At 39.4% G+C, this 72,089-nt stretch overlaps 1 protein-coding gene across 1 annotated transcript; it reads right to left on the bottom strand.

Moving 5' to 3' along the window:
• Positions 1-28,538: 28,538 nt before the first annotated feature.
• On the bottom strand, positions 28,539-71,962 carry LOC121878794 (phospholipid-transporting ATPase ABCA1-like; the record flags this gene model as incomplete). Its single annotated transcript, XM_042385219.1, is given in 19 exon segments — positions 28,539-32,129; positions 36,826-36,957; positions 37,601-37,703; positions 40,585-40,767; positions 42,929-43,077; positions 43,428-43,676; positions 44,478-44,601; positions 49,291-49,526; positions 50,199-50,300; positions 60,408-60,440; positions 61,695-61,842; positions 62,539-62,651; positions 63,355-63,535; positions 63,999-64,217; positions 69,935-70,047; positions 70,269-70,416; positions 70,667-70,797; positions 71,487-71,626; positions 71,790-71,962. Coding segments are annotated over 19 exon segments (3,070 nt in total), but the record flags the coding sequence as incomplete, so codon positions are not given.
• Positions 71,963-72,089: the final 127 nt, after the last annotated feature.

Raw genomic sequence — 72,089 nt, 5'->3', positions numbered from 1 at the left:
CTCCCTCCACTCTGCCCCTCCACTGCACCACACTACTCTGCCCCCTCCACCACACCACACCACTCTGCCCCCACCCCACTTCCTGGGCCCCCTCCACCACCACTACTCTGCCCCCTCCACTCCTCCTCCACCCCACACTACTCTGCCCCCACCACACCACACCACTACCACCACACTACTCTGCCCCCTCCACTACCACCACACTACTCTGCTCCACTCCACTCACCACACCACTCTGCCCCCTCCACTAACACCACCTACTCTGCCCCCCACCACTACCTTACACCACACCACTACTCCACCCCACACCCACACACACCACCACCACACCACTCTGCCTCTCCACTCTGCCCCCCACCAAACACCACACACTACCACTACCACCACACTACTCTGCCCCTCCACTTACCCCACACTACTCACCCCCTCCACTACTCTGCCCCCTCCACCACCCACACCACTCTGCCCCCTCCACTACCACCACACTGAGCTCTGCCCCCTCCACTACCACACTACTCTGCCCCCCTCCACTACTACTGCCCCCTCCACTACCACCACACTACTCTGCCCCCCACTCCCACACTACTCACACTCACTACTCTGCCCCTCCCTCTTACACTACCACACTACTCTGCCCCCTCCCACTACCACCACACTATTCTGCCCCCTCCACACCACACCACACTACTCTGCCAAACACACGCTCTGCCCCCCATTTCTGCCCCCCTCCACTACAGCCACCACACTGCCCCTCCACTACCACCACACTCTCTGCCCCCCCTCCACTACCACCACATCTGTTTCCTGCCCTCCACTCACACCACCACTTCTGCCCCCTCCACTACCACCACATTCATTCTGCCCTCCACTCACCACCACACTACTTGCCCCCTCCACAACCAAACTACTTCTGCCTCCACTACCAACACACTATTTCCACACTACCACCACACCACCTACTAACCTTTTCATTTACGCTCATTCATTTCAGCTGGACATTCCACACCTTAACTTTTCTATCGTAAAAAAAAAAATAAAATAATAAAAAAATCAATTAATCTGTCTAATAACACGACAAGATGGAGAGTTTCCTTTTAAGTGGTGAACGGTAAAACACTCCAGAGGAAAACGACACTATATAACGACCACTAATATATTAGGTGATATAACCAGAAGCACTTTAGGCGGTGAGGTTTGGTTGGGTTAAGTTAGGTTAAGTTAGGAAGGTTTAGGCTGGCTTAGGAGGTTAGACTGGGTTAGGTTAGATTAAGTTTGGGTTAGGGTAGGTTAAGTTACGTTAGGTTAAGTTAGAAAGGTTTAGGCTGGCTTAGGAGGTTAGACTGGGTTAGGTTAGATTAAGTTTGGGTTAGGGTAGGTTAAGTTACGTTAGGTTAAGTTAGGAAGGTTTAGGCTGGCTTAGGAGGTTAGACTGGGTTAGGTTAGATTAAGTTTGGGTTAGGGTAGGTTAAGTTACGTTAGGTTAAGTTAGAAAGGTTTAGGCTGGCTTAGGAGGTTAGACTGGGTTAGGTTAGATTAAGTTTGGATTGGGTAGGTTAAGTTACGTTAGGTTAAGTTAAGAAAGGTTTAGGCTGGCTTAGGAGGTTAGACTGGGTTAGGGTAGGTTAAGTTACGTTAGAAAGGTTTAAATGACTGGGAGGTTAGACTGGGTTAGGTTAGATTAAGTTTGGGTTAGGGTAGGTTAAGTTACGTTAGGTAAAGTTAGAGGATTTAGGCTGGCTTAGGAGGTTAGACTGGGTTGGGTTAGATTAAGTTTGGGTTAGGGTAGGTTAAGTTACGTTAGAAAGGTTTAGGCTGGCTTAGGAGGTTAGACTGGGTTAGGTTAGATTAAGTTTGGGTTAGGGTAGGTTAAGTTACGTTAGGTTAAGTTAGAAAGGTTTAGGCTGACTTAGGAGGTTAGACTGGGTTAGGTTAGATTAAGTTTGGGTTAAGGTAGGTTAAGTTACGTTGGGTTAAGGTAGGGTAGATTTGGTTAGGTTAGGTTAGGTTGGTTTATGTCGTTTTGGTTAGGTTAAAAAATATTCAAAATTGTTCCAAAATGAAAACCAAACTAAACTATTTATTTCCCCCTACATACTCCTTACGTATACCAATAAAACATCTACAATAATAAATAACAACAAATATATACTTACAACCACTATAATAATAATAATAATAATAATAATAATAACAATAACATTAACAATAATAATAATAACAACAATAATAATAATAATAATAATAATAATAATAATAATAATAATAATAATAATAATAATAATAACCAACTGTACATCTTCCGCTAGCAATAGTTTATGGAAATTCAAAATTGCATTACAATTCATCTCTTTACCACAATGTTAATATACACACACAGACTGTTATTAATATATTTAAAATGACTATTACATCATGGGCAGACAGACAGACAGACAGACAGACAGGGGCGGACGGATGGATGGACGGAAGGACAGACAGACGTACTCATTTAAATACCCCCACCAGCCCACACCTGGTCATCATCAAAAGGGAACAACAATAACATAACTGTGTCCACAAAAAGACATTAAAATTCTACTGGATATTTCATTTTATATTCGTGATTAAAATCCTACCCAGAGACAGTGTTAAGGTAAATCTAGGGCAGGAGGTGAGGGAGGGCGGCCTGCCTGCCCTAGGAATGTGTGAGTGAGTGAGTGAGTGTGTGTGTGAGTGTGTGTGTGTCTGGTAAGGTCATACCTAGTGACCTACCCTTACCTAACTAGCCTCTTGTTATCCTCAACTGTGTTTGCCCTAGATTCTCTTCCTATTGGCTGTTTGGGAGCCAGGGAGTGGAGGTAAGGGAAGGTAAGGGAAGGTGAGGGAGGTGAGGGAGGTAGGGCAGGTGTGGATCAGGTAAGAGAGGCCGCTGCTAAACATGGCGATGCCTCCCCCGCCCAACACACGCACACTAACCTGCATGCTCTGAAGACGCCATGGCCGCCGCCGCCGCCAACAGCGTAATCCACGTGCACTTCATCCTGCCTGTACTCACTCACACACTTAAAAATTTATATATTAGTTCCCTAAAATGGGATTAAAACACACGAACACCACAGGTTTTGGCTAGACTCCGCGCGAACACCTCCTCACTCCTCCAACTCACACTGAGAAATGCTCGCCTCAAGACTGCCCTCGTGACGTCATTAACAATCGACCCGCTGAGTGGTTCAAGCTCGCGCAACGTCATCGATTACAGGTGCTGCGATTGGTCCACCAGACTGTGACGTCACATAATCGACCAATAATTCCCAGACCCGCCAAGTAGGAATCGCCGCCCTGATTGATTTTCTCTCTTAGTGACGTATGTTTGTAATTATGTAATAATCATTGTGGTATAACTGTCCAAAGTCGCTTAGGCTAAATATAAATTATATCAGCCAGACGGAACGAAAGCCTGGCAACTCTGCGCAAGGAAGTAAGGGTAACGAAACGCAGAGATAAAGTTCGCGTTCCATTTTGAAAAAGACTCGACACAGCACATCGTATGACAACACTCCCGGCATAACTTTACTCTTCCTTTTTGTGTGTATTTGGTCAAACCTTCTGCCATATTGTACTACCACCTCCTCCTCCCGCCCCTACACCAGGATTTAATAACCCCCAATGAAATGAAGATTAATCTAGCGTACATAGATGAACTCTTCAACCAATGGATTTTTATGTGAGGTCATTTAACGAATCCACTACCTCACCCCCTCCCTTATCACCCCTTCCCTCCCAGACCCCACACCCCTCACCAGGCCCCCACCCCCTCCCTCTTCACCCCTTCCCTCCCAGACCCCACACCCCTCCCAGGCCCCCTCCACCTCCTCTTGCCTTCCCTCCCACACACCCCCTCACATGACCCCACCCCCCTCCCCCTGAGCAGACATGGCCCAAAGCCTTTTCTCCGTAACTTCTCCCATTCATTTGCTTAGTCAATCACTTAGAGCTTAATTAAAGCCTAGCCAGTCACAGAGTTATCGGAGATTACCCAGAGTTGCCCTAGCTCTAAGATTAGCTAATCAGCATGGATGGTTGAACTTTAATACGATGGCAATAATCGTGTAGACAGACTGCAGAGCTTTTAACTAATCACAATATTGGTAGAGTTTTCCAATCGTTTGTAGGTAGAACTTAGGTAATCACATGGGCAGTAAAGCTCAGATAATCATAAATACAATAAAGCTTAGTCAATCACATAAATAACAGTACCTAACCAATCACTGAGGGGAGAGAGCTTCACCAATCATATTGTAAATTAATTGAACTTAACCAATGACGTGAGTGGCAGAGCTTAGCCAACCACAAAGCTGGCAGGTCTTAACCAATCACAGAAGCTTAACCAATCGCTGAGGTAAAGTGATGTATTAAGTACTTTTTTAAAGAAGTACTGCGTTAAGTGCTATTGTATACCGATGTGTTGTATACTGGTTAAAGTGCTGTGTTAAGTGCTGGTTTAAAGTGAAATATAAAGTGCTGAGTTAAGTGCTGGTTTAAAGTGAAATATAAAGTGCTGAGTTAAGTAATAGCTTAATAAATTGTGCTTAGTGTTATGTAAAGTGCTATTAAAAATGTTGTGTTAAATGTTTTAATGTGCTAGGTTAAGTGCTGTGTTGGGTGCTATCAAAGCGCTGTGTTTAATGTTTTAATTAATGTGCTAGGTTAAGTGCTGTGTTGGGTGCTATCAAAGCGCTGTGTTTAGTGCTAAAGTACTGTGTTGTGTGTGTGAAGTGCTAATTTAAGGTTGTTATGTTAAGTGCTATGTTGAGTACTGGTTAAAATTGTTGTAAAGTGTTGCTAAGTGCAAGGTAAAGTGCTATATTAAGTGTTAGGTAGTGTTAAGTGCTATATTAAGAGCTTTGCTGAGTGCCAAGCTCCTTAATGTTTTGTACTTTATTACAGTGCCACATTAAGTGATATTTTACAGTGCCACATTAAGTGTTATTTTACAGTGCCATATTAAGTGCCATATTAAGTGTTAGGTTACAGTGCCACATTAAGTGCTATATTAAAGTGCCATATTAAGTGTTATATTACAGTGCCGCATAAGTGTTATATTAAAGTGCCATATTAAGCGTTAGGTTATAGTGCCATATTAAGTGCTATATTACAGTGCCATATTAAGTGCTATATTAAATTGCCATATTAAGTATTATATTACAGTGCCGCATTAAATTTTATAGTATTAAAGTGCCATATAGGTGTTAGGTTACAGTGCCATATTGTGTTATTTAGGTTACAGTGCCGCATAAGTGTTATATTAAAAGTGCCATATTAAGCGTTGGTTATGGTGCCATATTAAGTGTTATATTACAGTGCCGCATAAGTGTTATATTAAAGTGCCATATTAAGCGTTAGGTTATAGTGCCATATTAAGTGTTATGTTACAGTGCCATATTAAGTGTTATGTTACAGTGCCATATTGAGTGTTATATTACAGTGCCATATTGAGTGCTATATTACAGTGCCATATTAAGTGTTATGTTACAGTGCCATATTAAGTGTTATATTACAGTGCCGCATTAAGTGTTATATTAAAGTGCCATATTAAGTGTTAGGTTACAGTGCCATATTAAGTGTTAGGTTACAGTGCCATATTAAGTGTTAGGTTACAGTGCCATATTAAGTGTTAGGTTACAGTGCCATATTAAGTGTTAGGTTACAGTGCCATATTAAGTGTTTGGTTACAGTGCCATATTAAGTGTTAGGTTACAGTGCCATATTGTTAGGTAGTAGGTAGTAGGCAGCTATCAAACAGGGAGGTACTACCGCCTGGTAATATATTGGAAGCATAATGTGTTGTCTAATGGTAGATCCTGCTGCCATATGGCATCACGAAAATTGTGACAAGTCCAAGGTTGTTGATCTGACTTTCTGCCTCATTTACACACAATTGCAGGGTCTCAATTGTTTCTCTTACTATTGACAACACAACATACATATATTGTTTCTCACTATTGATCTTTTTTTCTTAATTTTTGTATTTCTTTATGGTTCTTTATTATTATTATTGTTATTGTTGTTGTTATTATTATTATTGTTATTATCATTATTATTATTATTATATTTTATTATTATGACATTATCGCCCCCCAAGCCCCGATGTGGGTCAGTAACCTGTGCCCAGGTGGGCTAATAATCCCAGTAAAAAAAAAGTATTATGTTACAGTATCACAATAAGTGTTATGTTACAGTGCCATATGTTATGTTTTAAATGCAGGAAAGTGGTTTTCTTACCGTAGAACTCGGATACCTTCACACTGGTTACTCACCCAGGAGATTATGGTGTATCACTACGTAGAATTTCACTCTGCTTCCGGCATTCAATGCGTTGTGTACTTGATAAATGATGATTTAATGAATTCCATTAACTTCCAACATCCATCTAAGTTATTGGTTATACTTTGTCATAACCAATCAGTCATTACCCTTGGTAATAATAATAATAGAGGGATCACAGATACGGGCAGATAATTGCACTTACGTTTATTTGGCACAATTCCATACACTGGACTTATAATTTGCATGGATAGGTCAGTCACTCACATTCACGCCACAGTACCGTAAGTTATAAGGGAGAGTTTGTCAACCTGGAGAATTAATCGTTTAGATCTATTAGGCCGGCCTGGAGTGCTCTTGTAGCAACAGGCCCTCACCATTGATCACTTCCTTTACAGGATGTGTTAACTTGTCGCTGGACTTAACAAAAATCTCGGGGATTTGCACACACAGACCCGTAGCACTGGTAGGACTGTATGGCCCCTGTTCTTAAGTCCGCGTAGCAGGAGGTCTTCTCTAACCCAAGGTCTAAAGCCCACTAGCTAAAAATGTTTTTTTTTTGAGGCGTGAAGTGATGAACAGTACACCACTGTCTCACTGGCCTGCCCCCCCCTACATGTCCCAGTCATGGCTGGCCGGGTGCCTTATCTCTACCGTAAACAAACATTTGGGATGGGTTGTGCGGGAGGCCCAACGCAACCCATGACACCATATTAAGTGTTAGGTTACAGTGTTATAGTGTTATGTTACAGTGCCATATTAGAGTGCTATGTTACAGTGCCATATTAAGTGCTATGTTACAGTGCCATACTAAGTGTTATAGTGTTATGTTACAGTGCCATACTAAGTGTTAGGTTACAGTGTTATAGTGTTATGTTACAGTGCCATATTAGAGTGCTATGTGTTACAGTGCCATATTAAGTGCTATGTTACAGTGCCATACTAAGTGTTAGGTTACAGTGTTATAGTGTTATGTTACAGTGCCATACTAAGTGTTAGGTTACAGTGTTATAGTGTTATGTTACAGTGCCATATTAGAGTGCTATGTTACAGTGCCATATTAAGTTCAATATTAGATTGACATACTAAGTGCTATATTATATTTCCACAGTAAGTGCTATATTAGATTGCCATATTAATTGCTATATTAGAGTTCCCTATTGCTATATTACAGTGCTATAGTAAGAGCTGTTACAGTGCCATATTAAGTGTTATGAAAATTATAGCAAGAGCCAATGTTCTGTGCTATATTGAGCGACTATGTTAAGCACAAAGTACCCCACGTACAATACTAGCGTGACTACTGTGTAAAGCCCTGTTTCAAGATGGCGATTAATATACACCAAAACTATACCTTGACTTCAAATCTTTTAAGCATTAATAACATAAAAAAAAAATCTTTAGTACTTTTTAAAATCCTCGATGAAGTTCTTACGACAGATTGAATATTAATGAGACTTAATTAATGAAAAAAATAATAATTCCTCGCTTTCCAAAGTTGGGAGAGAAAGCAACAAGAGAAGAATTTAAAGACAATTGTTGACATACAAAGTTAAGAAGAGATCAAAGGTAAGGCGAAGGGGAATGTAAGCGTGAATGTGATTGGTTAGGGAGTTGATTTACAGTATAAGAGTGAATGTGATTGGTTAGGGAGTTGATTTACAGTATAAGAGTGAATGTGATTGGTTAGGGAGTTGATTTACAGTATAAGAGTGAATGTGATTGGTTAGGGAGTTGATTTACAGTATAAGAGTGAATGTGATTGGTTAGGGAGTTGATTTACAGTATAAGAGTGAATGTGATTGGTTAGGGAGTTGATTTACAGTATAAGAGTGAATGTGATTGGTTAGGGAGTTGATTTACAGTATAAGAGTGAATGTGATTGGTTAGGGAGTTGATTTACAGTATAAGAGTGAATGTGATTGGTTAGGGAGTTGATTTACAGTATAAGAGTGAATGTGATTGGTTTGGGAGTTGATTTACAGTAAAACATGGCATCAAAATTACGCTGAAACTCTACTTGAATTCGATACATTCACATAACACCAATTACGGGACGATATTAACAACTTTAAACACAACAATAAATGGTTCTGAAACTGCACTGAGACTCTATATCATCACCTGGGTTTCATAGTAAACAGTGAAGCTTAGTGGGGAAAAGAAAGAAAAACAAGATGGCGCAAGAATTTCACCGAGACTTAACGATAACTAAAACTTTTCCGGTTTATCTAATTAAGCGGCAAAGAACATCAAGATGGCGTCGGAATTTCAGTAAGACTCTACCATTTAGGGAAAAGAAAATCAAGATGGCGTCGGAAGTGCTCTGAAACTCTACCCATAGGTAAATACGTTCTGGAATGCATCCCTAATTATAAAAAGTATTCAAAATGGCACCAAAATTGCTCTGAGACTCTAGCTTGGCACATCTAAGCAGAGGGAGAGGAGGAGGCGGGAGGAGATGGAGGGCTGGAGGAGAGGAGGGTAGGGGGTAGGAATTAGCCACATAATGGTCTTGGCTGAGAAAGTAAACAAACTTTCATCAAGAATTAAAAGCAAACACCAAATAAACACACTTGTACATGACCCCTTCACAAACTGCAATAACCGGAAGGAGCAAAGAAGACGATGATAATGGCGTAAGTAATGTAGGTGATAATGATGTTGGTAATGAAGAGGAACGCTAAATGGGGAGCCAAGAGAGAGAGAGAAAGAGAGAGAATGACCAAAAAATCGTGTGGGAATTAAGACGGTAAGAGAGCAAATTAGCGAAGTTGGGGCTTAAATGGTGGTGTGGGGTGTTAAAGAAAATGGGTATGTTTATTGTTATTATTGAGGCGTGCTGGTTAGGTTAGGTTAGTGTTTGGGTAGTGTTTGGTTAGGTTAGGTTAGTGTTTGGTTAGGTTAGGTTAGTGTTTGGGTAGTGTTTGGTTAGGTTAGGTTAGTGTTTGGGTAGTGTTTGGAGTGAGTGTTTGGTTAGGTTAGTGTTTGGGTGAGTGTTTGGTTAGGTTAGGTTGAGTGTTTGATTTGGGGGTTAGAGTGAGTGTTTGGTTGGAGTTAGGTTGGGTTAGGTTAGAGTTGGGTTAGTGTTTGGGTAGTGTTTGGTTAGAGTTAGGTTGGTGTTTGGTTAGGTTAGGTTAGGTTGGAGTTAGGTTAGGTTAGTGTTTGGGTAGTGTTTGGTTAGGTTAGATTAGTGTTTGGTTAGGTTAGAGTTGGGATGATTTGGGTTAGTGTTTGGGTAGTGTTTGGTTGGGTTAGTGTTAGGTTAGGTTAGGTTAGGTTAGTGTTTGGGTAGTGTTTGGTTAGGTTAGTGTTTGGGTAGTGTTTGGTTAGGTTAGGTTGGTGTTAGGTTAGGTTAGATTAGTGTTTGGTTAGGTTAGAGTAGTGTTTGGTTAGGTTAAGGTTGGGATTAGGTTAGGTTAGGTTAGTGTTTGGGTAGTGTTTGGTTAGGTTAGTGTTAGGTTAGGTTGGGTTAGGTTAGTAGTGTTAGGTTAGGTTAGATTGGTGTTTGGTTGGGTTAGGTTAGGTTGGGTTAGAGTTGAGTTAGTGTTTGGGTAGTGTTTGGTTAGGTTAGGTTGGTGTTTGGGTAGTGTTTGGTTAGGTTAGTGTTTGGGTAGTGTTTGGTTAGGTTAGGTTAGTGTTTGGGTAGTGTTTGGTTAGGTTAGGTTAGTGTTTGGGTAGTGTTTGGTTAGGTTAGGTTAGTGTTAGGTTAGGTTAGATTAGTGTTTGGTTAGATTAGAGTAGTGTTTGGTTAGGTTAGTGTTTGGTTAAGTTAGGTTGTATTAGGTTAATGTAGTGTTTGGTTAGGTTAGGTTAGTGTTAGGTTAGGTTAGGTTAGATTAGTGTTTGGTTAGGTTAGATTAGTGTTTGGTTAGGTTAGTGTTTGGTTAAGTTAGGTTGTATTAGGTTAATGTAGTGTTTGGTTAGGTTAGGTTGAGGTTAGTATTTGGTTACGTTAGGTTAGGTTAATGTAGTGTTTGGTTAGGTTAGGTTAAGATAAGGTTAAGGTTAGGTTAGGTTATGGTTATGGCAAAGTAAGATCAGATTAAGGCGAGGTTAGTTTAGGGTTAGATTAGATTAAAATTAGTTACGTTAAACCTAGACTAAGATCATGTTAAATTAGTTACGTTAAACCTAGGCTAAGATCATGTTAAATTAGTTAAGTTAAACCTAGGCTAAGATCATGTTAAATTAGTTACGTTAAACCTAGGCTAAGATCATGTTAAATTAGTTAAGTTAAACCTAGACTAAGATCATGTTAAATTAGTTACGTTAAGCCTAGGCTAGATCATGTTAAATTAGTTACGTTAAACCTAGGCTAAGATCATATTAAAATTAGTTAAAGTTAAACCTAGACTAATATCAAAAGGATTTAAAAAAGGAGGCTAGATAGATTCATGGATGATGAAAGTGGTAGTAACTCAACAGGAGCTGCCATGCACAGGCCAGCAAACCCTATTGCAGACTCCTTATTTTCTTATGTTCTGTATGTTAAATTAGTTACGTTAAACCTAGACTAAGATCATGTTAAATTAGTTACATTAAACCTAGACTAAGATCATGTTAAATTAGTTAAGTTAAACCTAGACTAAGATCATGTTAAATTAGTTACATTAAACCTAGACTAAGATCATGTTAAATTAGTTACGTTAAAGCTGGATTAAACTGAGGCTAACTAAAGGCCAAGTTAGGTGGGATAATACAGGAGGTTGGCTGGTCTGGTACAAACACCCAACACGGGAGGCAAATTATATCACTGGAGCAATAAACTACGAGACGCCACAATATTAAGGCACTGTCGACCTGGTGGGGGAAGGGGGGAGGGTTGAATAAACACGAATGGGGGGTCGAATATAAACCGGAATGGACATAAACAGAAGTCGGAACGGATTAAAATAGACAATTCATGTAACGAAATAGTGAGTTAGATTAATAGAAAGTTTTTTTTTTACTTTTTTTTTTACCGAAATGACAGGAAATGGTTTATCAATACACGGGTATGAACGTCTTGATGTTTCTCTGGACCGGACTGAGCGTCTTGATGTTTCTCTGGACTGGAATGAACATCTTGATGTTTCTCTGGACCGGAATGAACGTCTTGATGTTTCTCTGGACCGGAATGAACGTCTTGATGTTTCTCTGGACCGGAATGAACATCTTGATGTTTCTCTGGACCGGAATGAACGTCTTGATGTTTCTCTGGACCGGAATGAACGTCTTGATGCTTCTCTGGACCGGAATGAACGTCTTGATGTTTCTCTGGACCGGAATGAACATCTTGATGTTTCTCTGGACCAGAATGAACGTCTTGATGTTTCTCTGGACCGGAATGAACATCTTGATGTTTCTCTGGACCGGAATGAACGTCTTGGTGTTTCTCTGGACCAGAATGAACGTCTTGATGTTTCTCTGGACTGGGATGAACGGCATGATGTTTCTCTGGACCGGAATGAACATCTTGTTGAATCTCTGGACCGGACTGAACGTCTTGCTGTTTCTCTGGACCGGAATGAACGCATTATTCTCGTCTCTGAGTTGATTTAGACCGACAGAGACCGAAACGAGCCAAAATGAACAACTAAAACACATATTTAGCGAGTTACTGTAATTTTATGACCGAGTTTGGTATTAAATGAGTTGAAATGTTACGATTAAAATACCCAAATGATCATCTTTTGTTGGGGGACCAGAATGGGCGGGAAGAGGCTCATGGACGATTAAAAGGCCAAGCTGAATATACTGTTACTATTCTCGGACCAAAAAGACCCCGAGAGTCAAAATGAAACGAAATTCAACAACGAAATCATCCAAAGAAAATGTTGCAGTAACTTTCAGACCGATAAACATAGTAAAAAAAAAAAAACACACACGGGACAATTTTTTTTATTGTTGCTTTTTTTTTAACGAAATGGACTGAATTAGAGAGTGATAATGCCGCACTGATCACCTTAAATGAACCAGGTTAATGGGAACACTTCATTCTGGTGTTTTAGTCTCTCATTTCAGTAGTTAAATCACCTGTTTCTATCTTGTCCAGTATTTATTCAGCCCGGCCAATACGAGCTGTGAACACGGTGCCAGGTTTACTTTTCAAGGTAAAGTCAAACAGTTTACAAAAAGGCAAATTATAAGGCCAAATTTACATGGTTTTATTCGAGTTCAATCTGTGGACCCTGTCACATGTTGATCTAGGCTAATGTTGACAGACTCTACCGAGGTATAGTGTAAAGTGTTAATGTCATTTCACATGCTAGGGACTGTCAGTACACTGAGAACGTCCAAAAGAAGGGCCACTGGACTGGTGCCCACTACAGCACCTCAGCTACCCCGAGAGATTAGAACACCTGCAGTTGCCTAACCTGGACTATAGGTGGGTAAGGGGCGATTTAAAATAAGTTCATAAGCACCTCAGAGGACATTACTCAAGTGTCCATACCTGGCACTAGAGGATGTCAGCTCCACTAGATGTCACACCCAAAGGTTGAAGACGCCACAAGTTCAAAAAATTGTCTGGCAAACTGTTTTGGAGTGGTAGTTGTGGATTCTTGTAATAATACAGTATACCTGAGAACATTACGAACACACTTGACCAACACCGGACCAGGTAATATACATACACATTCTGGTGCCTGTACAGTACATGCCAACATTGCAAAAGAGACGAATGTAAACAATGAGGGATACGAACATAAAAGATTTAGGTAAGTAAATATTATTTCAACCTAGCCCAAAATTTGTTAGGTTAAACAGGTTTATTATAGTTAAAACAATAAAGGTTTCTAGTTAGTCAAGGTGTCACCATCGGCTCCGAGTTAGTGACTGTTGCCCTTCACTCCTTAACATTTGATGGCCGTCTTGCCTCGGTTGGTATCTCTCCGGGGACTACAACTTTTAATTTTATTCACTCAACATAGTCTTGTCCTCCCCTAGGTCTCATTAACCCCAGTTTTGTTCACCATTATATCTACCATTATCCTCTTATATATATATATATATTTTTTTTAACCAAAGTCTCTCTCTATTGTTATTTTACACATTTACAATATTCCTCTCGTTGTTCGTGCCAATTCTAGTACTTTTTGTTTTACATCTACCATGACAACTTCTCTTCCCCAAAACATACACATTTCCACCTGTTTTAGTTACCTTTTGACAATAATTTAAATTTAGGAGACATTTTAATTAAGAAACATTAAACTTTATTTCTTCGCCTTTTCCACTAATCTGTTGACCAGTTTTTGTAACGGCTCTTTACTATTCACAGCAAGAACAGTATCATCTGCATACTGAGTATCTGATCTTACTTTACCGTTAATTTTTATTCCCTCATCACTGCTAACAACTCTTTCATTAAAAAACCCTGAATGAATATTAATGTAATGGTGACTCTACACAACATTATCGAACTCACTATTTTACTTCCTGTTTATCAGTAAAGATTATGCGGCGTTTTATAATTTCCTTTAATAATTCTTATATTTTTCAGTGCAGACTTCGTTTACAATAGTTTATCATATCAAAGGCTTTTTCAAAACCCCAAAAGAAACCGATATGTAAATTTCTATGAACCTTTGGAGTCATGTCACTTAATATTCTCAAAGGTTCCTCCCAAGTTCCCCTTTCCCTCGCTAGATCTATTTTGATCTGATAACTCAATGTCACTTCTAGTTTCTTTCTATTATAATTATTATTAATATTTCGCCTGTACAAGTATGAGTAACTTTAGTAATTGTCCTCCACTACACTGCACTGCACTACACACTACACTACACTGCACTACACTACACACTACACTGCACTACACTACACTGCACTACACTGCACTAGGCTCCTGGGGTTGGCGTAGTAACATCACAAACATTGATTTTTTCTTGTGGCTGGGAAGGTCTTATTAATAGTAGATATAGTTATAAACCCAAGTCAAACATACTGTACACCATACATTTACAAGAGGATTTTATTTTTTTTTTAAATTGACAATTTACATATATACATAAATAATACATGTTAACCTATTTGTCCTAAATATTAAACTTTGTAAATTCATTGAGAGTAAATAAGTGATTTTTGCCATCGATTTTTGTATTTAAAATATTACCTGAGACGTATAATGATAATAAATTTCTTAATTAAAAATCTAAATTCCTGTTTTTGTGTATCCTGACGGAGTCGTGAATCACCTGTTATGACAAACACGAGACTCCACTCTGGGTCGAAGTTGTCGGTGGGAAGGTATTTACTAGACTCAACTGCCCTACCTAGCGGGTCGATGTAGAGGGGTGTCCAAGGGAGGTGCGGGGGGGTGTCAAGGAGGTGCAGGGAGGTGTGTCAAGGGTGCAGAAATTGTCAAAGTGTCCAAGGGAGGTGCAAATGTTGGGGGGGGATTGAAGGCAAATCACGAGCTTTCTTAAAAGTTGGTCTTGCATACAAAATACGTTCAGTTTATCTCTGGATCGATCCTTCGAAACCAGCAGTTGGCACTAAATCTAATGAGTGAGCACGAGCTTTCTTAAAAGTTGGTCTTGCATACAAAATACGTTCAGTTTATCTCTGGATCGATCCTTCGAAACCAGCAGTTGGCACTAAATCTAATGAGTGAGCAGCTCAGAGAATAACTTGTCCGAACTCCAGCTGACCACACGGAATTCTGAAGACCAGCCTTGAGGTCCGTGACGATTCAAAAATTCCCTTAGAGAGGAGCAGGGAATCCGGGTCATTCGCTCATCTCCCTGACCACAAAATCGGATATCCTGGAGGTGGGGGGGAGGGGGGGGGGGACTTGAGACTGGAGGGAGGAGGAGGTAAGGCGTCAAGCGAAGACCTGAATACCTCGTCCCGTCTAACAACATTAATAAACCGTCGTAACAGAAGTGGCCTTTACTTTGCAGCAGGTTTAGCCATAAGTGCCTCCAGGGGCTACACACTCACTACAGAGAAATGTAATTAATTCTCTAAAGGACTAACCCTAAGTGCTTTCTAGGGTCGTATCCTTTGAAGCAGAAAGCTTTTGATTAAGGCATCACGTTACGAAGGCCTTAACGGCAGGCAGAGTTATGAAAAATACCGCACTTTGTTACTTAAGTAAAAGTATTGTTATTCCAGTGAAAATAAAAGTATCCAAAGTTTAATGTACTCAAGTTGAAGTAAAAAAAAGTATCTCATTCATAATGTACTCACGTATTGAAAGTTAAAAGCAACATTATTAATTGTCCCAAATATTAAAATAAATCCATAATAAATTATAAAACAAATAGTTAACTAAACATAAAAATAAGACACTTTTACACGTTTTTTTTATTTTTTTTTTACGGTGATTAGCCCACCCGGGCACAGGTCACTGACCCACATCGGGGCCTGGGGGGCGAAGATGTAATAATAATAATAATAATAATAATAATAATAATAATTCATAGCAAATAAAAATTTTAATACAAAATACCTAATTTGAAAATAAAATAAAGATAATAATAATAATAATAAAGATAATAATAATAATAATAATAATAATAATAATAATAATAATAATAATGTAATAATAATAATAATAATAATAATAATAATAATAATAATATAATAATAATATTAAAGAACCACAAAAAAATAAAAAATAATAAAATAAGATCAAAAGTGATAAATAATCTACTGTACCATGTATGTTGTGTCCAGTGGTTCCCAAACTTTTTAACATGACGCCCCCCTTTTGCTGAGAGGGAGGAGGATCGGTGGCTGGTAGTGTTGTGAAAGATACAAGTAGTGTGAGTCAGTATGGTATCCATGACATGTACTACAAGACGCATAAGGAGAGAGATGAAATGATAGAAAACGGATAGGGGTGACTGCTATACTTTGGTTTTACATAGCTGTGTGGAAGATTCAAACAGAGAGAGTTACTCCTGAAAGTTTCATTATATTCTTTTGAGCAAAAATATCAAATTTTGGCAGATGGCTTCACGCCTCCCCTGGACCCACCTCACGGGCGCCCCCCCCAGTTTGGGAACCACTGCATTAGACCATACGAGTACATTATGCTTCTAATATCTTCCCAAGCGGTAGTACCTCCCTGTTTGGTAGCTGCCTCCTACCCGTGGAGATTAATCAATAACTGGTTCTCAAAATTATGGCTGACCAATCTGGATCTTTTAGACCTAAATACAAGTCCAGTGTGACTAAACAGACGTTCGCAAGCAGCAGACGCGAAGAACGCTTGTGATTGGTTAGCTTCTAAGTTTGTTCTGTGATTGGATATTTAAAACTATTGTTATGCAGAAGACCCGACGGCCGCACCCTTATCCACTACCTCCTAAGATGTCCCCACACACAACGCTTCCGTGACGCCTGCTGGACCACCACTCCACGACCCCCTGACGGAGACACGATGATCCTCCCCATACTGGCCAGATATTATGTAAATAATATTGATTATGTGTTAAAGGAATATCCTTCCTTCCTTAGGCTTTAGTAAGCCCCTTTATAATATTTATACTGTATATACTTGTCACACTTGCCAGATGCTTCTGGTGTTATTGTACAGGGGTACCTAGTGACAGCACTAGGATCCCGCTTCCTCTATTAAGGAATAAACTATTGAAATTGAACTATTGTTTGGGTCATGTAACGAATAACGATTTTTATTTTTTCCAAATGTATAGAGTAAAGGTTTTAGAATACCATACTTAAGTAAAAGTACTGATTTTTTTTACTACTTTTAAAAAAGTAAATACCCAAAAATGTTACTGAAGTACACCACTCAAGTAAATTTACTTCGTTACTTTACAATTCTGACGGCAGGTGATCAGTTACTGTGTTCAAGAATGGAATTAAAAGAACGAGACTGTGTCTGTATGTCGATAGGTTTGAGAATAATACGAGATCTGTATATGAAACTTAATGCGAGTCATGTTCGGAAAAATAAATATTACCCCTTGAATTAGTTACACGAAGACAGGGCGCTAGGTCCAACGTGTGAAGTACCGTATACCGCATATTATCCTTCAGGCAGAGATTTCAATGCATTTGGTCGTAAGCTTAAGTATATCAATCTTTGCTGAAAAATTAAAGATAACAGAAAGATACTTCTTAACCTAAGTTATACTGAGAATGTTGTACCCAAAGTTTGGACAAGAAGAAGAGTAACTTTGATAATCGTAGCTTTTCCTGGGTTTTAATGATGTTACTCACGAAATTTGCTACTCTTAATGTTAACTCTCAGACTGAATCAAAATGTATCAAAAAATGTAAAAGTCAAATATGTAAAACTGAAGGGAGAGAGAGAGAGAGAGAGAGAGAGAGAGAGAGAGAGTGAACCCCCCCCCCACTGTTGACATGAAAACGGTAGAGTAGGAATTTGTTTCGATTCACTTGAAAATTAGTCCCCCAGCTTATTTCACCAGATAATTAAACTACCTGGTTAATCTTAAGGTGAAATAAGCTGAGGGGCTAACCTTCAGGTGATCCTATGTTTCTCACCAAGGTGGATAAGGTGAGGAAAACAGTCTATGCGGAGCCAAAATGGTACTAGTGTTTATGTGGACGACGAAACAGCTGGTAAACTACTGAGTCAATAAATTCTACTTACCCTATTATACTCTCTGGGGATCGGTGGTAGAAGCGGTACCGTTCTTGCCTCGCAAGCGAGATGTCCCGGGTTCGATTCCCGGGCCGGTGGAAGTTGTTTGGACTTACTTCCTAGCCCCCATTAGTCCCTGTTCACCTAGCAGTAAAGTAGGTACCTGGTGTAAGTCGAAAGTTGCGAATTCGTATTCAGGGTCAAGTTGTTGGAGCTTCCAATAACTTGAGGACATAAACCATTGACTCTTCAGGCTTCTACGCCCTTAACTCATGAGACATAAAGGCAAGCATGAACTAAGCATGCTTCCCTGTTGGGCGCTGTAAACGCTTCTGCGCTTCACCTTACACAATGATGTAGGGTAGTGCCCCCCCCCAAAAAAAAAAATTATCCTCTCACTTCGCTAGATAAATTATATGCTGAGAAAAACATCTATTTCCGCCGTTTTCTTCTCATATCAACGAATTGATAGAAAATGACTTTGACAACAATGTGGCTGATATCTTAGTCAGCTATTTCTCCAAAACTACCTCACCAAACTTAAACACACCATAGTTCGGAACGACACAATTGCGAAATAAAACACTTTAATTGTTTATTATAAGAGTTGTATATACTACTCTGAAGATCAATCACAGTAGTTTATGTCGTAGGTAAATATCAATATTTTCGATATATCAATTTTCACAAAAATAGGCAAGAAAATACGAAGCGATGAGCCAACGTTAATGTGAAGTTTGATAGCGCGCCTTTATTAATCGTCGTTGCATTATGAGACTCATTATTATTAGTGATGGACAGAAAACAATACATTTACTGTGATAAAAGTGGATTTTCAAATGAATACACCCTGTTGCCTCCACCCCAAGTGACCCCTACAAATGTCAATAAACCAACACTGAACTATTATTTTAACAAAGCATCGAACAACTATGCGATGCCAAAAGCAGATAAACTTAAATCACTAACTTCTTTTATTATAATGCGTATTCGTCTGTCCCTGTTAACTCACACAGTAGTGATGGTTTGTTTACACTCGTCAGGGAAGGAGGTGTGTTGGCGCTGACTACAGTATGTAACACGCTCATTGTTTACAAAAAAAAAATAATTCTCCTCCACCTCAAATTAACGAATATCGACAAATATCAGTGTTTAAGTGTTAGACTCTAACGCTTAAGCATAATAAGTGCACGAAAGTATACTTAATACATTTTGGTAGTTAATTATTAGGGAGAAATCGGATGCCATTCACCAAGTGTAAGACAAAAGCCCCATAGTACAAAATAATAGTAAGACTTTTTAAATCACTATATTTATTCTTCACAGTTCATAGGCTATGAACCTAACCTAACCTAACCTAACCTAACTTATTTTGCACTTTAACTGGGGAACTTTTGTTTTACTTTGCATTTTAACTAAGGGGGTTTTGTCCGGACCACCCATACACTACAGGCTTGACAATGACTCGTTAACGGCGCGTGTGCCGGTCTGAGTCGAGAGCTGATATAAAACGGCATTAGCGGGCAAGGTTTAGGGCTGATGGTCGGATGTGTGAGTAAACGAACGAATTAGTTCACTGAACGTTTAACCTGTTCCAATAATTCCCAGTACTTACTGTGGCCAAGTCACTCGTACTAATGTCGTGCTTAGTGTATTGAAACAAGTGCACAAACCTATCATGTTAGAAAAATATTTATTATAAAGTTAAATTTCCTCCTTTGAGTTTCCTCGTTCTCAACAAGAGTTTAAACGTTATTAATACATCCGCCACACAATGCAAATGGCGGTCTTGCACCAACCTGTTGCTCCTGGTGAATGACGACACACCGAGCCACCATAAAACTGGGACCTTCTCACGCGACAGTAACTAACTCCGCTTGTTAGTTTATCATCAGTAATTCACGAAGACTCACAAAGTAATAATAAAACTTAGATAATCTGCGTAATAGAAGAGAGAACTGCGGGCAAGTTGCGACCGACTCATGTGACCAGCTACTATGATGCCTCAGTTGCTTCTCCACCACCAGAGGTCCTGATATTCCTTTACCCGCATGTTGTGTTACTCACTGTGTCAAGGCCATATAGGATATTGAATGGTAGACTGTTATACCAATCGATTCTGAGGTGCCAAAGGAAAATTGTCCATTTAAATATAAATTTAATTACAATATTATCACACACACACACACACAAGTAAATTTAACAAATTAAACAATATCAACATTCACTTACACCGAACGTCAGGTCGAACACATAAAAGCTCCGCCAACGAGTTGTGAGTCGTGGTAAAGGGAGGCGAGAGGTTGACCAGAGTAGTGAAGCTCCTGCTCCCCGAGCAGCATACTCAAGGGAAGGGGTTAGTACACTGAAGTCGCCCCTGAAATGGAATGCGGTAATCTCTGGTCTGCTGGCCGCCGCAAGTCCCCACAACTGGACAGGTCAAGTCATACATGTACTCCCCCTGGATGACAAGGACTGATGAACACTGATGAGAACGCCTCTCACGCCCGGCTCTTGACGTGGGTAAAGTCCTCCGATGTGCTGAGGGAAGGAAGTTTTGTGACCAACCCACTCACCTTCCAGTGCCCACATCACCTCTGTTCCGGGTTCATAACAACACCATATAACTATATTTGATTACGATTATAATTTCCCCGTGTTACTCTTGCATTCGTGATCACAACTATAAAAAAAATAATTGATAACATTTGATTTTATAGATTCTACATCATAAGAATCTGCTAAAAAAATAAACTTTGACTTGAACGCTGCCAGGCACTTGAAGTAACAGATAATAGGTGAAGCCAAGTTTCATAGGCAATGTGAGGATAACTGGTGGTGGTGTGGTTTAGGGCTACTCAAAGTGTTGGGTTACTAATTCTTCGGGATTCGTTTCATTTGGAGCGCTAATAATCAGCCTCGCACAGATTTATAATTCAAAATACAGATATATTTTAATCGTAACTGTAATCAACAACTGAATCCCGTTGTTGTCACTTAATGAGATCACTCAACTAAACCCTCCATAAGTTACACATTTAAATCATTAAAACTGTAGTCAGGAAAAACTCGTTGATGAATTTGATGCAGGCAGACAAGTGCAAACAGGAAACAGTCAATCCATTGTTTACCATGATGAGATGCATCAAGTGAAACATGTATATGGAGCAAATAGGTAGTAGCGTTACGACCCTCCTCTCACCGCTTCCCCAGCCTCCACCATTGGTTACCAGCGGCCAGGGTCGTATGTACAGAAGCAGTAGATATCTCACAAGTGTCATCTAGTTACCACTGGCTGTCCCGCCAGTCTCCGGTAATTTCCCGACGATCGGTATCAGTGTACAGACAAACAACAGGCAGGTAGATTTCCACCAGGTCACAGAAACACACTAGTGCAGGGTAGCTGCTTTAATAGTCACTAATTCTTCAGAACGCTTTTCACAGGGTGATGTCTTCACAGCTGGACTTCTCACTCCAAATGTATACCGTAGTCTGCCAGTGTACAGTTCCTTAGACTTTTCACTCTATTTTGATCACAACAATTGCACAGTACTTGAACAACAATTATCTTCAGTCGTCTTCTTAGGTTTGTACTTTACTCTCTGAGCAGAAACAGTCGACTGAGTGAGTCAGATACGAGTAATAGAAGCTCCAACAAAAAGTCGTTGGTAGCAAAAGTCAGAGCGGGGAAGATGACAGAGGAAGTAGCAGGAGGTTAGGAAGGGAATTGTAGTGGGAGAGATAGAGACTAAGACTTGTTTGGGGATTACTGGCCACTTCGCCTTTAGGCTATTTCGGCCTAAAGGAAGAGAGCTAGAGCTGAACGCTGTCGCTTATATACCTCATCATCAGATGATGCCAGAACACCCTAGCACAGTGGTTCTCAACCTTGTTTGCCCCATGCACCCCTTTCACCATATGTCAGAATGTCATTCCCCCCTCCTTTCCAAGATTGTCTGCCTCAAAAAGTGCATTCCAAATAATATGCATATAATACTGAAAATCCTTTATTTTTTCCATATTAGTACATATACATTTACAATTTTACATGGATTATTTTTATAGTGGAGTTTTACAAATTAAATGCCAATTGAAAATGTTGATGGATTTATAAAACTTGAATAAAAGTAAAATAGTTTTATATATATATATATATATATAATGAATTACTTAACAGACCAAACTGAAGCATAATGCAATAAACAAAAAGTTCAATAGAATACCAGGATATTGTAAATTTATAATTAATTTTATTCAGATGAAGATTACAGTCAATGAGAAACCTGTGATTGTTTTTTCTTCGCCAATTCTGGGATACGCGGAGGAGTGCTTGAAAGGGCACAACGCAGGTCATTTTCTACCTCTAATCTACTACGTTGCTTCGTTTTAATTTGCAACAGAGTTTAAAAGTCTGACTCACAAAGATATGTCGACACAAACGGAAGCAATGCACGGATAGCTCTTTCTGCCACTCTTGGGAAGGAATCGCACATCAAGGCCAAAATTCTGTGATTGATTTCTCATCGAACATATCTCTTGCTCCCGAATCAGTTCCCCCCCCCCCTGAAAACCTGAATTCCCCCCTGGGGGGAATTCCCCCCTGGTTGAGAACCCCTGCCCTAGCACAACCCAGAGGTTCCAGAACGTTCTTCTCTGATTGAGGCTTACAATAAGAAGTAAATCATAACAAAAATGATGAGATACATTCTAGAATCTCCCTAAATTTGCCCAAATAACTGCTGCTTGGGACAGAAAATAATAAAAACGCCCAGTTTACAAACATTATCATGCCTCGGTAGAAGGCAGCTATCAAACAGGGAGGTACTACCGCCTGGGAAGATATTGGAAGCATAATGTGTTGTCTAATGGTAGACCCTGCTGCCATATGGCATCACGAAAATTGTGACCAAGTCCCAGGTTGCTGATCTGACTTTCTACCTCATTTACACACAGTGGACGAGTTGACAGTAGGAATTTTTTCGTAAGATGGCAGGTCAATGGGTAAAGAAAACGCTTAAATTCACTATGGTAATGACATTTTTTCAACAATTTAGGCCAAAAAGTGTCAAATATAAGGGTTAAAGTTGCTAAAAAGTCACGTGACTGCGAAAAGCTCTGTGATTGGTTGTGACGTCACTGATTGGGGCGAGCTTCCCTGCGGGAGACAGCCAGCTGGTGTGGTCCAACTCCAACCTTCTCGGCTGATGGTGGTATATCCCAGTGGTTCATTAGTGAATCATCAAAACAATAACAGCACTATGTTGTCATGTTTACCTAACATCAGGCATTCTCAAAACAAAGTCCAGACAATGTCATTACTTCTAAATTTACTCGTAGCTCCATCTAGTACTGATATACTCTGTAAATGTACTGAAAAAAGAGAGGTCTACCAGGTAAGAGCACATGATAGCTGAGTTGGTGTGAACATGGGAGTTTTTATATCCAAAAGAACATAAGAATGGAGGAAACCGCAGCGGGCCTATTGGCCCATACTGGGCAGTCCCATTTACACCCAACCCCTATCGCTCATATATCCATCCAACCTACTGTATGTTTGAAGCTGCTCTTCACGGCACATTTCTTCACTTACAAAATGTCCATGACTTAGACCATAAAAACATTCTTAAAACTTACCCCAAATACCACAGTTGGGGTCTGAAGCGGCCAGCCTTTCTACTACCTCCGACTGCAGCGATGAGTTTGAAACTAGTGACGTCATTGCAAATCTCGGCCCTGTTTCTAGAGAAATAAACTTATCTCGACTATTACAGCAGGACTTTAAACTTTTATAACAAATTATATATACCGTATCACTCTACGGACGTAGCAGAGTGTATTTCTTGTGTTTGCCCAGAACCGTCAACTCGTCCAGTGCAGGTCTCAATTGTTTCTTTTGCTATTGACAACACAACATTGTTTCTCACTACGTATTGATATTTTTCTTTTTTGTATTCATTTGTGGTTTATTATTATTATTATTATTATTATTATTATTATTATTATTATTATTATATTATTTTTAATTATTTATAATTTTTATTTCTTATTCATTTTTATTATTATTATTATCAATTTTATATTTATCATTTTTAATTTATTATTATTATTAATATTATAATAATAATATCATTATTATTTATTATATTTTCTCCCCCAGACCCTGATGTGGGCCATTGACCTGTGCTCGAGTGAACGAACCTAAAAAAAAAAAAATCACTAGTTAACAAGATGTAACCGCTAGACTAAGGTTAGAATATAAGTACCTCTGGCAGTATGTACCTCAGACAGACTCCGCAAGGTGGATAGCCCACCTGCTGTCAACCTCCTATATTTCCCACTTCTGAACGTTACCTTGTACTGTACCCCCCAGAGCTAATGCTCTCTTCTATCCATATCACCAACCAACCTCAGGCAGATGTGAACTAAACTAAATGCAAAGTGTGTGGCCAGACATATGGCCACACACTCCAACACTACGTCCTCGACTGTGTGAAAATAGAACCTTTTAGGGACAGGTCCAACACAGTGTGAAATGGCGCAACAGCTTATCTCTACTGGCAATATTACTGAAATATTAAGATTGTATCCACTTTTTTGCACTTAGTAGCTATATCAGTTCTCGTGTATTGAACCAAATACACAGTGTGCCTGAACACCTCTCACTCAAATGTGAATAACAAAGTGTGGCCAGGCATATTGCCTTACACTCCTGTACTCACGCAGTTGTGAATAAGTCATCCTGTATGTACAGAACTAAACAAACAATGTGTTTGAAATAGTCTGTAACATTCAGTGCCATAATATCCAGACCACTGGGGTCTGTTATGCCCTTTGTCATCTCTGATCTGTATTCCTTTGGGTGCACAATAAACTAGCTGCTGTATGTGGCAAAATTAAAACAAAATTATTTCCTGTAATAAAAACAATGTGGAATAAATAACTATGATATAAAAATATTCTTAATAATATAAATAATCAGATCCTATTAATATTACATTTAGTGCAAAGAAAAAGTCATTTACTTTGAGATTTCTATATGATAAAAAAAAACTTTTATATTTTATATTAATTTAAATACATGTTAAACCTAAGCTCGTACAATATCTTCCCAATTTTAACGATTCTTGCCCAGCCCTACAGTATGTTTACCACTCATTAGCAAGGCAGTTTCTTTGCGCAAGGTGCTCATTTTTTTTACAGTATTTATTTTTATTTTTATAATACATATCGGGATTTAGTTATTATTTATATGAAAATGCAATTTTATTTTATTTTTATTATATTTTGGTCATAAATACGAATGAAATAAGGACGTAAATTGAATTGGGCCCTAAATTAACTTGGGTTTTAATATGAACAGTTGTTGGTCGACCTGTTGTTATCGGAGGCTTTACTGTACTTTCCTTGGGAAGACATACTGGTATACAATGAAAAGTGGCAGCAAGAATGGGCCAGTTTAAATCTTCATACTAACTACCCACATGGTCTATACGCAAGAGGATAAAAGAAAAGGAAAAGTAATCAGAAACGTGACCGATCGGCCAAGCGGCTAACGAGCTGATCAGTGGTGAAGATGATAAATGTAAAAGTAAATACTAAATCAATGTAATCTTTTATGACGATTTTACTGAACAAAACTGATCTGAACAGTATGAAGTGCAACATATATAGTCTGTCTTACAAGTCTCTCAGCCATATCTTTGGCCACAGAAGCCATCTTGCTTTACTCCATGTCTGTAATTGCACCAAAACCTGTATACAGTATAGTCTGGATTTACGCAAAATAACAGAACATATGGGATTAATTGAAATAGAGACTGGGCCGACCCCAGACTACCCTTTCTCCGACACAATACGTACGTTGTAGTAAAAATAACATCTTAATTTTATGATGGTATGCACACACACATAATATATAAATAAAAAACTACACTACAGTACAAATATAAAGGTTTTTAACACTTACGTTAGTAGAAGAGATGGGTCGGCACACGGGGATGGTGGCTGGTTCCGAGGCAGAGGGCAGATTAGCGGCCCTCCGGTGAATCACTATCACTATTCACAAAGGTTTGCAGGGCCTCCCTGACAAACCCCTCAAAGTCCATATCGTCACTGTGACTCACTATCACTGACTTGGGCTGGCTGTGGTTGTGGTGGGTTGCGGGCGAAGAAGTCCGTAATACTATGTTGACGACTAGCATTGATGTTGTCGAGATACATCTCGAGATATGGCTCCATAGACTGCAACAGGAGGTTATTGGTAACTTCATAGCGGTGATTCACTGGGTCTTTTGAAAGGATGAACTTGACTTTCTCGACATACTCGATGGCCTTCTTTACATCACTATGACTTAACTGTTGTTCTTTTTCTGCCGTACCACCTGCCTCCTCACTGACATCATCTTCCAACATCTCGTTGGCAGTCACCTCAGGTTGCCTGATTACCGCCAGGATGTTGTCGTTGGTGGTCTCGGAGAAGCCTGCAGCTCTAACACTCTGTGCAGCTTCTCTTGAAAGGTCCACTGCCACTGCAACAGACTGAGCCTCTCCAGCCACAGGTTCTTCTGCCTCCCACCTGGGATACCCTGCAACACATGCCGCCACGTGTGACGAATCATTGCCACAGACAGCTGCCCCCATGCCTCCACCAAGAAATCAACAGCTTTCTTGACGTTAAATTCTTTCCAAAACTGTTTGACGCGCATTTCATGCTGAGCCAACTCTTCTTCCGGATCCTCATCCTCGCTCTCTCTAACGGTGTCACTCAGGTTCTGAATTCATCCTTGGTGTTGGTCAAGTCATAAAGGAGCCGAAACTTCTTTGCGGAGAAAACAGCCTTGACATTACATATCAACTCTTGATCCATGAGCTGGATTAATGACGTAGTGTTAGGGGGAAGGAAGACCACTTTTACGTTGGGGTGACGATCCAGCAATAGGGGCGAGTGTCCTGGTGCGTTATCAAGGAGCAACAAAATGTTAAATGGAACATTATGCTGCTTGCAGAATTTCTGGACGTCAGGAACGAAACAGTCGTCAAACCAGGAGAGGGACAGACCAGTGAACATCCACGCCTTCCTGGAGGTTAGCCAGTGGACATTAATCTTGCTCATGTCCATGTTCTTGTAGGCGTGCGGCTTGCGGGCTGTGTGGATCACCGACAACTTGAGCTTACAGGTGCCGGAAGCATTGGTGGTGAACAGGATGGTGATGCGCTCCTTCTGCAACTTCCGGCCCCTACACTTGCTGGCAGACTTGACTATGAAGGTCTTGGATGGCAATTTCTTCCAAAAGAGCCCGGATTCATCCATGTTGAACACCTGGTCGTCGGTGTACTGTCCTTCCTCCATAATTTCTCGTAAGAATGGTGGAAAATTCATGGCGGCAGCACGGTCCTTCACCAACAATTTCAATGTTCGTTATTTTGTTGCGTTTTTTAAACCCTTGCAGCAACCCAGCAGAAGCAGTGAAGTGTTTGGGCTCTGCAATATCCATTTTCCGTGCCACTGCTACGTACAGTTCACGGGCGTAGTCCTGCACCGCGCGAGTGTCCACCGCCACGTTCCTTCTCGCCTGAAGAATCAAGTAGCTCACCAATAAATCCTCAGTCTTGAGCAGCACTTTATTCTGACAATATTTCACCATTGACACACCTGCAGATTTTGTGATGCTCATATGTTCTTTAATCTTGGCGGCATCCTTCTTGATCGTCCGGATCGTAGATTCGCTCACGCCATGCTGGCAAACCAAATCAACTTGTCTTGTTCCTTTATCCAACTCCTGCACGATTTTGTATTTTACTTCATAGCTTAAAGCGCATCATATCTTCTTGGGCTTGGGGCGGCTTGGTCCAGGTAATTCAAGGTTTTTCTGGGGTGGTGGGGGTCCAGCAGACGCCATTGTTGAACAGATTAGCGGGGAACAAGAGAGAACAGTATACGCAGAGACTGAGAACAATGAGACTGGCGCAGCTTAAGTCAGTGACTTATTCCCTCTGGTGTCAGGCCACGTCATGTTACATTAGATCAATCACAGCTAGCGGCAGAGGGAGGTAAGGATGAGTGGCCGAATCACAGCTAGCGGCAGAGGGAGGTAAGGATGAGTGGCCGAATCACAGCTAGCGGCAGAGGGAGGTAAGGATGAGAGGCCCAATCACAGTCCGATACGTCATATGACGTCAGCAATAACGTAAGAGCGACATACTGAGCACCCTCCCCGTGCCGCTTCCCGTGTATGGTCAAGAATGTACCGCATAACTAATAATTGACGCGTCTCGCGCCGCTTGCCGCATAAATGATAGAATTTACCACGTAACTTATAATTGGCGCGTCTGGTCATGTGCTGCGTAAATGACCAAACGCGTAAAGGAAATCCGCGTAAATCCAGACTATACCGTCCTATGTTCTGATGATTTTAAATACTTTGTTTGAAGATGTACTTGGAAAAGTTAACAGAATGTTGGATATATATTTTTTACATCTAATAATCAATGTATATATGAAAAAATCATTAAAATCAGTTAATGTTGGACAGAGGGATAATCTTGGTCTGATTTCATTACATTATATTATATAGATGTTAAGATGAAGGTTATGTTAGACTATGCTGTCTGTGCTAGGCTGTACTTGACTAGTATTCAAAGGATTGACTAAATAAATATATAACCTGAATTTAGTACGTCTTTTTATTTCAATTCAAGGAGAGCACAACCACACCAGTGCTGGACATATCATAACATCTAACTACATAACAATAATGTCTTGTTTTCACATTAACTAATTACAGTAATGGCTTCCAATCCACAGAACTTGGGCCTGGTCAAGATGTATTTTACTTTATCTTCACTCATGGTCAGTTCCTTAGCCACTAGGGCAGTTGGTCTGTTACACACTGTTGGCAAATACTGTACTGGGCCTGTAAGTCTCTTCACTGCACCTGAACCAGACTTGATCAACATTGGTACATGTTCAGGTACATTCAGGAGCCCATACATGCCCAGTGTAATGTGAAGAGTGTGTAACAGACATTAGATGGTGTGTTGACCAAAGGCAAAGATGATAAACAAGATACAGACTGTCCAGATTTAAGATCATAAAAATGTGAAAAAGAAAACTATGACACTTAAAACTTTTTGATGCAGTGTAGTGTAGTATGGTAGCTGTAGTTGGCACTTGGTCCTGAATACTCCCAACCAGAACTGAAGGAAGGGTTCAGGATATCTGGCTACTTTACACTTTCATAGAAAATTTATTATACAGGTACTGACCATTATACAATTGATTGATATGTGGTTGATCAGTTTTACAGTGTTAAGAAATTACCACCAAATACTGTACTGTACCGCTATATGATTGCTTAGATCAGATTTACAATGGTCTTTACCCGATGGCTACATGAATGCTTTTCCTGCATTGTCAGTGCTATTCCGAGATATGATGACACAATCTCAGAGTGGCGTGACATACGAGACCCATGCGGGATGTTTGGGAGGCTCTGCCCGCCCCCGTTGATTGTCTGGCTGAGCAGCTGAACTGTGCACATAAAATAAAATATACTGTACCAGTAAATGTGAGGAACAAAAAAATACTTATAAATAAAAGAAAAGAAAAAGTATTGCATTGCCATTTGGCAATTACTGTATTTCACAATACACAAGACATAGAACAGCTGAGATCCCCCACTCCGCTCCCCCGCTGTGTGAGATAACTCTCCCACACCTCAGAAATATTTATTCCCTTTATATTTTATTATTATTATTTTATTTTTGCAAATTCTGTGTATAAGATTGTGTGTGCATGTAACAGAGTTAAAAGACAAAATGAAGAAAATTAACTTTGTCTACCTGAAGTTACGAGTTGAAAACTAACCACTCTGAGTGCTGACTCTGCCTCTTCAGGGAACCTGTTTTACCCCAGAAGTTAATAATATCGGTACACAATTGATCACCCTTTTTATGTCCCTAACCCCATCATATAGCGGTCAACATCTGTACAGTACTTGGAAAACAATATTCTCTCTGACTCTGATAATCACAAGTAATTCATTACAACTAACATCATTGTCATACATTCTGAATAACTACTATTGCCGGGGCTAAATGTTGATCACTATCACCTTGGTTAATGAGGCACAGCAAGATCATGGTCCCAAAGAACTGAGGTAATGATGTATGATGGGAACTTACTAACAAGTATCACAGAGTAAAGGCACAAATGTTTTAATAATTATGTTGATCAATGTTTTAAAAGTGAAGGATTGTTTTACACAATAATAAAAGTCAAACAAAGGTACAGTTAATGATGGCAGATATATAAAACTTGACTTTGTATCACATATATATGGGGGTAAAACCTTACATTAGTACACACAAGTTATCAGAACAGGACTCAAAACCTTAACTGTATTAATGTTGAAATCTTAAAGCAGTAGGAGTAATACATATAATTTACAAGATATTACAGGTAGTTTTCCTATTCAAAACTTCTGTTAACAAAGACATTACTGTACTAATGTAATATGCAGTAAACATACTGTAAAAAATAAACAACTTTATAAAACAAACTTTACAACATTGTTTTTATTTTCAATGTACAGCAGAAGACTTATGAAAATATTTTATGAAATTGATATTTTTCTAAGTACTGTACCATGATACGAAGCAGGTCACAATACAAATATTCTATATTAAAACGTAAGTACACTTGTTATGTCTCTCTCTGCAGCTAAATGACATAAAACAATGATTGTCACTACAGACATGAATATTTATTACATGTTCAGTTCAGCAATTCTATCAGTGGTGGACATGTTGGCATATACCGGTACATACAAATATTCTGTGTTTAGTATCAACTTACACCTAACACAAAACTCATACAATATTGGAAGCAGTACAGGTTGTGTTACCGAATAAGACATTTAAGACTATCCATCATTTTACTGACCCAAGCAAAATTTTCTATTTTCTACAGTCATATTATTTAGCTAAAAATATAAAAAGATGAGGGGATTTGTTATTTATCCTTTTCAACTATTGTAATTGTTGGATTTTACTGTAATAAGTGGTTAACTAGCTAGGGCTTTGATGTGTGGCGTGACAGGAACAGAGTCTGTGTACAGTCACTCACCTGCACGAACCACTGCCTCGGATCATGTCTCTTTCCAAACACAACTAATGAGGTGAATATAACAGGGTATCCTTACCTTGTGATGTTTGAGACCATACTGCCTCCTTGGACATGTCTGCCCTCCTCAACAAGGAGAGGCCTCTCCCCGATACACTCATCCACATCATGGTCGAGTAAGTACATGAATGAACTCTCCTTTTTTGCTGAAGAAGCTTAGTTTGGACAAAGGTATAATGCGATGAACAAGGTCAATTTAATGATGATATTAGGATCTCAGAATATGAGTGACTGTACAAGACAGACTTCTGCTCCACCATTCTGCCTGTTTGTAGGATCAAACCCACATCCAGTATAGCATACAGGTAGCTGTAAATTTTGTAGCCCATATTAATATTGTTCAGGTACTTTGTTATTCTCTTACTAAAAATGCATTCTTGTACCCTTTCTGCTGACGTGTTTACCTACTGTGTCAGGTCTTTGTTGAGGAATTATCACAGTAAGAATTAACCACATAAATGATACTTTATTTCTGGTCCTACTGATGCTTTTTTTTTAATTTCTATCAAAGATTCTATTAATGCATGAATCAAGCATGTTTACTGTACTCCAGTGTACATCAATTTATGCCTGAATGCATGGTCAAGTATGTTTTTATTATATAAAAAAGTGGATACTGTTAAACTCAGCATCATCATTTTGTACAAGCATCTTCTTTCTTATTGTCTACGTGATTCTGCTTGGTTAGAAATGTGTCCATTCTTCCTCTGGACTGTCATCAGCTGATCCACTTTCAGAAGGCAGAGAATCGTTTCCCTGATACAAGTCAGGTGAAGGCTTTCTCATGCTACTAACTTTGCCAACTGTGGCATATATTTCCTGCTTATCTACTTCTAAATTATCATACAGGCTCTCACGATCATCAGATGTTCGGCCACGCTTCTCTACTGGTGCTAGCATGGATGGTTGGAATAAGATTCTAGGTGTTTGGAATGTAGAAACAGATGATGTATCTTCATAGTCAACTGGATGGAGGTTTAACAAGTGCATAGGAAGAGTCACCTGCTCATGACTGTTTGAAGGGGGAGGTGGTGGCACTTGTCCATCTCCCTGGTGTGAGGTAAGCACTCGGAACACCTGTACAGAAACATCGTCAGTTAGGGGATGATAATGAACTTAATGTAACAATGGTGGATAAAAACATACAGCCAAAAAGTCCTAAAAGAATGGTTAACATAGATTATGTTAAAGTTCTGGCTTATGTAAATGGTTACAGTGTACTGTATTAAATTATATTTCAATGCCCAGGACCTAGCCATGGTTTCACTTGATACTGGTGCACAGAAGCATTAACTGGTCAAAGAGAGTAAACAACAAGACCAGGGGCATTACTGGTCCTGTGTCTCAGTCAACTGGGTTTATCTACAGTACTAAGAGCTGAAGAACTAAGGGGAGGATGAAAGTTGCTGCATCTCTGAACTATGACAGCAGATGGGACCCTCTTTTCCTTACTTGATTTTGTTAACATCAGCTACACAAAAGAGTTTCTTAATTGTCCCATTCTTTGCCTTTACTTTTTGTCTACACTATTTGTTTGTCTCTTATTCTAAACTATAACCATAAAAAGTGAATGAAAAAGGAGAAGTCTAATACAGTATCTGTACTGGTAAACTGTGGAATGCTCTGCCTTCTTCTGTGTTTCCAGACTCTTACTTGAAAAAGCTGGTTTTCCAGCATCTTCATGGTGTTGATTAATACTGTATAGTCTTTTTCTCTTCTATTTTTAATTTCTTTTCACTCTTAATCCCCTCCCACGGTGGGTTGATGACCTGTGCCCGGGTGGGCTATTCCCCAAGAAAAAAACAAAAACAAAATCTCCTGATTTATGATTTTATGGGATACATTCCTGGCCTGTCTGACACAGACATGTTTCATACAAAAAGCTAGCCTACAATAATAAAATATATGCAAATAATTAAACAACACTCACCACATTAATAACAAGTCTCCAGCTTAACAATGTCTAACTTTGTCTTCAGAGAGACAGTCTTCCTCAAAGCCTTGTTTACCAGAGGCAGGAGACTCAGAATGACGCTTACTAACAAAATCTGAACGATAGTGTTTTCCTCTCACCAATTACAGCAAATATCAGCGCAATCACAAGGTTACGAAATTATAAATACTGTAACGATAATATTGGTTACAGTAGTGAGAGCAGGTGCAATCACGCTGGAAGAAAGCACAGAAACGATATACCCAAGGTGGCTGTCAGGCAGCGCGTGGGTAGGTGAACTGTGCAGAGGATGGAAAAGCAGTTTCTGTGTATAGTGGCCACCTAGAATTTGACAAGTGAAGGGAGAGATAGGTTTCCCAGTGTTTACTTTTACTTTTATCCTTTTCACCACTGATCGGCTTGTGAGCCGCTTGGGTGATAGGTCACGTCTCTGATTACTTATCCCTGTCTTTTATCCTCTTCACCAAAAGATCGGCTCGTTAGTCGCTTGGGCGATCGGTCACGTCTCTGTTACGCCCTGTTGGCAAGTACTGGGCATGCACCGGCTCCTGAATGTACCTGAACCCTCTCCAGTGTTGGTCAAGTCTTGTCTTGAAAGAGCTCACACTCGGTGCCGTCACAACACTTTCTGGTAGATTGTTCCAAGAGTTTACAACCCTCATTCCAAAAAAAGTTTGCCCTCACAGTTTTCTGGACTTGCGACTTCTTCAATCTTGAGCTGTGACCCCTTGTGGGGTGAGCGTCCGCCAGCTCCAAGTATGGACACTCGACTCAGTAGTGCCCCTTGAGATGTTTATACACTTTAATTAGGTCACCCTTACCCGTCTGTAGTATAAGCTAGGCAAGTTCAAGGGCTCCAATCTCTCAGGGTAGCACCAGCAAGTTTAGCCTCCCAATAGGTATTGTTAACATGGAATTTTCATAACACAAATCGCTAGAGGGTGTTAAACCTAACTACTGTTAACGCGGATTATTGTAAATCAAATAATTGTAATCGGGGATGCCTGTATTTCTCAACTGAAAATCAACTTTACAAAATAATCTATTTTACAGATGATCTGAGCATTTTATATATGAAATTTGAGAATAACAAATAATTTTCATTAATTTAATTGTCCACATATTATATAAGAGAACAGGAGGAGTGACACTGTGTGTGTGGTGGTGTGAGTGAGAGTCTACTGTACTTGTCTTCATATTAGCTTCAGTAACAAGTTATATAATGATTGTAGGAGAATGATAGCATATTAAAATCTTACATAAGAACATAAAAATGGAGGAAACTGCAGCGGGCCTATTGGCCCATACTGGGCAGTCCCATTTACACCCAACCCCTATTGCTCAAATACCCATCCAACCTATGTTTGAAGCTATCTAGCGTATTCGAGTTAATGATGATATTTGGTAATTTGTTCCACTCGTCCACTACTCTATTTCCAAACCAATGTTCACCTATTTCGCTCCTAAATCTAAATTTGTCTAATTTAAAACCATTGTTACGAGGGTGTGGAGCTGGTGGTCGCTTGGCAGCAGAGTCGGTTGTGGTCGATAGCACATTGTGTTACTCTGGCTTAGGATGTAATGTAAGTTTGTAATATTTATGTACATTTCTATGTGGTAGGATTAGGGTGATTATTAGGGTATTGTTTTACTGTATATTTATGTAACTGTTGTATGAGTGTGGCGATTGTTGCTGGTTGTTGGTGTTTCTTGTCAATATAATGTATTGTGCATTCCAACATTGCGTTTGCTACTCCTCTCCTATAGTGATGTAGACTACCGGAGAAAGACTGAATAGTGCAGGAACAATAGGCTAAACATGAGGTGGAATGTAAGTAAACAAAAAGTTCGAGTCTGTGGGGGTCGGTTACCGCCCGGTTCATGGTAAGGTGTCCAGCTCAGGAGCATAAGTACGTAGACCAAATAAAACTAAGAGTGTTAGAGAATAATGAAGTAAGTTAGTGTAAAGGTATGTGGAGAAACTAATAATACAGTATTACCCCGCTTAACGCGGTTTCGCTTAGCGCGTTTTACCGTATACGCGGTGCCTTGCCAGAGCCGAACTTTCACTTAACGCGGGTTTTTTCCACGTATACGCGGCGAGTGTCCGGCTCGAGAGCTATTTTTAGATTCGCCCCACCCGCCACCCTGTCTGACTGCCTGTTTTAGCTCATAAAATTCATACAAATTACCCGGCCAGAATATAATTTACATTGCTGGAATTCTTACAATATGATGATCATTTTGAATATAAACTTCATAGATTTTTCATTAGACATACAAATTTTAGATATAATGTTTACTCTGAGTAAATATGTTATTTTTTGTGCAAAATATATGGCATTTGTATTCAAAATATTCCTGGGCTTACAAGGAATCCAGCAATGTCAATTATATTATCCTAACTTTAGTTTGAGGTATTATTTATTACTAAAAAGGTAAATATTCTGGTTTTCCCACACATCTAGTAGGGAGGGTTGGTGGGGGGTGGGGGGGAGGGACTGACCTTCCATCTGTTACCATGTGAAGAATATTTTTTTTTTTATTAACTGAAGATATTTGTTTTAGCTCATAAAATTCATACAAATTACCTGGTCATAATATAATTTACATTGCTGGAATTCTTACAATTTGATGATCATTTTGAATATAAACATCATATATTTTGCATTAGACATAAAATTTTTAGATATAATGTTTACTCTGAGTAAATATGTTATCTTTTGTGCAAAATATATGACATTTATATTCAAAATATTCCTGGTCTTACAAGGAATCCAGCAATGTCAATTATATTATCCTAACTTTAATCTGAGGTATTATTTAATACTAAATGTTAAAATCTAGTTTTTTCACCCACTCTTTCTCTTGAAGGGAGGGTTGGTGGGAGGTGGGGGGAGGGTTGGGACGGACTGACCATCTGGCTGTTGGAAGAGGGGGGAGGCAAGGTGGGGTACTTTGATTGACAGATAGTGTCGTGAAGAATATTTTTTTTTTATTAACTGAAGATATTTGTTTTAGCTCATAAAATTCATACAAATTACCCGGCCAGAATATAATTTACATTGCTGGAATTCTTACAATTTGATGATCATTTTGAATATAAACATCATAGATTTTGCATTAGACATACAAATTTTAGATATAATGTTTACTCTGAGTAAATATGTTATCTTTTGTGCAAAATATATGACATTTATATTCAAAATATTCCTGGTCTTACAAGGAATCCAGCAATGTCAATTGTATTATCCTAACTTTAGTTTGAGGTATTATTTATTAAAATTTAGTGGTTTTCCCCAAAATTTCTCAGAGGGAAGAGCCAGCAGTGTAGTGTGAGAAGAGGGGGAGGGAGTTGAGTCCATTATTTGAATGGACATTAACTTGGCCACTGTATTTCTCTATTTCTCTTAAGTATTAATTGTGTGCATGTACCATCATAAAATTAAGAAGTTATTTTTACTAGAACATAGGTATTGTGTCGGAAAAAGTGGAGTTTGGGGGTCGGGCCAGTTTCTATTGGAATTAATCCCATATGTTCTGTTGTTCACTTAGCGCGGTTTTCACTTAACACGGTACCCTGTGGGTTTTATTGACCGCGTTAAGCGGGGTACTACTGTATATCCAAATTGAGACAAGTACTCTGGTTTATTACATACATGTACTTTCCTTGGACACATGTTCAAGACAGTATCTACTTTACATAATTACTGTATCTATTTTATGAAAGCCTCTCAGTCCTAAACTTTTGGTTGACAGATACTTAACTGTACACCAAATAATGAACATCATCTATAATTAATTATCATGTAAACATACCTCATTTAATGTTGTCTGTGACACATCATATTCTGTGACACCCATCGACTTGGCAGAATTAAGTGTGTCAAAGATGAGTCGTAGTGGCAGATGACGACTCACTTCTACTACTAGTGTCAGGTGATGCTGTTCCTGTCAATGAGGAAGCCATAAAATAGTTATGATCCAGTAGATGACTGTATAAAGATGTATTAAAAAATGTAACAGGTTACTTGTTGAGCCAATGTTAGTCAGCACAGGAGAACAAATACAGTTGCTTTAATCTACTGTATATGTTGATATTCACATGTACAGTACTTCATCCATCACTTCATCCTTAGACTTGCACAGAAGCCTAAATCATCTTAGCAATATTCAGTCACCATCTTACTTTCAAGTTCATCATGAACTTGAGTTTGTTGTCATTTATTATTCCTTAATAGTTTTAACTGTGTCGGGGTGATGTTGTCGCACTCATAAAAAGACAAGAAGCTTCTTGAAAATGTTGAGGGTTGAGCTATGGGGATGGTGCCCACTCCTGACAGATGGCCTTATGAAATATATCTCCAGTGACTAAACATCTTCAAGCTGATAGACAGAAGGCTTCATGCTAACAATATTATGATTTTTATGATTCTTCTTAACCTAAAAGATTGAAACGAAAGAAATTTCCCACCAAAGCAAACATAGACCAAATGATATGTTTACAGCCTTGACAAGCCAAGACCTCACTCATTCATTACAAAACATCTCTCTCTCTCTCTCTCTATAATGAAACAACAAACAAACATCATACCTTGAGCAGAACATCTTGAAGTTGGCTGCGTAAGAAGTCCACAACGTACGTCATGTCCTCAATATCATTTGTTTTCAGCCGTATCGTGTACTTGTCACCAAGTCTAAAATAAAGTTATTTCATAATTTAAACACAAAAACAATAAACTAAGAAACAGCTGAAAAATGTGATTCTCACAAATCTTGTGTTTGGTATTTACAGACAGTACTGTACAGTAGGATCTCAAGTTTAGCGAGCTTTAGATTTGCGTTTCATGTGTTTCGTGTCACGTTTAAAATTTCCAGCCTCTCAAGAATAACGATTTTCATTACCGGTTTTGCAAGTCAAGGGATAGTGGGCAGCATGCATTGTCACGGTCCTTTGTTATCCGCCGTGTTTTTTGTTTATGGCAGTTAGTTTAAATGAGTGAGAGTGAGCGGTGCACTGACCTTGGATAATTATATAAACCATTGTGCTTACGTTTCACGAGATTCTTTTATAACTACTGTATTAAAGATTCTTGTGTACAGTATTAATGATTCTTGTACAATAACGATGAGTGAAGTGTGTAATGTAAATGTCAGGAGCAGTTCTGGTAGTAATGATGGCCATAGAGAAAGTCAACAAGGAAAGCCCCAAGCCAAGCATGACTACCTTAAGGGGATCAAGAAGAGTAAATACACCATTGAAATGAAACGAGAGATGGTTGAAATAATCAAAAGTGGTGCTCGTACCTGTAAAATCACGCATAGGTTCAACTGCCTCAAATCTACCATACGTTCCCTTAAGAAGAACAAGGAAGCCTTAACTGCTTCTGTGAATGTATTCTCAAGATTTTCTAGTAACAAGACGTTCTCTGATACTTCACAACGAAATCTACTGCTTGTTATCACAGAACATTACCTTCACAAATGGGTGGAATAAGCTGTTTTTTTTCTAAAAAAGTTTTTGTGATAACTGTGAGCAAGGCGACCTGACTGGGCCACAGATAAGGCATCACGCACGTGTTTATTACGCTGCAGTTGCACAGAAGAAACACATTAACTCTCCACCACCATTCAATGCTTCTGTTGGTTTATTGGCTGCTTTTAATAAGTGTTATGAAGTCAAGTTTTCCCACTGCCATGGGGAGAGTGCATTGGCTGATGTTGTAGCAGCAGAAAAATATCTACCTGTCTTTCAAGCTCTTGTGAAAGAGGGTGGTTATTGCCGAGAACAGATCTTCAATTGTGATGAAACTGGCATTTTCTGCAAGCGCTCACCTAAGACCGCTTTCATTGCCAAGGAAGAAAAACAGGCAAGGGGTATAAAGACTTCAAAGGACAGGATTACAGTTTCATTCACAGCTAATGCAAGTGGAGATATCTTGATGAAACCCCTGGTTGTTAACAGTGCTGCCCGTCCTAGAGCCTACCGTCATGCCAATATATCACAGCTCAATGTTTATTGGACATCTAATAAGAAAGCTTGGGTTACAACGTCTCTATGCACCAATTGGTTTGACAAGCACTCTGTTCCTGACGCCCAACAGTACTGCCGGAGGAAGAACATTGACTTCAAAGTGATCCTGGTGATGGATAATGCTCCTGGACACTCTAAGTTTCTAATTGGATGCCACCCTAATGTACAAGTTATCTTCCTTCCTCCTAACACCACATCTCTTTTGCAGCTAATTGACTACGAATTCATCAGTAAAGTTAAACTGTTCTACTATCAGTCACTCTATAAAGACTTTTGTCAGCAGACAGATTCATTAGTTGAATTATAAAAAATCGAGGCAGAAATCTCTGACAGTGACCATTCTCTACCAGCACCAGCTAGCCAGGAGGAGGAGGAGATGGGAGACGATTCGACTCCTAGCACCTCACGTGCACCAACCCGCAACCGTAAAGTGTTATCAGCCTTTGTTCGCTAACCCCTAGGTAAGTGGGGCAGAGCAGACCAAGGCAAGCGGGGAGATACAGTCCGTGGTGGCTACACTAATGGACACGTTGGAGGCAGCATGGTTAGTCCCAGCACCGGGATTTTTTTAATGTTCAGCTTGAAGATTTGCAAGAAATCATTGGTCAACATCAGCAGCAACCAACAATTGAAGAAATGTTTGAGGAGGATGAAGACCAACAAGAACAGAAACCAACACAAGAGGATGATGTTAAACCTGGTGAACCTACTACACGCTAGCTGACTGAGGTATTCGCAAGCATTGCACGTCTCAGTGAACAGCTACAAGAATACGATACCAGGCCTTATCTGCCTTGTCCTTGATAAGGTTATGGAGGAATATAAGGCCATGTACATGTCCCGTGTTAATGCTCGTCAGTACCTCCCTCAGTACCTGAACAAGGCCCAGCCTGTTAATGCTTTGGCAAACATCACTTTAGGAGATGATGATATTGAAGTGTTGGGTGACTTACTGGTGGAAGAGCTGCCTCAAGACTTTGAGGAATTTGATGCTGAGGTTAGAGGAGGTGCAGTAACCAGCCCTCCCTGCTTCAGAACCCATCAACCAGCCCCATCAAGCATTTCACTGATTCTATCAAGGTAAGTTATTCTACAGTATGAGTGTACAGTATATAAATATTATTAACACTATGTGCAATATAAATAAGTATGAATACATTACAGTAATGTAATCTTCTGGTTGGGTTGTAGGGTGTTATAGGGAGGTTAGGGTGACTGACCGCGGAACCGATTAGGCTTATTTACATGTATTTCAACATCACTCGTTTGGCGAATTTAAATTTCCCAATGCTAAAATTGGTACCATTTAGTCGCTAAACTTCAGATCCAACTGTACTGTTTTGTTTTCACGAGATCTGATTTATTTATGTGGATCACCCTTGAATTTTTTTTGTCACATATATTACACATATCTCACTGAGATTGTTATAATATAGAAATAAGAAACAATTTTCAAAACATATCTCAGGTAATAAAAAGTGATGGTGTTACTATATTTTAAATATGAAATACCCAGTATATAAATTGTAGGTTCTCTGACTTACTTGTGTTTGAGATAATGTGGTGATCCCATACACACAAAATATCCATTAACCATGATAGCCATCCTGTGTGACAGCTGGTTGACTTCATCCATGGAATGTGATGTGAGCAAGACAGAGCGGCCGTCCTGAGTCACACTCTGTATTGCTCGCCAGACCAAGCGCCGGGAGGCAGGGTCCATCCCACTGAGAGAGATAAACACTTATGACTAAATCATTATCAGCAATATTTATGGTATCTTTAAATTTACAAGTTATTAGCCAACATTAACTCATCAATGTCTTACCCCACCAAGATAACAAGAGTCATATATCAAGTTTGATCTGATCCTCATGCCACTCCAGTTCATACTAACATCCTTTACTGAGCAAGAAACTAAAAACCATTAGAGAAAAAAACTACAACATAATCAGAATAATGAGATGATATGGTTTGTTATATTGTCAACACTACATATAATGACATCATTCACTCTACTGCTGCATAACAACTTCATATAAATAGAACCACACTCACAGTTATTAAGAGTTGCTTTTTTAACTTTGGTATGGCACTTTTTTTCCCCCCTTTGTAAGCCTTTTGGAGTCCAATAACACAGACTCCACCATGTCCAAGTATAACCAACACATACTAGTTCAACTGTGATACAGTAGGGTCGGGATATATCGCTAGATAGGGTCCAAGGATGTTCGCTATATACTAAATACTAAATCGTGATATATAATTACATCTAATTTATGGGGAAAATAGGGTTAGGTTCTGGAGGCCAATAAAAGTGACTAAACTTGATATAAAATGGCTCAGACTAAAGTTAGCAGAAAATAAATTTCATTGCTGGAATCCTTGCAAGACAGCGAATAATTTGAATATACTGTAATCATATATTTTACACAAGAGATAAATTGTTAAGTCTTTTAGAGTACATTTAAGTATTGTACAGTGAACCCTCACTTTACGCGGTTAATTCAACCCACAGCGGCCCGCGTAAAGTGAGAAACGCGTAAAGTGAACAACATAACATATGGGATTAATTGAAATAGAGACCGGGCCGACCCCCAAACTCCACTTTTTCAGACACAATACCTATGTTGTTGTAAAAATAACTTCTTAATTTTATGATGGTATGCACACACAATTAATAATTAAGAGAAATATCAATAATATTAGGTTTTTTAACACTTACATTAGTAGAAAAGATGGCTGGGCACACGGGGATGGGGGGTTGGTTCCGAGGCAGAGGGCATATTGTTGGCCCTCACCTGTATCAATTGTATCACTATCCACCACAGAGGCTTGCAGGGCCTCTTTGTCAAACCCCTCAAAGTCCATATCCTCACTATCATTATCACCATCACTGACTTGGGCCGGCTGTGGTGGGTGGCGGGTGAAGAACTCGGTAATGTTTTGATGACTGGGCGACCTTGTGCGCACCCTGCTCGCGCCACTTACACAACATGGCAGGAGAGGGCGGGAGAGATGGCGGGAGGTTTGGATCCAAAAATGGCGCGGCTCGCCAGCCGCTCTCCGCGTAAAGGGGTACACGCACTGCGGAATGCGAGCATTCCGGTTTCGGCAGGGTACCGCGTAATGTGGGACCGCGTAAAGCGAGGGTTGACTGTACAGTTTTCAACTACTGTAGTATTTTTTGGGCTATTTAGGGGATGTTTAGGAGTGTTTCTAACTTTATACGGTTTTTGGCTTTATGTGAGGTCACAGGAACATAACCCCACGTAAGTTCTACTGTAAATAAATTTATAGCTATATATTGTAAAATGTTGATAATTTTGGTAGTCGTGATAAATTTGAAATATTTCCTGCCAGATTTCCTTCACGAAAAAAAAAAAAATATCGCTATAATTAGGAAAATGTCTATAATTTGGTAGCACTAATATACAAACTCGTCATATAAAGTTGCTATATATCCCAACCCCACTGAACTGTGAATCACTTCTCTTTCAATGGTATTAGTTAAATTACATATAAATTACTGTGTATTTAAGTAGAAACATCAGGACTGAACCTGCACCATGAGCTTCCACAAACAGAACAGACTAGACTCTAGGGTTGACTGACTTCCCACCATCATAATCACTGTATGACTACAGTACAATATATGTTCATCCATATTAGAAGAGGTTATTTAGCCCAAGATCTTCAGACATAAAAGAGACTATCCAGTAAGTGCTATTATAAGTGACACTACCAGATATCCTAACTACAAAGATAAGGAGCTGACTGGAGAGCATTAATACTCTCAGCAAAATATGTTAAGTCTATATTTCACTCATAACACTAAAGTTGGTTCTGTTTGTCCTGCTGCAGACATTTGTGATCTAAGATACTGACGTGGTAGGTTCATCAAGCAGCACCAGCAGTGGGTTGCCTAAGAGTGTTAGTGCTGTGGACAACTTCCTCTTGGTGCCACCAGACAGTTGCTTTATAATTGTGTTGTCCTCCCCACTCAGTCCCAGCTGCTTAATGACTTGCTCCAACACCTGATAATTACATTCAAGCATTTAATGACAGTAAATATGATGATACTAAAATAATTAACAGGAAAGTCAATTTCAAAATAATTTTGTGGTCATCCAATTAAAAGGTTTGTTGATTCTTATGTCTGATTCTTATACTGAGCATGCAAAATTGTTCTACAAACATTTATAATATTTATTATGTGTAATGTACTGTACTGTACTGTACAATATAAGAAATTGTGAAATCCCAACATCAGGCTGACTTGTGGGTTTGATACACCATCTTAAATATAATAAATATAAGGGATTCATGAACATTCCTGGCTGTTACATTCAAAACAAACTGATAATGACAAACCTAGACTACTTACACCAGCAATCTCTCTCTGTGGAAAACCTCTGATCAGTGCCATTATTGACAGGGCCTCTCTTGATGTAAGGTTAGGGTCCAGGGCATGAGTCTGTGGGCAGTAGCTCATGATGGGGTAGGGTAGAGCCAGCGCTTCCTCCAAGGTCAGCCCATTCACCAGGATCTGTCCTCTCGTAGGTCGTATGTCACCAGTGAGGCAGCGGAAGGCAGTGGTCTTTCCTGCTCCGTTGAGGCCGAGAAGACTGAAACACTGGAGAACAAACTCTGATGTTACAGTAATTTCTTGGAAGTATGGCTTGTACACTACCTCTTGAATCGTTGAAAAAATGGCTGCTCATGAGTTAATGATCAATAAAGTTCTTCTTAAGTAATTTGTCAAACTTTGGCAATTAGAGCTAAAATTATTAAGTTAACAGTGAACGACATATTCCACTGCCTGTGACATCTACCTCATCACAGTAAATACAGCATAATGAAGCTACCTGTAAACAAAACCTTAAATTGGGACAACAATTTGGCACATTCCCAGTACAACAGCTATATTAAAGATGGAGTTATCTTCTACTGGTACAGCACAGTATATCATAAGTCAGTCACACAGTACAGTTGTAAGTTACTGTTTTTTCAAAAGTTGTCCATGTGGAACCAGATTAGCAATACTGAACTACGCAATCAAACTTTTATGGAAATACCTTGAAAAAGTTGGTAAGTTCATTATACAAACCTTTGATTATATGGAGATATATAATCCATATTACTCTTAACTATACCAAAAGATATATTTCATCCAAATATATACTTAATATATACCAATTTACTTCCTGAAATGAATAAACAGGGTAACCAAAATGTCCCTGCAAACCTACAGTAATTAATATTGTAGTTGTTACTTGTTGCCAGTAAACCAGAACAAGGTAATTAACTACACAACTGTACCCTGTATACTGTATTGTTAAATACTGCAGGTGCACAGGGACTTACAGGTCACCTTGTACTGTATATTATAAAACAGAAAATTTCACAAGTTTTTCAAGTACTGTACTGGACTTACCTCCCCTCGTCTCAGAGCCAAGAAGAGATTACTGACGGCTGTTGTTGGAGGAGAGGAGAAGTCTCTTCCGAGGCCCACCAGCCGCAGCACTGTGTCATAGAGTGAAGTGCCACCACACTGGATCCTGTAAATCACAGGATGGAATAAACATACAGTTTGTCTATGTGTAAGTGGTGACAGGTAGGGCTGTATGTGTACATACAGGTTGGTGTAATGCATCTAATGTGGCAGCATTATGGTTGTGTTTAGGTGCAAGCACTGCCTGCTTCCTCTCATTTTCAGCTACCGCCACTGGTTATCCTTTATGGTGAACAGGGAAGCAACTTGCATAAGTCCTCCCCTGCCAGCACACAGTCTCCTCACCATCAATACTCCTGCTGTGCCTCCTCGTGGCAACACACGGTAACTGGGTGCCTAGTGGGCCCAGGCTAGACAAGCAGGGGATATCGGAGCAGCAGTGGGCCCCTGAAGGATGGCGTATAGGCCCACTGGCCTGTGGACACGTCCTGGCCCCTACCAACCAATGCCCCGCTGCCTTGCGGATTAACCTTGGTAGGTATAAGACTATGGGAGTAAACCCCGAACGAAAAATCTGCAGTGGAGCCCTGCATCAGGCAGATATGCTTACAGAGCTCCAGTAAGACCTCAACGGTGGTATAGGAAGAAGAGGTGACCACCAGGGTAACCCAGCGACAACACGGCGAATGAAGGCAATGCCTGATGGACAAGCTACTAAGGCAAAACCAAACAAACTGGGCTATCGGCAGTCCATTGCAACTCTCCCTCTCCCCAGTCATTGCAACACTTGCACCACTGGATGTGGAGAAGGGAGACCCAAGATGTGTGGTTGCAGACTGCACTCCCGCCTCACCACATAAATCAACTCACATGAGGCCATCATCCAGCTCATCATAATTCTCATTATCATCAAAACCCCTATGCCCCCAAAAGTCCTATGGCAACAGATGAGTGTGTGACAGGGACAGGCAGAGATGACTGCCAGGAGTCTCTAGTCACAACTCTGCACACGGGCGGCATAGATAAAATGGTCATTTATGCACTGGGATCTAGGCAGCAGTGTATTCCAGTCCTGTCTGTGCGACTGAGCAGCCCTTACCAAGAGCCGCTCTGCTCACCCCACATGGGGAGGGGGCTAGAAAAGGTGCCCTAAACTTAACCTGCCTAAAGAACCAACCTGACTGGGCAACCACACCCAGTAAGGTTATCCTTATGCAGTTGAAAACACAATCATAATCAAAGGTTAAAGCAAAACAAATAATACAACCTCTTATGGTCGCTGCATGGTATGTTAGGACCTTTCTGGATACTGGCACAAATTAGCATCCTGAAAGAAGAACTGCCCTTGTGGCAAAAGAGCTGGCTAGGTATAACATCAACATAGCAGCCATTAGTGAGTCCCGGCTCCCAGACAAGGGTTGACTCACAGAACGGGGGTCTGGCTATACATGTACCTTCTTCTGGAAGGGTAAGCCTGCTGCGGAGAGAAACCACATTTACGGAGTTGGCTTTGCCATCCACCAATCCATTCTACACAGACTAACTGAAATGCCTGTTGGGATCAACAAGTGCCTTATGATGCTCCGGGTCACACTGAATCACTCACGAGCCGATCAGTGGTGAAGAGGATAAAAATATTAGTGTATATGCCCCAACACTGCATGCAGAGCTGGACATCAAGGAGGCCTTTTAAGCCAACCTCAACAGAGTGCTAACCTCTATCCCTAGAGAAGATGAAGTTGTGCTCCTTGGTGACTTCAATGCCAGAGTTGGCAGAGATGCTGACATTTGACAGGGAACCAAAGAGAGAAACGGAGTAGCCAAGTGTAATCCCGACGGCCTACTCCTCAGCAAATGTGCTGCACACAACCTCACTATCACCAATACCTTGTTTAGGCAGGCCGACAAGTCCAAGAGTTCGTGGCAACACCCCGACCCAAACATTGGCATCTCATTGACTACATCATTGTCAGAGAAAGAGATTGTCGACATGTCCTCATCACCCGAGCCTTGCGTGGCTCAGACCACTGTGACACTGATCATCAGCTCGTCAGAGCCCCAAAACAGTGAAGGCAACAAGCCTCCAAAAGAGGCTTTAACACCAAGCATCTGGAGGATCAAGTGGTAGCACATGCTTTCATAGAGCAGCTCAACGATGGGCTGATAAACAACCCAACAATAAACAAACAAAATCCCAGTGCCGAATGGGGTCCCATCAAAGCTGTCATCACAAAAACCTGCAACGAGACCCTTGGCCAGATCAAAAGAAAACACCAGGATTGGTATGATGAAACGACCCAGTAATTGAAGTACTGATAAATAGCAAACGTGCTGCTCTCACAGACTGACAGAACTACCCACAGTCTCAGACCAAAGCTGATGCTTTCCACAAGAGGAAAACGGTGGTCCAATGCGAACTTTGCAAACTAATGAACGAAAGGTGAAAAAATAATGCGTGTGAAATGCAAAATTTGCAGAACAACACAAGATGCGCGAACTTTTCAATTCCGCTAAAAGAATATATGGCCCAAACTACTCATGGCATGGCCCTTTCTGTTCATCCAACAGTAACTCCCTAATTAGCAATGGAGAAGGCATCCGTCAGCGCTGGAAAGAGCACTACCATTCGCTGCTCAACTGAAACACTGATGTGAATGACCTGACTACCCAGTAGGTTCCTCAGTACCCAGAGCTGACCCATCTCAGCTATCCTCCATCCCTGGATGAGACAGCTACTGCCATCAAACAGATGAAATATAACAAAGCCTCAGGGCCTGACGGAATTCCAGCCGAGGTGTATAAAGCAGGAGGACCTCTGCCTACCAGAGGAAATCCCCCCAAGCTCTTAAATACGCCTCCATCATCAATATTTATAATAACAAAGGAGACCGGTCAGACTGTGGCAACTACCGCAGGATCTCGCTGCTGTCCGTAACTGGCAAGATTATTGCCCGAGTCCTCGTAAACAGACTTCTTCTTGAGGCAGAAGACTTCCTCCCAGAATCTCAATGTGGCTTTAGACTAACACGTGGCACCAGTGACATGATCTTTGCTGCCCGCCAGATACAGAAAAAGTGCAGAGAACAACGTCGTGACTTGTACATGACCTTCATTGACCTTACTAAAGCTTTCAACTCAAGTCAACAGGCAAGCCCTCTGGCAGACCCTTAACCATTTTGGCTGCCCACCAAAATTCATTGCCATTGTGAGGCAACTCCACGATGGCATGAATGGCAGTGTCCTGCACAGTGGCACCAAGTTTGAGTTCTTCCCCATCCAAACGGGGGTAAAACAAGGATGTGTATTGGCACCAACTCTCTTTTTCCATTTTCTTGGCAGCCTTCTTTACTCGTGCCAGTGCCAATTTAGCTGGCGGGGTGGACATCCAGTACCAGATGAAGGGACTTTTCAACATAAGACGACTCCAGGCAGGAACAAAGGTGTTGACAGCTTCCATTACTGAACTTCAGTATGCAGATGACCTCACACTTGCTTCTCACACTGAATGCGACCTACAGGAGATCCTGAACACCTACACAGATGTTTATGCTTTGACTATACTGCATATATATATATATATTTACTGTACATGTACCTCACAATATTCTACAGTATTCATGTGTAGAGCAGAAATCTGAATAGTCAAAGCAATTTTCCCACAGACACAGTGTTATAAATGGAGGATTTGTTCCTGGGGCTGACTTTCTGACACCTTATGCAACAAGAACTAACCCAATTAACAACAAAAGACATAACTCAATAAAGCTGTACAGAAAATCACTTAATGTACAATTAAATGAATACTCACCATAAATACATTAAAAGAGAACAAAGAGTAGATTTTAATATCTCAGGAGTTGATTTATACTCCTTTGTGGTAATGTTTATTTTATGCCAGAAAAGTCTCGTAGGATCCCCTCACAGAGGGAAGAACACTGGCACAGATGCCTTCTATCTGAGAGAGGAGGGAGTGAGACATAGGTGTAGCTTCTGTGTACTTCCTCTCCAAACTACGCAGACCACTGACTGACTAACACAGGGAAATGCCCAGATACATGTGTCAGCACCTCAGCATCTTTTGATGATATAAAAAAAAAAAAAAAAAAAAAAAAATATATTCATAAATTGAGGTTTTCATTTGTAGAATATAGCACAGGATTGCCAAAAACAAAAATTATTTGGTACAAAGGACAGGTCACTGACCACACACCCTGAGTTGGTACCTGTGCAGTGAACACTATTTGGTGGAGTGGCAATGTGGGACAGTCTAAAGTAGTTTAGGCAAAAATTTTGAAGTTTGCATGACAGGGAAACAATGTGCATCAGCAAAAATGTATTGTGCATAGTGATAAGGTGTTGACTTATTTACAATCTACACATGTGCAAAATAATGTACTGTATCATGGGAGTAAGTATAGTGGGGATTGTTTGTACGTATACAATTTTGTCCTGTAATATAAGAACAAAGGATGTGAGTCATGGACAAAGGCTTGGACAAATTAAGACAATGATATAATCTATTATATTAATAAAGTCATGTTTTTTATTAAATAATTTACTTTACTCATATTTTTTCCTGAAATAAGAAGTTGCTGAGAAAACTTACCCATTATTGTAGGATATAATTTGCTTCTCCTGCAACATTACCTGTACTGTATTATTCCCCTTTACCGTACTATGCAGATACGAAGACTTCATTTACTGGCACTGAATCATAAAATTTCTACACCAGACAATACAATATTATAGGGATCTTTCAGCCACACTATTCCATAAAATAATTTATAGCACATACTTAATTCTTTCAGCCGCCACATCCTTGTCTTCCTCTGCTCCAGCTAAATTCTTGGCAGGAGCTGTATTTCTTGGTATGGGTCTCAAACACTTGTGCCAGCAGTGCAACACCATGATACCTATCACCGTCCACAGGGCCAAGGTGAGGTAATGTAGGCCAAGACCCCCCTCCATCTTAGTGTCCCATGAGAAGGGTGACACATATACATCCACATCAAAACTAGCCATTATGGAGGTCTGTGTTGGAGAGGAACATGAACAGTGAGTTTCAGACTGAGGCCCCAACAAAATGAAACAAAATATTATACTATTTCCTCTGAGTTGAACTTAACAACTATCACAGTTTACCTATTACACTCTACCCATCCTCATGTTAATCTGCTACAACCTGAATATACTGTATCTTGAAAACACTGTTGTTTTCATTCACTTGTACTAGGATTGTTTTATTTTCAAAACTGTTAAGAAAGTATGAAAAGTGTAAAATGATCAATAATAACTATTTCTACAGACAAAGGAATTCAGCAATCAAATGGTTAATTAACTAAATATTTCTCTCACGATATACCTCACTACAGTATTATAGCACAATATATCTTGCTGTAGTGAAATATACTGTTATATGATCAAATGAGATAATCAATTACAGTACAATCTATCTAAAATCCTATATTTGATACAATCTATATGTCAATTATATTCCCCAAATCTCCCCAAAATTATTTAATGATTCCTGCTGTCAGTTTTTAATTATTCAAAGTCTCATCGTTAACATTTTATGTAGGTCTCCTCCTCTCCTCTGTGCATACACTTGCAAGGGCAGTCCTTATTTTCTCGACCATATTACAAGTACAGTAATCATACACTATGAAATTCCTAAAACTGTACAGCTATTTGCCATTTGCTCACCTTGGTAAAGCTGACAGCCAGATCCTTGATCCCACAGGCAAAGGTGAAGGGAGGAAATATGAGGAACACATACTTCATAACATTTGCCACATCTGTCAGGATCTGTGAGGATTACCAGAAGGGGAAGAGATGAACAACGGGTATAGTGGCAGTGAGTCGTGGTAAAACAGCCTCACTAATAATGTCAACATGTACAGTAATAGCCAGATTATCTTGACTAGAGATAAAAATTTCTGCTTTTGATAATTACATCTCCAGGCACATAAATTGTTTCAAGCTGACTGTGATAATATGTAAGTTGAACTGCATACACTACATACAAACACAGGAAAGATTTTAATAATGTGAGAAGAATATATACCCTGTACTTTGCTAACAGAGTTTGATAGCCACTAATGTGTGAAGAATATTGCCAGTTGTAGTGAAAGCGCTTGTCATTATTTGGATCAAAAGACCATTCAGTTGCTTTTATGATTGACACACAATCAACTTTCTGGATGTTGATATAAAACCCCACATAAATTAAGACCCCCATTTCAATGTATACTTATTTGAAGTAAATTATAAAATTAATTTCGTGACAAAGATGATTAAGAACCATAATATGCATATATATAAAATTAAAGAAATCTAATCCATATCACCAGAAATGAATGTTAAAAAACTTTCAATGTAGAAAAGAATCAACATCCAAGCTCCTGTACCCAAGACCACCATGTTGTTCATTAACTAAAGTTTGGTAGTGCAGCCACCACACTACTGTCACTCAACTTCTGTGAGACTCTGTCATCTACTACTACTATAACTTCTAATCCAGGGAACAAACCCCCTTAAGGTAGTGCTGGTGCTGCCTCTTGCTCCAGAACCTACTACAGCAGTAGCTCTCACCCTGAAGAGATTACCTTACTGTACAGGAGGATACCAACACCACTCTGCACCCTAGACTTAGAGAGTGACTCAAAACTCACCACATTAATTTATTTGCAAAAAGTGAGATATATGGTAAGTTGAGAGAGTAACTGAGTTTAGAACTCTTCCAAATATTTCTCATAAGTACTGTATTTAACTTTGATTTACATAATTTCACTTTACATGCCATTCAACATTAACAAAATTTCTGTAAATCAAGTGTTTACTAATGTGTGAAAATATACAAACCTATTGTGACCATTAAGTAACTACACCAAGGTAAAGTGTCTCAATAGTTGCCACAATATGTTGACTCTAATACTCATAGACTTTAAACCTATAGAAAAAAATGGGGTTGCCACACTAAGACTGAAAAGTCTGTGATGCTGGTGACACAAACTTTCAGTGACGGTGGGCAGTAAACATCACCATCGCCCCATTCCTATACACATTTATTTACTCTTTAGCAAATATGAATCCAAAGAAAGCAGACAATGCTTCACCTGTCATGTCAGAAACACAGTTACAGCTTCTCAGTACAGTAACATTGATTCTCTCATCCCATCACCACATTGGTGAACAGAGGCAGGCAGAGGTACCCTGCTAATTCCAGTAACAGTGGGTCTCAAAGAACTAAGACTTCAACACACAAGGAGGCAGCACAGTTAACACTATACTCAACCATGTTCTCTTCCACAATTGTAAAGTTTGCTACCATTTACAGCTGGGTGTACTGTACTGGGGATACAATGGCATTGAACCAGAGATCCTCAGGACAGGAGACGAGGGCGGTATCCTCTTGACTGCTGCACTCCACAATATCAGTACTGGGTACTTAAGGTTGTAAAGGAAAATGAGGTGAAGCAACAGTTAGAAGCAGACCCCAGAAAATGAAACGGAAGACAGAATTTGGAAGTAACTCATCAGTTCATCACATTTTAACACCTACTGGTGGGGATGAGATGGTCATGGTGTACAACAGCCCTGTACAAAACACAACCACTCACGTCACCTCTCTTCCCATAAGATGAGAGGAGTTGCCTCAGAAGAAACTCTTATTGGAACCTCCACTTCTCCACCAGTGATGGAGATTCTGTTCATAAATTTTACTCCCAAAACTAATGCTAAGTGAATGTACATATCTAGTTAAGGTAGTCTCTCAGTGTAATGTTGGTGTCATTTTTTGTGACTCATCAAAAGGCAGTCAGTTTGGGGCATTCCTACATCTCCATTTAAGAGGAATATTTATAGTAAAATCTTTGATAGCCTGAACCCAAGCCAGTCAGTAATCACCGAGACCTGTGTGTACCTTGTGACTGGCAAGAGAGCTTGTTGTTGTCAGTACTAACTTAACTGACTTTATTCAATATCTTTTATTTTTTAATATGGTACAGTATCTGTACTTTATATTTAAATAAAAAAGGCATTATTTTTTTCCAGATTTCATGCACAGTGCTACAGGCTGACCTTGCAAATTTGTGTTTCAGAAAAAGGATTTTTTAACACTTATTTCACTTTATATAAATATTGCTGTTTAGAAATACAGTAAATATAATATAAAAATAAAATTAAGAAAAATGAAGAGTGGGTATGTATGTGTGGGAACTGAACGTGTGTGGAGGTGGTAGACTATAACTATGTTGGCGATTTGCCAGCCCAGCTGCCATGTTTCTTGTTACATTTAATGAAACTATAAAAGTTGTCAAAAAATCAATGCAATACTCTTATGTGGCTTAGAAATAAAGAAAATATAATATAAAACTAAAAAATAAGACAAATTAAGAGCATGGATGTAGAGGTGGTGGGCTATAACTGAATAGCTGTGATGTCAAGGCGAACACACAGCACAATATTGCAGCCACACGTCTGTGAGTTAGCTGGTTGACTGCCTCGCTGAACTGTTTTGTCTCCCATAGGATGATTTGAGTGTGAAAGGAGCTATTTTTTGTACATAAAATATATGCTGTTGTATTTTATGATATGCTATGTATCAATTTTATTGTTCATCGTAGCAATAAATATGGCATCTCATTCCCGTTGCGTGCAGTATTCAAACTTATGATTCTAGCTGATTTTGGAGGAATTGTTATTTTTATTGTTATTATTTCATTTTGGTGCTGGTTAGTTGAACCTGCCAGTTATCTGGATAATGGATAACTGGGGTTCTTTATATGTACAGTAATTAAAATCCGAGATGGGGTGCTGTGATCACGGCAAAAATATACATCACTCAGTGAGCGACCACACTGGTCTTACCAGCACAGTTTAAAAATAAGTTTCTTACCAGTAATCAGTTTGGCCAGAAATAGCAAACTGTGATGCTCATGATTGTGATGTAATATAGTTTAATTTATGTTCAATTTCAAAGCTTATGAGGAAAAAAATGTGGATTGCAGATTTCTATAAGCAGAAGAAAAACGTGCATATACAGTATTTAAAACTGTAAAATTCAAAACATAATTAATTTAATCACAGTCTAAGTATATACAGACAATTGTTCAGGATGTGAATAAGATTCTACAGAAACTGGGCTAAAGACCGACTGTACAGGATAAGTAATGAAGTATACACATGGTAGACCCATTGAACGGAGAGACAGCTGCATTTGCTTCTTTTCCAGCTTCAAAACAGGTGCATTTAATATTTATTTTGGTGCTTCAGTATATAACATAAAAAAGTCTCGCCTACTTTAATATGTACACTTGTGTATTTCTATGCACTTTACAAGTTCTTTGGTTAATTCTGGAGGAGAACTTCAACAAATACCCTGGAAGATCTATTGCTTGCTCAGGTTTTACTTTTTACTTTTATCCTCTTCGCCACTGATCGGCTTGTTAGCCGCTTGGGCGATCGGTCACGTCTCTTTTCATTTATCTTCTTCACCAAAAGATAAGCTCGCTAGCCGCCCGGGCGATCGGTCACGTCTCTGTTACGCCCTGTTGGCAAATACTGGGCATGCATCGGCTTCTGAATGTACCTGAACCCGCTCCAGTGTTGGTCAAGTCTTGTCTTGAAAGAGCTCACACTCAGTGCCGTCACAACACTCTCTGGTAGATTGTTCCAAGAGTTTACAACCCTTACTCCGAAAAAGTTTGCCCTCACGGTTTTCTGGACTTGCGGCTTCCTCAATCTTGAGCTGTGACCCCTTGTGGGGCGAGCGTCCACCAGCTCCAAGTAAGGACACTCAACTGAGTAGTGCCCCCTGAGATGCTTATACACCTCAACTAGGTTCCCCCTTGCCCGTCTGTAGTATAAGCTAAGCAAGTTCAGGCGCTCCAATCTCTCAGGGTAGCTGAGGTGCCGAAGTGCAGGCACCAGTCTGGTGGCCCTCCGTTGAACATTTTCAACCAACTGACAGTCCCTAGCATATCTCGGGGACCAGATGGGGTGACAGTACTCCAGATGGGGAAGCACTTCACTCCTGAAGATCGTTACGAGGGACGGACCGTCTAGATATCTGAACGACTCGCACAACAACAATCCTCTGTATATAAATTAGTACAATTTATCTGCATAATACTAATTAATATCATTGAAGACAGTTATTACTTTGATGTCAATTACTGTGTAAATGAAACAATAGTTGACATCATGAGACAGGTGACACATATGTACATAGATTTTACACATATATCAAGATCATAAATAATGTATATATGCATGCATGTCTTTATTTCTATTACCGTATATGCTCGAGTAGAGAGAGAGTTTTTATGACAAACTTTAATGCAGAAACCATGTGATCGAACTATACGCATAGTATTTTTGACATGTTAAAAATCATGCATTTCCGTGTGTCATTAACGGGGAACAATTGCTCCTTTAACATGGGCTTGCCTACCATACCCCTAGATTTTTTCTTTACGCTTTTACACGAAGAGCAGAACTTCATTCACTATATACACCGCTTTAAATCTACAAAAACTGATACCTGTATAAAAGAAGACTGGTGAGCTTTGTTGCCAAGTTACTGTAGACTGGTCATTGTAACCACATCCACCTAGCCCTGTCCCTGTGAGCTTTGCTTTGGTTATTTTTCAAATCGTAATTTTTGGTAGATACACTATACGTACATAATTTTCTTTAATTTTTTTTTTACTCAGTCATATATATAAACACACAACCTTACATACAGAATGTGCAAAAAGATATAGAAGAAATAATTATCATCCGGTCAATAACATAACGGTCATTTAACCTGGTTCCTTTGTTCTATGTCTCTCTTGCTTTGTTTTGTTAGTTGGCTGAAGAGGGTCCTAGTATACCAGCTACAAGATTTCAACTATTATTTCTCCAATGTGGGTTTTTACTTCATTTACCAGTGTGACCACTACACTTTTGGATGATCAACAAGATATCAGTTCACCTTGCAATGTACAGTAAGTGTTACATTTATTCATTACTGTACTATATTATTTACTTTATTAGTACCTGTACCATTTGTACATTTAAAACAATATTTGTTTGCACAGTAATTACAAATAGAATATTCTATGTGGCAGCCAAGGCATGGTAACTGAGTATAGAGCTTGAAGATTTAGCATCCTTAAAGAGCTTCACAATAATAGGTCAGTTCTTGGGACATCGCACTTTTACGTTCCGCATAGCCACAGAAATGTCAGCACCACATATTCAGGAGGATGGGGCTCCTCAGGGCAGTGTCTTGAGTGTGACCTTATTTGCCATCACAATAAATGGGGTAGCAGCATCAGTTACAGGTGATGCATGCAACTTGCACTAAATAAGGTTTCACATTGGACCACAGAGCATGGCTTCAGATTTTCTCTCTTGAATACCATTGCCATGCATTTCAGCCACCTTCGAGGTGTTCACCCAGGTCCTGATCTACAGCTCTATGGTCGTCGTGTGCGGTGTTGTCAGAGAGACCTGTGTCCTGAGTATTATCAATAACCGGCTTAGGTGACAGCCACATATTCGTTACCTCAAACAGTCTTGCCAGAGTGCTCTCAAGTCATTGAGAGTCTTGAGGCACACAACATGGGGTGCTGACCGAGGAACTCTGCTACACCTTTACCACATGCGAGTAAGATCCAAACTGGATTATGGGTGTGTGGTGTACTCCTCACAATACATTGAACTCTATTCATCACGCTGGGGTGCACCTGGCGACCAGTGCCTTCAAGTCTTCTCCAATCCCGAGTCTGCTAATTGATGCACGTGAACAACCCCTTGATCTTCGAGGACAGTATCTCCAGGTCCAGTGTTGGTTTCGCCTCCACCGTCTTCCACAATCTGTAACCAACCCGTGTGTAGTTGATAAGACTATGTCCCCACACTACACTCAGCGTCCAGGCCTCCCATGACCTTTTGGTTTCTGGGTAAGGGAAGATGTGAGAATTCTTTGTTTTCCTCCTGTTCAGATATGCCCCATGCTGTTCCCTAGTGCTGCTCCGTGGATTCTCCCTGAAGGACCTACTCCTTCCCTGTGTTGTTCATTCTCTTTTATTAGAGCATGCCTCCTCTTACAGGGGGACTATTGCTGTATACACCGACGGCTGTAATTCAAATGCAAGGGTGGATTTTGGAGTGGTCTTTCCCGATTTCTGTCGGTGACAGTAGTCTCTCTGGTGCTGGGGGGAGGAGTAGGTAACGTGGGAGGGGACATCCCCTGTGTAGGAAGCTGGCCTTCTACACAAGCTCTGAGTTTCAATTATTAATGTTTAAATATTTTTTATGAAAGTTCTATGTTATTTATTGTGTTTTTACCTTGCATTATATTATTTTAGTCTTTTAAGCCTTAATTTTAATTCAGCGACATATGACCTAAGCTGTTGCCTCGCTAGGAATGTAATTACAACAATCAATAAATCAAATTTGGGTTGTGCAAGAGTTTCTGTTATTACAGAACGTTACCAGTACAGTGTAACATCTCTATGAGCGGAGGATTATGTGTGAGGTGGCCGAGTGCATCCTCCTGTGAGACGCCATCTGTAATTCAGTACAGGATACAGTACATGTTTACCTTATGGAAAGGTCATTTTTGGTTTACAGAAAATTCGGTTTATACACGAGTATATACGGTAGTCCCTTTACATTTAGTAATACTGTACATGTATTAAGTTATACAGTACTGTACATTGAAAAAGATTGGTTTTATACACAATGCAAAATGCACAAATAACAGTATTCCATTAGTTAAGAAGAAAATTCTGGCTACAGTGTCTATTTGGCAGCCTTTGTGGTTAATGTATCGTGTTAGTCCATCATTATCAATAAAAGGTTAGCCAGGTAAAGTTCCATACAATATACAGTACACACATCTCACATTATATTATTTATCAATAATAAACATGCAGTTTTCTTTCCATCACTTGCTTTATGTTAATATAATGGAGCAGGGAAGTTAAATAACACTTAACAATTGCCAGGGAAGCCACTCAAAATAGAAGTTTCACAAAAGAAGTTCACAAAAACTGATAAAGTTGCATTGTTACCATAATTTTTTAGTCATTAAACCAAGTGACTGACCTAGTAATCATATTTATTAGTAGAGCAGCTAGCCATGGTGCTCCATACAGGCTGTTCACTAAGGCTCAATATCCTCAGATAACTCCATTATGTCATTCAGGGTTAATCTTCTAATCCACTTTGGATATGCTGAATACCTTCTGGAGGCAGGCGGTCCTGTTACAACCATACCCTGACCACTGAGTAAACTGACATTTTGAATATGTTCCAGCTCACTGTTCACTGATTTAAGGAAGTTAGAAAGGTTTCCAAGCTTCATGACCACTGATTCCACCACAAAATTCGATTTCAGGATCAATCTTCCATTTCCAGCATTTGTACTTAAACCAGGTAGCTCTGGTCATCATAGGCCAGATGTAACAAGAGGGAGGAGGTGGTGCTACAAAAGCCCCAACTACTGGACTGACATACAGTACTGGTACATCCTTATGGGAATTACAGCTGCCAGCCAGGGCAAAAAAATCCACCCAAAATGTGACTCCAAAGAACCAATCCCAAGAGAAGGACTTGTTATCTAACTCCTTTCAGAGGGTAAAATATTATCCCTAGACACAGCATCAATATTAAGAAATTCAATAGTATGGTTAGAAGTAATATAGCATAGAGGTGCAGCAGTAGCAGCATAAGACTTCTGTGGAAATTTACCACAAGTATCCTTATATGTTAATAGCTGACATTTTGTCCATAAAAAATACTAATGTACCGGCACTCCCACATATGGACTGACTCGCCCTCATGTTGGAGGAAGAGAAAAAGGAGTCAAAAGTTATTTAAAATTTAACCTGGAGGTTCTAGAACTTTGGAGAGTATTTACCCATTAGCATTTCAGTTCTGCTTGTGGATTGAAATCCCAACCAAAGTCAGACAGTCATCTCGTGTATATATGTCGACTGGACCGGAAGACATTCTCTCTGTATTCCTCCACCACTTTAGACCTTAACAATGTCTCTATGGGAAAGGTATCAATGGATCTCTATAGTAAGCTCTCGGAACATAAACTTGACAAGAACTGGTTAATTCTAAACACCACCACCAGCCTCAAGAAAAGATTATGCAGTTGTAAGTACTGACATACCTGTCATCCTCTTACACTGTGTACTGTACAAGGATATTTCACTGATAGCAACAAAAACAGTTCATCACACACAGACCTGACCTTCTGAGGAGGAAGACCTTCCAAAACCTCCCATAATATCCGACTATAAACCCAGCCACTTAAGATTGTGATGAGGTGCAAAATTAGACTTTTCCTATTCACTAACAGTCCTAAAAAGTTTACTTGTGATTAATATATAAAACTGAAATGTAAATACAGTACTGTACTGTACTCAAGGTTCCCTAGGACTGTGAGACTAGAGCTGTAACATGTGGGTCTGCTTAACCTTGTGGAGGTCATCCAGTGAGTCTTTAAACATCAACCTGCTCATGGCTGTCTTGTGCTCCAAAGCTGCCTTCCCTCAGACACAACCTGCCTGGACCAAGTCATGGCTCTCACAATTGTACAAACCATAAAATGCATTGATTGAGGAACAGTAGTTGTGAAGACTGGTCACTATGCACCAGTGCTGAGGTCAACCACCTCTTGCTTACTAACCCAGACTCAGGAAGGTTGGTAACAAGTCCGTGAACTTTACAAGATGATAAATGTAAGACCTAATATTTGTCTTTCCTTGTACAATAAATCTCAGAACATTGGTGTTAAGACCTGCAGAGAGTTGATCTGTACCAACTGTCCTCTCTGATTGTTAATTAGGAACTAACAGACTTCAAAATGACAATTGACAGATTGGCTTTGGTATGCTGTGTAATAACTGGATAGGTTTGGCCCTAATAAGACCTGTTGCATCACTACCACCTTGTTTAAGGTGGTTGGTGCTATGGGGAGGTAGAGTTGATCAGTTCCAGTATATCTAAAACATATTAACAGATCAACCCTGACTGACATAATGGTGGGAGGAGGAATGAGTAACAACACAGAACTCCCCAGTTAGCTACTGTATATACCTGTATTATACAATTATAAAAGTCACCTGGCTGATGGACAAATGTTTAAACACACATACACAAAAACACTTACTAACTCATCTATACTCCAACCCTACAGACACATGCACAAAGAGAGGGAAGACATACTTGACTTATCTCTTTCTATTAATTTTGTAGCTTAATTCAAAATACTGTACTTTCCTCTAGTTTAATTATTTAGTATAATATATACAAATAATAATATATCACCTAACTGTTATAATCTAGATAACTCAACATGTAAACGTTATCATGATTACAATTTTGTCCTCAGTGCTGAAGGTCATTACAAGATTAAGCCAACACTAATAGCAACAAGACCCAAGTAACCTGTGTAGTATATAGTAATTTTTTAATCCCAATTGTTTATTAACCTATCACAATACCTCTAATATAAAACCTTTGATTATGTTCTACCCACGGATCTTAGCAGTACAGTACGCTGGTTGTTGAATGAGTTATACCGCCTTGTTGGTATATACACAGTAATAATCTTTTCTTTTTAATGTCATATATTTTTCCTATGGTGAAAACTATGGATGCCAAAACTGAGAAACTTGGTCAACTGGTCAAGTTTGTTTGTTCCTCTCCTTTATTTGTGGTCTTTTCTCTCAGTAACACAAAACATTCTTCTCTTTTAACATGACTGTTCTTGGCTATGGTCATCAAGCAGTTTAATTATAATACAGCTTAGAGGTTAGGTATTATTTGTTAAAAGCATTACTACCAGGAAGATGGAGATATGTACAGCTTATACTAGCACACAGGAAGTCCACCTTTACTCACAATCATTGAGGATCCAATGTCAAATTTCAGCTCCTGGTGGGTTGTACAACAAAGACATCTATAATATCAGGACCTGAACCCCACAGTCATATCACTATGTTAGTTTAATACCAGTAAATAACCCAAGAGTAATACACCCTCAAACACATTATAGATAGAACACATAAGTTTTATTAATGAACAAGTCATAGAATTTTCCTCTTGTTTTTGTAGATCACCAAATGTGCAATGTTCTGCCTATAATGTTTTTGGGGTTACTAAGACCGATCAGTCATGGACACCTTATATATTAAGACACCTTTCTGAAGTATCACTTATATTCATATACTGTAGATCGAAAAATCAAATATTTACATGACAAATTTTATGAGTATCTTGAGCATGTCAGTCTCATTTTGGATAACCAATACTTGCAGTCTGTACATAAAAACCAAACTGACAAACTGGTTTATTTTAAACTCTGAAATGTTATGCTGAAAGGATGAATACCAAGGAAATGTATCAGCATGTGAACATTGGAGAAATAATCAGATAAAATGATGAGAAATCACTGCATTTGTGTCTCCTGTGATGGTTGGCAAATATTGAAGACAAAACCATACTGAAACATGAAGTTATATAAAGTTAAACTGGCTTTAGTTATTTAAAATCTCTAGAAGGTTTTTGACTGTTAAGTTCAGACAGTTGGTTTGTACAGTGTTAGTACAGGAGGAAATCGGAATACCCAGAGGAAACCTGTGATGTTTGGTAAGGTCATAATGGATAACACCCTTTTCTCATGTGTCTGGGCCAAGCAGGACTTGAACCCATGACAAAGTTGTGAGAGTCACGTGCATTACTGCTGTACCACACCCCTATAGGTTAGCTGATTAATGACGACCTTTATCATTGAGAACAAAATGAGCCAACAAAGGTAGGATATAAAATCCAACTTTTGAAAAACTCAATAATTCCTAAGACTCTAAGTGATATTTGTTGTTAAAAAAAGTTGTCTAGAGTTTTGTTTGTGCTTTAATAAACACTACTGGAGGATTTTCTTTCAATATTAAGTCCTCAAGTATTATGATTGATCATTCAAATAACAGAATAACATTTCCCTTCTTAGACTAAGAAGATGTAATGCATATCCTACTTCTTGTTGATGCCTCCATTCATTTTAAGGAGCTACAGGTACTGTACAAAATAGTCATACAGTATAAATGTTTAATTTTAATCTCTGGAATAATAATACAGTTAATATTAAAATCTTAATACTGGCTATGAAACAATAGGTGTTGTAAGACTCACCTTCACCCACTTCATCACCTCACAAACAATAAGAAGTAAAGTGGTGATGAAGCCGATTCCAAATGTTGAACAGAAGAAGAAGAAGACGGCTGATGCCTCAGTCTGGAAGAATCCCTCCACCAGGTAGAAGAGAGGGAGGATGCTCAGTCTAGGGGAATACACAGTGTGTCCATAAATTGTCTGACCCATTTTAAAGCTTAAAAACTTCAAACAAGGTGCACATGTGGAAGCCTACTAAGACAAGAAAAAAATTTGTTTCTCATGTATATAAATAAACCTGTGTTCTATCTGTAGTAATTTTGAGGAAATTAAATTTTAAAATGGGACAAATAATTAATGGAACACCCTGTAGATTAATATTAACACAACACTAACTTAAATTGACTCTTCTTAGCAGTAGTTTCCTAAACCAAATTTTAATATTTCACTTAAGTGTCACAAGCAAAATCATTTCTATATTTGTTGGAGATTTTACTAGCTACTTCAACTAAAATATAAATTCACTGTACTGTATACTCCATAAGACACACATACTACTAATGCATTACTTCCCCATCAGTATTACACCAATCAAAGTAAAAATATTGATGAAATTTCAAAATCAAATGAAAATAAGTTGTAAGTGTTATATGGAAAGATTTGTTCTAAGGGTGAACTATTAATGCTATGTGTACTGTCAAAAGCACATTACTATTTTCAAGACATGCAAAACAAAACAGGAAATCATCAGTACAGAAGTCAAATATTTCAATATAGATAAACTAACACAAAAACTCTGAGCTGATTACCAAAAAATCACTAACAATTGATAAGTAAATAACACAAGGGAGAACAAGTAACTTACCCAAACAAGATAGCCAGAAGGGTGAAGGCGGCCAAGTTCTCTCTCCAGATGAACAATTGCTCGTTAAAGATCAAGAGTATGAAGGTCGTCAGCAGGACATTCATCAGCAGCAACTGTAATGATGATAAACCTATAACAACTGGTACTGTATCAGGTAACATTTACACACGAATGAAAAGAGTAGAATGTGAGTGAGGCTGTAGAGATATTTCTATTTGTTGTCTTAGTATATTCCCTAAGCTGTCCTCTTCTGTCTTGCATCACTCCTCATATCATATCTCCACCTTTTGAGGTTCCTACACCCCTTGGTCCACACCGTGCACAAGGTTGATAAAAGAGTTCTGTTTAGTGAATTTTAGTGAATATGACAATGTGAGAACTTCTAATAACACTTAAATAACAACAATGAGTTCCTGTACTATAATGTTTTGGCCTCGGTGTGTCTTATTCTGAAGACATATACAGTATGGTGTAGTACTTTAAGACAATATGGCACATCAGACTCACTGGGTTTCCACGTTTCACCAGGACCAACCCTGAATATCAATTAGTGTTTAGAAAGAATGTGTGGTTTTTCCTGGCACTCAGAGCAAGACAGTTAACTTCCACCTTAACAGCTTTATTTACTTATAAAATATCCCTTTAGATGCCCAACATAGTGTATTGCACTCAGATGCTTGACTGAGACTTTGATAGAGCTCTACATCTTTTGTTCCTACTTTGGTAATTTCTTTGCTTACCTCGGTCTCTTCATTATGTTTATTCTCTCATTTTTCTGATACATGAATTCTCTTTTTCCCCTCAACCTTTCCTTACCATAATATCCCACAGCATGTTGGCATTCCAGTACATGTGTCTGGTGATGCCGGCGACAAACAGGACTCTGCGTTCACCTCTCACTCTCTCAGCAACTATATAGCCGGCAGTGGCAGAACACACGACAGTCAGGGACACCAGGATCAACAGACCTATACCTATGTCTGCTGCTCGCTGCTCTCTGTTGAGTAAGGAAGAAATAGTGGGATCTTTTATTAACCCTTACACACACAATAAGTTTCTAAGTTTCCTTGACCACAACAAAAGTCACACAAGACCACTCAAGTGAGGTCTGGTGATTTTCGTTCTAAGGCCAATTTATACCACAAGAACTAGTTTCATTTTGCATGATTTATTCATCACTGGTTTTATTATTGTTTTGGTTTTAACATAAGCAGAAAAAAGACAAGATCAAATATATGGTTCATAGGAATTACAGATTTAAATAAGTTTTGATAATTTCTAAGATTACCCATTTCTTATAAAAAACTATGCTGGCCAGATTACTAACACTAAAAAAGAAATACCGAGATAATTTTTTCACAAACCAAGTCCACTTTACAATTCATTAATATATTATACAGTTTTATGCCTGTATTATATTATATAACCATATGTACTGTTCTCAATATAATCATACTTACAATGACATACTTCCAAGGCCATAAGCAGAGAACAAGATTGGCTTATTAACTACGGTGATGGAGTAATCTTCCCCAAGAAGCCTCTGCAGCCTCGCATTATTGAGCATGTTGAGGTAGGCCGGCAGTGCATGGTAGCCAGAGTTGTCGTACCACACCATCGCACCTGACAAGTTACTGTTCAAGCGAGGATCCTCCACGCCCAGGGTGACTCCTCCGTATCTGTTGTGGGATATAACAAGAAAAACTAAAACTTGTTCTTTACATAATGGAAAAATACAATAGTTTCCTTTATCCTCTTTGCCACTGATCAACCTATCAGCTGCTTGGATTGTCGGTTATGTCTCTGTTATGCATTGGTGGCAAGTACTGTACTGGGAATATATTGGCTCTAGAATGTATCTGTACCTGCTCCAGTGTTGGTCAAGTCTGGTCTTGAAAGAGTTCACACTCGGTGCTGACACAACACTCTCTGGCAGATTGTTATAAGAGTTCACAATTCTCACTCCAAAAAAATTTGCCATGATAATTTTCTGAATTTGTTGCTTCTTCAACCCTAAGTTGTGACCTCTAATGGGGCAGGCATCTGTCAGCTCCAAGTATGAACACTCGACTGAGTAATGTCCTCCGAGGCGTTTATAAACTTCTATTAAGTCAACCCTTGCCTGCCTATAGTATAACCTAAACAATTGCAGGTGTTTTAATCTCTCTGGATAACTGAGGTGCCATTGTGTAGGCATCAGTCTGGTGGCTCTCCTTTCGACGTTTTCAATCAATTGACAATCTCTGGTATATCTCAGGGACCAGATGAGGTGACAGTACTCCAGACTTGGAAGCACCTCTCTCTTGAAGAGCGTTACGAGAGACAGACCGTCTAGATATCTGAATGACCTTCTCACAAGACCTACTACGTACAGTAGTTTAGTTGCTGGATTCACCTTCTTACCTGGGGCGTCATTTCAGATTTTGCTTGGGGGGGTGGGGGGGGGGCTACACCATTACATGCAAAGAGTAGGGGTCAAAATCCTGCTCCGTAGTATTTGGCATTGACCTTGCAAACCTTTGATGTGGTGACTGCATAATTAACTACAGTACTAAATTGTCATTAAATAGAGTACGTATAGTAAAATGGCTGTGATAAATAAATTCAATGTAGTTTTTTAATTTTATAAAGAAAATAATAACAGCACCAGCAATGCAAACTTTTCTTTACCAACATCTGGAGTACAACTCTTGAATTATTTACTACATAATTGTATCAACTAATATATTGATGAAACTAAATAGTGAAAAAATCATCAGTGAACAAATCAGAATATTCATAATAGGATACATCTTTGACATACTCAGTCTACAGCTCGTGGCTATTAACTGTTCTTACATCAGAGGGTAATGGCGATGCTTCAGTCGAGCAAAATAATAAGCCAGTTCTTCCGTATCGAATGATTTAACCATTTTCTGTTCATTAGCCATTAAAAGAAGGTTGGAAAGGCGGTCATCACTCATTGTTGTTCTCGGGTAATCTTTGACGCGTTTTAGCACTGAAAAAATCTTTCATTGTCCGCAGTGGTAACCAGAATGGCCAATAGTATGTGTAACAAATTGAGTACCTCAGAGAAAAGCAATCGGTAAGGCATCTAGATTCTGGTACACATCAAATAGGTCCTCAGGCTTCTTCTGATCTAAGAACACCTTCGCAGAATGTAGTTGTGAAGATAACATAACCAAATCAATGTGCACTCTGTAATGTTTAGAAAACAAAGCGAGCTTTTCTTCATCAAGGAAATGTTTAGATTGAACATCAAAAGAGGAGATGGGCTGCAGAAGATCAATGTTATTGCTAAACCTCCGATCATATTCAGCTGTGCACCTGTCAATTACTGAGAAGTACAACTGTGACTTCATTTGGTCTTTTAAGCTGCTTCTCCGAACATTCTCTAGATGTTTTGAACGCTTCTCAAGGATGCTGTTTGACAGAAAATCTATCAAAGTATTTGATATTTGTTGCACTCTTTTGTTACGAGCTGATCCTTCATGCTGTTGAGCGTTTGCCTCTGGAACAGCTATGCTGAGTTTGGTTGCAACCTCCTCTGCTTCCTCATACTGTTGATCTTATTCACTATCAAATTTCATTTTAACAAGGTTTGCTTTCGTGGCTGTAATGAGATCCACAGCTCGAACTATAGATATACCCCCTTTTTGAAGCTGCTCCGACAGAGAATTTGCTTGCAAGAACAGTTTTTCAGAAATAAAAAGGCAAACTACAAAACTCCAGGACTCCATTTTTTATTTCAGTTTAGGGACTTCCATAGATGCCTCATTACTGTACTCAGATAGAGAAGTTAGTACGGTTAGAATGGCTTCATAACGAAGGTGAATTCTACGAATACAGTGGTCCCTCGGTTAACGATTTACCTTCCATAAGATTCTTAACTTCGGTTAACGAGCAATCCCTCGATTAACGAGTTTTTTACGAGCCGACTTCAACATGTTTTCGCTTGCAGTTGGCGGCCTACCAGCTGTAGTATTAGTCCGCCAATACAGTAATCGGTTTTAGGGCTTAAATTCCTTACTATTTTAGTAAATATCAATAAGTTTATACTATTCAATAATTTTAAAAGTTTAATATTAACTTTTTTTGTCATTTTAAGAATTATTGAACATAATTGAAGGTAAAGAAACTAGTTTCTGGCGTGCCATCCAGCCTGTTAACACACCAGACAGGCGTTAGTCTCTCTCTGTTTTCAGTGGAGCTAACATCTTGCTTGAGAGACTCTTCAACTAAACGCTTTTTTTCTGTGTTTTCAAGCAAATTATTGGTCATTTTGAAATATATTTTACATATTGACAATATATAATGCAGTGCAGTGTTGATTTAAAGAAAATAATCTTGAAATACACCGAGAGAACTAAAATTTTATGGGTGAAATGGTGCCATGGGGTGACTTCTCTTCCACCCCAATGCCTTCTCTTCTTCCTTCTCCTCCACCCCCATTCTAATTCCCATCATCATCATCATCATCATCCAGGAGCCTTCTATATACACACCTCAAAGTAAGTGCACTTTTCTACCTTTTTTGTTGAATTTAGGCAATTTTCGGTGAGCTGGAACCAATTACCCAAAAACCCATTGAAACAATGGTTTCGGTTAACGAGTTTTTCGGTTAACGAGCAACCTGCTGGAACGGATTGTGCTCGTTAACCGAGGGACCACTGTACATCTGTACCAATAGAACCATCTTGTTGTCATAGTTCTTTCTAGCTCCATTACCTCCTGTCCGAGCTCTTTTGTGATTGAATATAAAGGTCATGACTTGTAATTTCTATTAGAGATGAAGTTGTACAATGTTTGGATAGTTGAAAAGAACTCCACATAATGCTGAAGGTCATTGATACAGTGGATAATCACCAGGTTGAGTCTGTGTGCATAACAATGAATATACATGGCGTGGGGGATTTTTTCTCTGATACGGGCTTGAACACCAGACGCCCATCCACTCATAATGCTCGAGCCATAGTAACAGTGCCCAATACATGCCGTCAGCTCTCACCTCAACTCCTCTACCTTCTTCATAATGAAGTTAGCTAGAGACTCTGCATCTAAATTTCACATGTGATATGTGCCACAACATCGCTCCTGAATCCCTTCACCATCAAAAGATCTGATAATTATGCTTAACAGTTATTTTCGTGATTGATCTTTTGTCTCATTCACGAATATCGAGAAATATTTTGCCATTCCTTTGACCACTCTTGAAGCTGGCAGAGACCTTTCTGTAGCTCTTCACAGTCCGTTTGGTTCTTTATTTCCTCAAATAACTTGGCATCGTCTGCTAACATTTATATGAATATGTGTACAACTTCTGGCATGTCGTTTATGAAACAAACAAACAAAGGGTCCAACTACACTGTCCCTTTGGTACCCTGTTTGTCTCAGGTATGCATGAAGACTGCCTGCCATTCATCAATACACATGGCTAGCAGTCATGAAGAAAATTTCCGATCCATGCTAGGACACTCCCTCAAATCCTGTACCCTTCCAGTTTAATTCTCAGCCTTTCATGGGGTACGCTGTTGAAAGCCTTGGCAAAGTCCAGATATATACAGTGATATCCCTGTTAATTGGAACAAATGCTGTAGAGCACTTCCGGGAATGAGAGAATTCTGGGTAACGAGACGATTCTCTCAAAGCCAGAAAATATACCTCATCCCCAGAATTTTTTGGAATTTTCCAGATAACGGAAAATTTCTCGGAATTTCCAGAAAATGTGCCTGATTTTCATTTCTCAAACCCAGAAAAAACTCCCCCATCCCCGAAATTTTCCAGGTACTGGGAAAATGTTCTCGGAATTTTCAGGAAAATTGATCCCAAAGCCCTAATTTTCCGTAAAATTCTGACTTTTGGAACGATTTTCCGAGAAAATTTCAATTCCGGCTATCAGAGTGCTCCGGGTTTGAGGAATTCCGGCTAACGGAGATAGTAATGTATTGTTGATATTGCCATCATGCTCCAGGACCTGGCTCCACACATTCAGAACCTTAATTACCCGGTAATTGAGTTAAGCAGGAGCGTCGTGGCAGTAAACCTTGTTGGCAGGCCTTTACAAGGTTGTTACGTTCAATCATGGCATCTCATATAATGGTCTTTAGTACTTTACACACTATACTTGCCAAGCTCAGCCAACTGATACTGCAATTATTTGTGGAGTGGCTATCACCCTGTTTGAATATAGGACTCACATATGCCTTCTTCCACTCACAGGATATTTTGCTTGACCATGCATCTACAGAACAGGATTTTAAGGGGCTCAGCAAGTTCATTGCATAACTCTCTAAGCACTCCGGAATGCACACAGTTAGGGTCAGGGCTCTTATGATGCTTTATCTTTGACAGTTTGCTCTTAATACTGTACACTCTTCTGAGTACAAAGTATGTCAGTGCTGTGTTTAACTGTCTTTCCTCAAATGCAGGAAGACTGTTCACATTCTTTCTTGTGAATACTGAGGAAACGAATTTATTAATGCCTCCGTTTTGTCCTGAATGCCTCCATTTGGTCCTGAATGCCTCCACTTTGTTCTATTCTGAGTCTGCATAACAATCATCTTCAAGTTTCTGATCTGATAAACCCACACGTGTCTTTAATTTCGACTTTGCCTCATGGTAGAAAACCTTAGGGTTTGAGTTGACCTCGCATGCAATCTGCCCCTGGAACTGTTTTTCAGCCCTTCAACACTCTGACTTTGCTTGGTTCCTGGATCTGGCATACATCCTTCTGTCCTGCTCATCATTGTATTCCTGGAGCCAGTGGGTTTGGTCTTGGGAATATATTTATCAATCAAATAGTTCACTTTACTAACTACAGTATAATATTTCCAGATCTTAATTAATACAGTAACTACCATAAGAAACAAAATGAGCCAGAATTTTATACATTGGTTGTCCTGTACTGTACTTGCAAGCACGAGTCAATATTTTGTTTAATATATCGTATTTACTAACTGTTTGGCTGGTTGGTTTGTTCTCCATTACAACCTTCAGTGTCAAGTCTTATTAGAATTTCTTTAGTATCTATACCAGGGATGGGTAATTATTTTGGTTCATGGGCAACACTACCATTTTAGGTATGCACTTTCGGTCACATTACCATCTTAGGTAAGCACTTTGGGACACATTACCATCTTAGGCAAGCATTGTGGCCCACTTCACCATCTTTGGTAAGCCTAGTGGGCCACATCACCATCTTAAGTAAGCTTTGAGGACCCCAGTTTATTTCACCTGATGATGAAACACACCTCATGCTACCTGGGAGATTAGTTTAGGTTAAGTTTAGTTCGGCTCGTGTTAGGGTGTTTATATGTGCAATATGATGGGGGAGCTAATCTTCATATGATATTTGTTTCCTAACATATTGGTCAGGAGAACAAGGAAACCAATTCACCTGCTTTGGATGTGTTGCTGTCTTGTCCCCAGCAACCAGTCATTAAGGCTCGGCTGGTCTGCTACTTCCACCGCACACCGCTCACCGTCACACTTACACAGTGATGTAATATTCTGGTAAAGGAAATGTATAATAATTGTAAAGATTTTATGAGTGGTATTATTATTATCATTATTAAACACCACTAGCTCCACTAGGTCTTTTAGGAGTTGGACATTTTTCTTTTACTAATTCTTACTGTAAAATATTTAAGTGGGTTCCATAGGCCTGACAGCCAATCAAAAAAAGTAATAACTATTGTTTCTCCAATCAACCATTTTAATAATTTTCTCACCGAGGCAGAAACATTACAGTGCGGGAGTCCTGGATTATAATCAGCAACATGACTGGGACAGGTAGACCAGTTCTCTGCCGAGCCCTTCTGCCTAACAGACAAACGCAGGAACTCGTCTGACAGTGGTTGTAAAGTTGGGTCCAATGTCCTAAGGTCAGGTGGAAATAAAGGAATTAGAAAACAGTAAAACAGTTTATACAGTCATCTACAACCATTCACCAGTTACTCATACATGTTTTGGTCAATAATGAACTAGACTTCATAATAGTGAGCAAATACAAATACTTCCCCAACTAGAAGTATAGGTTCTCTACCTTTGACTGTGAGCTGTTACTGTGACCTCTGACACATACTTCAGAGTGGTGTTGTGTGATCATCCTCCCACAACACTGACTCACCTGGTGAATGTAGTGGTGGGTGCACTGTACATGTCAGGGGTGAGTTTGAGGGCAACAGGGTTCACATATACAGGGCGGCATTTTGATCCAATTAGAGCCAAGATAATAAACAGTTGTGGCAAAAGAAGCATCTGGAAAAGATAAAAGAAGTTACTGAAGCCTAATTATTTAAAATTCTTAAGTGTTTCTTTTACCTCTTGTCTCTGCACCTTTAATATGATTTGTCCACTTCATACATTTAAAAAAACTTTATTTTCTACATTGTTTAATCATAAGCATGAATTATATACTCATAACAAAATCTTACATAATAATTAGCTAAATGGGTAGCATAGTTATATAAACAAACTATCTATCTGAGAACTAAATTGCATAAGACCTGTAGGAGATATCCGCATGTTTTACTGTGTACTGTATATGAGACAATTGTCAGCATCATACTGGCCTCAAAATATATATGAGTGAAAATTATTATACATCTTGCAACCCCGATAATGACCCACTCGCCCACTCCCTGCGGCTCCACAACTGAATCAGCAATACTAAGGATTTGGGAGCAAAGTACAATACAACTGACACTAATTAAAATGGGCGGAGAACTGTGATGGTGAAGATACTGGAGGTAAAGTAACAAAGTTGTACTGTACAGCAACTCTAGAGTAAAATAATTAGTAAACTGAGACATTTAAATTAAATTTACCCAAAAGATAAAATTCTCTATTGTAAAAAATTGTAAAAAAAAAAAAAATATCAAGACAGATTTTATACTTATCAAAACCCCGAAGAGTGATCGTCCACACAAGAGACACGACTAACACACCTGCACATAAAAGCGCCAATCTCTGCCGTGGTGTAAGAGTCGCTTCAACAGCAGTGCAAAGAACCTCTGTACTCCCAACTGCACACCTTCCTGTGTCTGCTGTGGCTTGAAGTTGAAAGTGTTCTTCAAGTTTTCTTCTTCTGGAAAAATGGAAATAATGAGATCAGCGAGTGTTCATCTTAGTCAATATAAGAAGCAATAATTGGATGGTTTACTATTAAAACAACACTAAAAGGAAACTGTCTGGCCAAATCATTACTGATAATGTTCTGGCTGTTCCAACAACCCTCAACTATAACTTACTCTCCAGCTGTGGTGTAGGTGTTACTTTGGTCTTGGTAAGGCTGTGAGAGTCGATTGAGTTGATGGTATTGAGAGCAATGACAACGTCCTCTAAACTTGTAGGACGGATCTCCAGTGAGGCAAACCCAAGCTCCTCAAGACTCTTCTCCAGTTCACCAAACATATCCGACAATCTGGAAAAGTATAACAATTTACTTGTTATACACAGTACAGTACTGTAAAAGGTATTGTTTTAAATAATGTGTGATATGGTATAAATAATTACTGGATATTTTAATTGGCTTACTGTTTCCCATTGCT

This window comes from Homarus americanus, unplaced genomic scaffold (assembly GCF_018991925.1).
Source record: "Homarus americanus isolate GMGI-L3 unplaced genomic scaffold, GMGI_Hamer_2.0 scaffold39610, whole genome shotgun sequence".
Lineage (NCBI taxonomy): Eukaryota > Metazoa > Arthropoda > Malacostraca > Decapoda > Nephropidae > Homarus > Homarus americanus.
Note: the sequence above shows the minus strand (reverse complement) of the source record. Positions and strands in the feature narration are given on the sequence as shown.